The sequence below is a fragment of the Moschus berezovskii genome, chromosome 16, assembly GCF_049115385.1.
Source record: "Moschus berezovskii isolate FMDL1 chromosome 16, NW_MosBer_1.0, whole genome shotgun sequence".
Lineage (NCBI taxonomy): Eukaryota > Metazoa > Chordata > Mammalia > Artiodactyla > Moschidae > Moschus > Moschus berezovskii.
This window is the reverse complement of record NC_142475.1, coordinates 84,237,134-84,309,222: the sequence shown is the minus strand read 5'-3', so window position 1 is coordinate 84,309,222 and position 72,089 is coordinate 84,237,134. Positions and strand designations below refer to the sequence as shown.

At 38.4% G+C, this 72,089-nt stretch overlaps 2 protein-coding genes and 2 pseudogenes across 2 annotated transcripts in view; 3 read left to right on the top strand and 1 right to left on the bottom strand.

Annotated features, from left to right (window-relative positions):
• LOC129560045 (olfactory receptor 5AP2-like) overlaps positions 1-354 on the top strand; it is a 939-nt gene extending 585 nt beyond the window's left edge. Inside the window, exon 1 of the mRNA XM_055431985.1 lies at positions 1-354. This exon is cut by the window's left edge and continues 585 nt beyond it. Coding sequence (XP_055287960.1) covers positions 1-354 — 354 coding nt within the window.
• Positions 355-26,973: 26,619 nt separating this feature from the next.
• Positions 26,974-27,875, top strand: LOC129560044 (olfactory receptor 5M1-like; annotated as a pseudogene).
• Positions 27,876-28,494: 619 nt separating this feature from the next.
• On the bottom strand, positions 28,495-48,903 carry LOC129560043 (olfactory receptor 5M10-like; annotated as a pseudogene).
• A 12,805-nt stretch (positions 48,904-61,708) lies between these two features.
• Positions 61,709-68,093, top strand: LOC129560296 (olfactory receptor 5M5-like). Its single transcript, XM_088844629.1, has 2 exons — positions 61,709-62,617; positions 68,061-68,093. Exons 1-2 carry the CDS (start codon positions 61,709-61,711, stop codon positions 68,091-68,093), a joined length of 942 nt encoding a protein of 313 aa, XP_088700755.1.
• The last annotated feature ends 3,996 nt before the right edge of the window (positions 68,094-72,089 follow it).

Here is a 72,089-nt window from a genome sequence, read left to right as displayed (position 1 = left end):
GTCATTTTTGCCTTTGTAAGTTTTAATGAACTGAGCTGCCTCCTGACTATTCTCATTTCCTATCTCTACATCCTCACTGCCATCTTGAGGATCCACTCTGCTGAGGGGAGGCACAAAGCCTTCTCCACCTGCGCATCCCACCTGATGGTGGTCACCATCTTCTTTGGCACAATCCTGTTCATGTATCTGCGCCCCAGCTCCAGCTACTCAATGGACCAAGACAAAGTGGTGTCTGTGTTTTATACGGTGGTCATCCCCATGTTAAATCCTCTCATCTACAGTCTGAGAAACAAGGAGGTCAAAACTTCCTTTGGCAGAATTTTTAAAACATCCTCTTTTTGCTTCTGTACTTAAAATCGCCAAAGCGTGGGCTTTTAGGACTCAGAGGGAACTTAGAAATGGCCAGATCCGCATGTATTCACTCTGGCTCCATGTCATTCTGCGTGAGGTTTAATGTTTTGTTTCTGCTTTTTTTTTCCTAATACTGGAATTGGACCAAATATTCCAAGCATCCTGGGGAATATGATTGCTCTATATAAATCCCATTTAATCCACAAAACTTATGTGCTTGAAAATAACCAAATATCACAGTTCATCTCTCTATTTGGGAGCATAAAACTCAAAACAGGCATACCTAAAATATATTGCAGGCTTGGTTCCAGACCACTGCAATAAGTGAATGGCATCATAAAGCAAATTACACAATTTGTTTTTTTTTGTTTCCCAGTGCATATAAAAGTTGTGTTTATATGATATTGTAGTCTATTAAGCACAAAACAGCATTATGTCTAAAAATGCATGTATTTTAATTAAAGTACTTTATTAAAATGCTAACCATTATCTAGCCTTCAGTGTGTTATAATCATTTTGCTGGTGAAGGGTATTGCCTCACTGTTGATGACTGCTGACTGGTCAGGGTGGCAGCTGCTCAAGATTTGGGTTGTGGTGACAATTTCTTAAAATGCAGCAATGAAGTTTGCCACATAACTGACATTGTCACAAATGATTTGCCTGTGGCATGTAAGAATGTTCCACAGCATTTTACCCACAGCAAATCTCTGAAAGTTGGAATCAATGCTCTCAAATGCAGCCACTGCTTTATCAACTAAATTTATGCAATATTCTAAATCCTTTGTTGTCATGTCAACAATCTGTACATTTTCACTAGGAATGATTCCATCTGAAGAAACTACTTGCTTTGCACATCCACAAGAAGTAAGTCTTCATCCATTAAAGTTTTATCCTGAGATTGCAGCAATTCAGTCATATCTTCAGTCCCTATTTCTAATTGAGTTCTCTTACTATTTCCACTATATCTGAAGTTACTCTCTCCACTGAAATTTTAAACTCCTCAAAGACATTCATGAAGGTTTGGATACAATTTTTCCCAAATCCAGTTAATGTTAGTATTTTTACATCTTCCAAACATATCGTGAATGTTCTTAATAACATACAGAACAATGAATCCATTCTGGAAGCTTTCAATTTCCTTTGCCCAGATACGTCAAAGAAATCACTAACTACAACAGCCATAGCTTTACAAAACATATTTTCAAAATAATAACATCTGAAAGTTGAAATGATACCTTGATCTATAGGCTGCAGAACGGATGGGGAATGTGATTGCTCTGTTGTGTTAGCAGGCATAAAAACAGCACAAACCTTGTGGTATATCTCCATTGGAATTCTTGGGTGACCAGGTGCATTGTCAATAAGTAATCGTACTTTGAAAGAAATAGTTTTCTCTTCTTTTCTGTCTTTTCATTTATTTTTTCTTAACAATTGACCTCAACAGTGGGGTTAAAATATTTAGTAAACCATGCTTCCCAGGTGGCACTAATGGTAAAGAACCCGCCTGTCAATGCAAGAGATATAAGAGACATGGGCTTGATCCCTGGGTTGGGAAGATTCCCCTGGAGTAGACATGGCAACCCTCTCTAGTATTCCTGCCTGGAGAATAATAAGGGCAGAGGAAACCTGGCAGGCAACAGTCTACAGAGTAGCACAGAGTTGGGCATATCTGAAGCGACTTAGCAGCAGAAGCATGTTGTAAACAGATGCGCTATCCTCTACACGGTTGTTTCACTTATAGAGCATAGGCAGAGTAGATTTAGCATACTTCTTAAGGGCCCTAGAATGTTCAAAGTGGTAAATGAACATTGGCTTCAATTACAGCCACGAGCTACATTAGCCGGTAACAAGAGAGTCAGTCAATTCTTTGAAGGTTTGAAGTGAGGCAAACCCTCTCCTTTGAAACTTTGACTTCTCTTTAGCTATGGGAGTCCTAGTCTTCTTCCAACATAAGGCTATTTCACCCATATTAAAAATTTTTTTGCTTAGTGTAACTAAATTTACTGTTTTGTGTATGTAGGTTCTTACTAACTCTTAAAATTAGATAGTGTAAATCATTCAGTGATTTTTCCTCTCTCTCAAAATTGTCTTGGCTAATTTAAGATTTATTTTAAACAATCTCTATAACAGTTAGAACTGGACATGGAACAACAGACTGGTTCCAAAGAGGAAAAGGAGTACATCAAGGCTGTATATTGTCACCGTGCTTATTTAACTTATATGTAGAATCTATCATGAGGAACGCTGGGCTGGAAGAAGCACAAGCTGGAATCAAGATTGCCAGGAAAAATATCAATAACCTCAGATATGCAGATGACACCACCCTTATGGCAGAAAGTGAAGAAGAACTAAAAAGCCTCTTGATGGAAGTGAAAGAGTAGAGTGAAAATGTTGGTTTGAAGCTCAAAATTCAGAAAAAGAAGATCATGGCATCTGGTCCCTTCACTTCATGGGAAATAGATGGGGAAACAGTGGAAACAGTGTCAGATTTTATTTTGGGGGGCTCCAAAATCACTGCAGATGCTGATTGCAGCCAGGAAATTAAAAGACGCTTACTCCTTGGAAGGAAAGTTATGACCAACCTAGATAGCATATTAAAAAGCAGAGATGTTACTTTACCAACAAAGGTCAAATAAATAGTCAAGGCTATGGTTTTTCCCGTGGTCATGTATGGATGTGAGAGTTGGACTGTGAAGAAAGCTAATCACCGAAGAATTGATGCTTTTGAACTGTTGTGTTCGAGAAGGCTCTTGACAGTCCCTTGGACTGAAAGGAGATCCAACCAGTCCATTCTAAAGGAGATCAGTCCTGCGTGTTCATTGGAAGGACTTATGCTAAAGCTGAAACTCCAATACTTTGGCCACCTCATGCAACGAGTTGACTCACTGGAAAAGACTCTGATGCTGGGAGGGATTGGGGGAAGGAGGAGAAGGGGATGACAGAGAATGAGATGGCTGGATGACATCACTGACTCAACGGACGTGAGTTTGAGTGCACTCCAGGAGTTGGTGATGGACAGGGAGGCCTGGTGTGCTGTGATTCATGGGGTCGCAAAGAGTCGGACACAACTGAACAACTGAACTGAACTGAGCTGATATAACTTAGAATCAGTTTGTATGTTAAAAATAAGCCAGCTGGACTGACATTAAAACTATCAATCAATTTTAAGAAGAATTGGTAACTTAAAAATATTTGACTTGAAAATACTGAATGTTACAATCCACAAGGAAGATATATCTCTTTATTTTTTAAGTCTCATTTAATTTCTCCCTGCATGCAGTGTTTTGTGGTTATCAGTAAGTAACTCTTGAAGTTTTATTTTAAAAATTCATTTCTAAATGGTTTACTCTCTTGATATTATAAGTGATATATACAGACTTATTTTCTAGTTACGGTTGGTTTTTGCATAATAATATAAATAATCTATGTATATTGATGTTTACCATGCGACCTTCCACTATATACTCTTAGCTTTTCTTCTGCATGTTAAAAAATGGAATGTACAACATAATGATCACCACAATAAATCTAGCTAACATTTCATTTGTGTATCTTAAAAGGAGATTCTATATAAACTATTAAGTGATCTGTGAATAGGATGCTTTTATTTTTTTTTAATTTCAATCAGTACAATTTTATTACATAGATTAGAACTTCCAGTACATTATTGAATCTGCCATAACCAAAAATATAGTGAATTAAATAATCACAAGAACACAAATAGCAAACAGTGGCAGTGGATAGTTTCAATTATCTGACTAACATTTGTGTAGCTAAAGCAATTATGTGTTCTTTTAGCAGACCCATGTCAACTGGTCATTGCAATTGAAGCAGAGTGATATTAACTAAGGAATTCACGTCTTCAAGTATAATTTAAATAGTCTCCTGAAGGCTTTCTAGGAAAATAAAATAAGAATGCATAAAACTCTTCTTTGTGATAGTATCATAGGTAGGTAGGTAAAGTCTGTGCCCTCCAATATTATTTATTGTTATATATAAAAAAATAAGCATTTACTTAGGTGTGAACTTCTACTCAAGTGATTCCACACTGATCAAGTGATCCAAACTTTGCCTTTCCAGAATTAATTCACTACTCTTTCAATTGCTATTGAGTTAGTCCTACCTCTTCTTGGAAAAATCTTTTTATAAGTATTATGATGATTATTACAAAACCCGGGTTAGATCCCTGGGTTGGGAAGATCCCCTGGAGAAGGCAATGGTAACCCACTCAAGTATTCTTGCCTGGAGAATCCCATGGATGGAGAAGCCTGGTAGGCTACAGTCCACGGGGTCGCAAAGAGTCGGACACGACTGAGCGACAGAATGGAACGGATCCTACATTAAAGTATATCAGGATATAGTGTTGGTAGTGGTTTAATCACTGAGTCATGTCTGACTCCTGTGTGCCCATGGACTGTAGCCCACCAGGCTCCTCTGTCCAGGCTCCTCTGTCCTTTTGCTTGGATTCTCCAAGAGAGAATACTGGAGTGGGTTGCCATTTCCCTCTCCAGGGGATCTTCATAACTCAGGGACTGAGCCAGTGTCTCCCACTTGGCAGGTGGATTCTTTATTGTCTGAGCCACCAGGAAAGCCCATATCATAATGCACTTTCATATATATATATGAGTTCTTTAGGAAACTAATGCTGATATTCAGCTTAAAGAAGGGTCAAATCTTCAAGTATCTTTGTGCAAAATAAGGAATTTTCACATTAAGCAGTCAGGAAATAAGAGCTTACCATCCTTCACTGGAAAAGACTCTGATGCTGGGAAAGGTTGGAGGCGGGAGGAGAAGGGGACGACGGAGAATGAGATGGCTGGATGGCATCACCGCCTCTGTGGACATGAGTTTGAGTGTACTCCGGGAGTTGGTGATGGACAGGGAGGCCTGGCGTGCTGTGATTCATGGGGTTGCGGAGAGTCAGACACGACTGAGCGACTGAACTGAACTGAACTGATCCTTCAATCAGCCCTAAGAAATTTTTATTTCATGGGAATGTTTAGGATTTTACACTTTAAATTTTGTCATTTATTCAAGGAATCAAGGTAAAACAGAAAATGTTTGGGATAAATAAATTTTTCTACCCTAGTTTGAAAAATGCATGGTTATACTCAAATCTCCCCTGATGTGCTAAGTTGATGACAATATATATTTTTATACTGATATGCAGCTTTATTTCACTGGCTGATTTCTCAGACTGTAACCCAGTATTTGGAAGTCTTACACAATCAGAGATGCCTCTCTTGTCTTAATGAGACTATGCTTTAATTCCTTTGATCGTATTAGCTGTAATTATGAATGCATTGGGAGACAGAGACTACTGAGACCACCTCTAGATTCCTTTCAGTTCAGTTCAATTCAGTCACTCAGTCGTGTCCGACTCCTTGCGACCCCATGAATCACAGCATGCCAGGCTTCCCTGTCCATCACCAACTCCCAGAGTGCGCTCAAACTCATGTCCATCGAGTCAGTGATGCCATCCAGCCATGTCATTCTCTGTCGTCCCCTTCTCCTCCCCTTCTCCTCCTGCCCCCAATCCCTCCCAGCATCAGAGTCTTTTCCAGTGAGTCAACTCTTCGCATGAGGTGGCCAAAGTATTGGAGTTTCAGCTTAGATGACCTTATTTCAGTGATTATGGAGAAACATCAAAGACTTTTGATGAGAATATTCTCATTTTTATACACAAAAAAATGTAAAATTCATCCAATCACATTTTCATTCTTTCTTAGTATTAAAAGTGATGGTGAACTTCTCTATTTTTGCCAAAGATCTCAGTATAAAGCAGGGTACAAAAATGTTAGGTAGAGATTTTGGTCTTGAAGGAAAATTAAAGATCTCAAAGGATGAAATTAAGGTTATGCCCTTGAGGGAACAAAATCTATCTTAATTGGATTATAAGAATTATTTTAAAAATACTCTAGGGAATATTCCTAAGAAACACATTATAAATCTTCCTACCTTGCTTTAGAAAATATGGTAAGTCAGTTATACAGGTAAGTACATTTGTTCACTAAAAACAGTCTTTTTTTAAAAATTTTTGTGTGAAGATTAATACTCTCACTGATATTGAAAAATTATTTTCATCATTTATATTTGGTTTTTCTATTCAAAGCTTAATATTTCATGACATTTCTAAAAAATTAAGTATTATATACATGCTCTTCTGATGTGTATGTGAAAACTAAATTTAAAAAGCCTTAAGGTGAAATTCTTGAGGCATAATGTTTCCAGTCATATCTTACTTTTACAAAAAAACAGAAATAATAACTCCAGTTGGGAGCTAAGTCTCCACATTTAAAGTTTAACTTAATGTGCTTTCCTAAATAAATATATTCAGAAGTGTGTCAGTTTTAAAAAATAATGGAGACAAATTCCTATTCAGATATTTGAATGCTTTATTTACTGCTCAATTTCTGCCTTCTCAGATGTTCTCTGAATGGCCATTTAAAAGCACTCCACCTTTAATTTTCTTCATAGTGTTTTCTTCCAAGTGACATGCTGCTGTAAACATTTGACTATGTGCTCAATATCTATTACTTCTCTTACAATATATGCTTCACAATGATAGGTAAGTTGCTCACTCATGTAACCCAGAAGATAGAACAGAAAAAACAAAAAGCCTCCATAAATAAAGAGTGGGTGAATTGGTGAATTTAAAAAGCAGAAAGAACAATTCTTCATTCTGTACCTTCTTAGCCATATGTCAAGAGATGCATCTACTATTTCAACGTCTTCTGAATGAAATTAAGCCAGACAAGTGTAGGTCTCAGGAGAAAATGCTGGACTGAGCATGTCTCCTATTGTGTGTCAAAAAAAATAGGGTATCAGTGCTTCAGGGGCCGTAGAAACTGCATCCTCCATTTGTCCATTTGAATGATGCCACTGACCTGCTGCTTTCCAGATCTGGTTTTCAATCTTTTGGCTTTTTTTACACAGAATTTGAAAAAAATATATATCGAATATGGAGTTTTCCAAGAAAACAGGTTTAATTGTATATGTGTATACACGATTTACAAATAAGAAAGAGAAAGATAATGTGTGAGTTTGTGAGTGTGTGTTTCCAATATATATAGAAAAATAAATCTCAAAGAGATAAGGTGCAAATATTTACATAGATTCTCTGACGCACTGGTTGAGGAGAATAATTTCTTTATAGAGAAATAAATCAAAAGTAAATGACAAAAGAATGGAATAAATGCAGAATCAGGATCAGATAGAATTCTTCACTTTACCACGTTCAGTTTTTAAGGGATGAGAATATGTCTTCCCCTAACCACACTGTAGTGACTGAATTTATTCTCCTGGGACTCACAGATGACCCAGCACTACAGAAGGCCCTGTTTAGGGTGTTCCTGGTGATCTACCTAATCACACTGGCAGGGAATCTGGGCATGATCATGCTGGTCAGGACCAATCCCCACCTCCAGACTCCCATGTATTTCTTCCTCAGCAACCTCTCTTTTGTAGACCTTTGCTATTCCTCCAGTGTTACCCCAAATATGCTGTGCAATTTCCTCTCAGACCAGAAGACCATCTCCCACGCTAGATGCTTCACATGTGTCTTCTCTTCATTACCCTGGTGATCACTGAACTTTATCTCCTTGCTTCAATGACTTTGGTCCATAAATCATACAAAGTATTAAAACATCATCACAGAAATTAATATTAAAGACTACAAAAATTAAGAAAACACAAAAATGCTAAAAATTAGTGGGTAAAATTTTTAGTAATCAAAAATATGAAATTACATACTCTTTTGTGTGTCTATATGTTTTGTGTGTCCGTATTTAAGAGAGTTCAGAAAGATTGGCACTTTACACTTTGATGATGTCAGGAAAAATAATAATATGAGGTTTTTTATTATTAATTTAATAAAAATAAGTTAATTTAAAGTTATGTGTTCAGGAGTCTTTAAAATGTATACTTTGTCTTATTTTTAAAATATTCTTAAGGCATAATAAGAAACACCGCTAAGATTATCATAGCAGTGTTTGCTTTATAGCTGAGATAAAGCAAACAAGTGATATATTAATTCAGGCAACCCTCACTTTGCATATCTCCTGTAACTGAAGCCATGGAACCTAGAAATGTGTCCTTGCTTTTGGTGGATTTCAGTGACCACAGCACTGTACTAAGTGAGGACTACCTACACTCAGTACTTGCTTAGGCACAGGCAGTTGCCAGACAGCCCAGTGGCTGGATGTTTCTAACTAGAACCCCTGGAAGGGTGAATGACTCTGATCATAAAGGGGAATTTGACTCTCATGCAACATATTTTTCATTAGAATGTATACGTACAACAAAATGAAGATCCCAGCCTAAAAAAAAAAAAAAAAAGACATATCATTTTATATAGTTTTTTATGAGAAAAAGAATCATCATTATATACATTATGATAATTTTGTAGTATATTAGGATTAAGAAACAATAAACTGTCTGAGGAGGCCTTACAAATAGCTGTGAAAAGAAGAGAAGTGAAAAGCAAAGGAGAAAAGGAAAGATATAAGCATCTGAATGCAGAGTTCCAAAGAATAGCAAGGAGAGATAAGAAAGCCTTCCTCAGTGATCAATGCAAAGAAATAGAGGAAAACAACAGAATGGGAAAAACAAGAGATCTCTTCAAGAAGATTAGAGATTCCAAGGGAACATTTCATGCAAAGATGGGCTCGATAAAGGACAGAAATGGTATGGACCTAACAGAAGCAGAAGATATTAAGAAGAGGTGGCAAGAATACACAGAAGAACTGTACAAAAAAGATCTTCACGACCAAGATAGTCACGATAACGTGATCACTGACCTAGAGCCAGACATCTTGGAATGTGAAGTCAAGTGGGCCGTAGAAAGCATCACTACCAACAAAGCTAGTGGAGGTGATGGAATTCCAGTTGAGCTAGTTCAAGTCTTGAAAGATGATGCTGTGAACGTGCTGCACTCAATATGCCAGCAGATTTGGAAAACTCAGCAGTGGCCACAGGACTGGAAAGGTCAGTCTTCATTCCAATCCCAAAGAAAGGGAATGCCAAAGAACGCTTAAACTACCACACAATTGCACTCATCTCACACGCTAGTAAAGTCATGCTCAAAATTCTCCAAGCCAGGCTTCAGCAATATGTGAACCATGAACTCCCAGATGTTCAAGCAGGTTTTAGAAAAGGCAGAGGCACCAGAGATCAAATTGCCAGCATCCGCTGGATCATGGAGAAAGCAAGAGAGTTCCAGAAAAACATCTATTTCTTCTTTATCGACTATGCCAAAGCCTTTGACTGTGTGGATCACAATAAACTGTGGAACATTCTGAAAGAGATGGGAATCCCAGACCACCTGACCTGCCTCTTGAGAAACCTGTATGCAGGTCAGGAAGCAACAGTCAGAACTGTACATGGAAAAACAGACTGGTTCCAAATAGGAAAAGGAGTGCGTCAAGGATGTATATTGTCACCCTGAGTATTTAACTTCTATGCATAATACATCATGAGGAACGCTGGGCTGGAAGAAGCACAAGCTGGAATCAAGATTGCTGGGAGAAATATCAATAACCTCAGATATGCAGATGACACTACCCTTATGGCAGAAAGTGAAGAGGAACTCAAAAACCTCTTGATGAAAGTGAAAGAGGAGAGTGAAAATGTTGGCTTGAAGCTCAACATTCAGAAAACAAAGATCATGGCATCTGGTCCCATCACTTCATGGGAAATAGATGGAAAAACAGTGGAAACAGTGTCAGACTTTATTTTTTTTGGGCTCCAAAATCACTACGGATGCTGATTGCAGCCATGAAATTAAAAGACGCTTGCTCCTTGGAAGGAAAGTTATAACCAACCTTGATAATATATTAAAAAGTAGAGACATTACTTTGCCAACAAAGGTCCGTCTTGTCAAGGCTATGGTATTTCCCATGGTCATGTATGGATGTGAGAGTTGGACTGTAAAGAAAGCTGATCACCGAAGAATTGATGCTTTTGAACTGTGGTGTTGGAGAAGACTCTTGAGAGTCCCTTGTACCACAAGGAGTTCCAACCAGTCCATTCTAAGGGAGATCGATCCTGGGTGTTCATTGGAAGGACTGATGCTAAAGCTGAAACTGCAATACTTTGGCCACCTCCTGCGATGAGTTGACTCACTGGAAAAGACTCTGATGCTGGGAAAGGTTAGGGGCGGGAGGAGAAGGGGACGACGGAGAATGAGATGGCTTGATGGCATCACCGACTCTGTGGACATGAGTTTGAGTGAACTCCGGGAGTTGGTGATGGACAGGGAGGCCTGGCGTGCTGTGATTCATGGGGTCGCGGAGAGTCGGACACGACTGAGCAAATGAACTGAACTGAACTGAAACAATGTTTATTAACCCATGTCCAAATTTCCCACAATAAACAATTACTCGTTTCATAAACAAGAACCAAACTAACAAAAAGCCTACTTTCAATATAATCCAGATCACAAGATATAAAATTAAAGAGCTTCTGTTTATTGTGGGCTTCCCTGGTGGCTCAGACAGTAAAAATCTGCCTGCAGTACAGGAGATTGGGATTTGATCCCTGGGTTGGAAAGATCCCCTTGAGAAGGAAATGCTATTCACTCCAGTTTACTTGCCTGGAGAATCTCATAGCCAGAGGAGCCTGGCAGGCTATAGTCTATGGGGTCGCAAAGAGTCGGATACAACTGAGCAACTAACAGTTTCACTTTTTCTTTCTTATGCATTGTTATAATTTCAATGTGAAGTTAGGAAAAAGCAGAGTTTCAAAATCTGTGCTATAAAAGCATTGAGCTGCATGATTGTCCATGTTATGTTGCTGTTCTTTAGTCATTAAATCATCTCTGACTCTTTTGTGACCTCATGAGCTATAGTCCCTCAGGCTACTCTGTCCATGGAATTCTCCAGTCAAGAATACTGGAATGCGTTGCCATTTCCTTCACCAGGGGAATCATCCTGACCCAGTGATGGAACCTGCATCTCTTGCATTGCAGGTAGATTCCTTACTGTCTCAGCCACTAGGGAAGCCCCACGATTATCCAGGTTTCTTCTAATTCAGTCTTCTATTATCGCCCCCCCACCTTAAAAATATTGTTCTCTGAATAGGTTGATTTCTTCAGTTTGTTGGTAATTGTCAACCTGGTGATCAGGGCAAGTAAATATCAATCTCTATCGACAATGTTTCGATCTGGAAAACAAATTTATCTTTCACTGAGAAGTTTGCTTTTCAACAGAAAACTTGCCCAAAATAATTTTATATTTTATTTTATTCCTTTCATCTCCTCAAGCTTAAATATCATCATCATGTACCTAGCACACCATGACACTGAGAAGAAGTAAAAAATTAAAGTGAGTTCCAACAAATAGGGTCTGACAGATCAATGTTTTCTATATTAAATGTAATCTACTATTTTTACACATCATACAATAGAATGAACACTCAAAATCATATTGAGGATTCAGGAAAACTTGAGTAACTGGTTACTGGTGGTGATTTCACACATCACTACATTCAAAAAGGAAGAAGTATAAAGAGTAGTAAGGATAGCATTTTGGAAATGTGTATTTGCGTAGTAAATTATCAAAAACAATAATTCATATGAATAAATATTTTCTTTGCTTTTTTAAATTGAAGTCATTTATTATTCCTCTCCCCTTGGAAAAATGATGCCAGAAGAGTGGTGAATTCCTGCTCATTAGAGCTAGAAAATCATATTTTCCAATCTGGAGTCTCCCTTTTAATAAAACATTTCATGCATAGTTAAAGTATATATGAAGATACTCTATTTTAAATATTTCATCTTACAAAATTACAAAACAAGTAAGATAAAAAGCACGTATTTTCATTTCAAAAGAATTCATTTGAAAAGGGGATGTTTCCTAAAAGAGCAAAAATAAATATGCGTCAATTTCAATTTAATAATATTATGACTTAAAATTGAATTTCAGGAACAATTTTTTACCTTTTGTTTTATTACATAAATAGTTTGTATTTATATATGTTAATTTTATCTTATATTGGAGCATATTAATAGTTGATGTACAATTTTGTGTTAGTTTCAGGTGTACAGTAATGTGATTTATTATACATATACATATATCTATTATTTTTCAGATTCTTTCCCTGTATAAGTTATTAAAGAATACTGAGTTCCCTGTGCTATACAGTATATCCTTGTTGGTTGTCTTTTTTATATTTAGTATAGTCGTGTGTATATGTTAATCCCAAACTCCTAATTCACTACCCAAAACGCTACCCGCCCCGCCCCGGCACCTTCCCCTCTGGTAACCATAGGTTTGTTTTCAAAGTCTGTGAGCCTGTTTCCGTTTTGTAAATAGAGTCTTTCCTATCGTATTTTAGATTCCACAAATGTGATAATTTGTCTCTGTCTGACTTACTTTGCTTACTATGAGAATCTCTAAGTCCATTCATGTTACTACAAATTACATTATTTTATTCTTTTTATGACTGAGTAGTCTCTGTCAATTGACATTTAGGTTACTTCCATATCTTGGCTATTGTAATATTTTCTTCAAGAGGGTAAATTAAAAAGTTCCTAAATATTAAAAGGAAGTGATGTACTAAAATGCTTTGGTGAATGTTATGAATGTTGTTATATGATGATTTTTTTAAAATCAATTTCAAAGAGTATCAAGTGATCCAGAATATGATATAAAACTCTATTGTAAGAAAGGAAAATTCTAAATCAGAAAAGGATATCTCCTACTAAGAAGGGAATCTGCTTTGTCTAAAACAAACAGATTAAATAAATAATGGAAACATTAAAAACTGTAAAATACTAAACTATATGTTGAAATAATGAAGCATGTATTGTTTTACATTCCCAAGAAGTAGACTTAAATATAAACCAAATGTCCTGTAAGAAAGAAAAAGTCAGAATTAGAGATTCTTTTGAGAAGATAATCAGGTTTCATTAAAGGAAAGTGTATATTGTTGTTTAGTCGCTCAGTCATGTATGACTGCAACCCCATAGACTGCAGCATGCCAAGGTTTCCCTGTCCTTCACCATCTCCCAGAGTTTTCTCAAACTCATATCCATTGTGTTGGTGATGCCATCCAACCATCTCACTCTCCATTGTCCCCTTCTTCTCCTGCCTTCAACTTTTCCCATCAGTGTCTTTTCCAATGAGTCAGCTCTTCACAAGAAGTGGCCAAAATATTGGAGCTTCAGCTTCAGCATCAGTCCTTCCAACGAATATTCAGGGTTGATTTCCTTTAGGATTGACTAGTTTGATCTCCTTGATGTTCAAGGACTGTCAGGAATCTTCTCCAGCATCACACTTCAAAGTCATCAGTTCTTCGGTGCTCAGCCTTATTTATTGTCCAGCTCTCACACATCTACTAGAAAAACCATCACTTTGATTATATGGACCTTTGTAGGCAAAGTGATGTTTCTGCTCTTTAATACGCTGTCTAGGATTGTCATAGCTTTTCTTCTGAGGAGCAAGTGTCTTTTAATTTCATGGCTTCAGTCACTGTCCACATGATTTTAGAGCCCAGGAAAATAATGTCTATCACTGTTTCCATTGTTTCCGCATCTATTTGCTATGAAGTAATGCGACTGAATGCTACGATCTTCATTTTTTTAATGTTGATTTTTAAGCCAGTTATTTCATTCTTTCTCTTTCTCTTTATATATATTTATCAGTATTTATTTACCACGTGAATATATAGATCATGTGAAAGTAAATAATTTTTCCATTCAGGAAATGCATTGTAATATATGTCACTTTGCTAGTAAGAGTAGCTCAGTCATCCTCAATATCACTGACCTGGGAAGAGAAAGGAAGAAGTATCTGATAAGTAATCAGTGGAATGAGTTCTTGAGACTAAAACTGTGATCCGACATAATCATAAAAGCTGTTCTGCTCTTGTATTTTTCACCAGTCATCATTTCCAAATGATTTTCCCATTTATAATTTCCATATATATAAATTATTATTGTTTTTCCAGAGAATTGCATTCAGGCAGACCTGCAAATAACACTTTTGACTCTACCAGAAAATTACTAGAGCTAATCAATGAATATAGTAAAGTTGCAGGATATAAAATCAACACACAAAAATCCCTTGCATTCCTATACACTAACAATGAGAAAACAGAAAGAGAAATTAAGGAAACTATTCCATTGACTATTGCAATGAAAAGAATAAAATACGTAGAAATATATCTACCTAAAGAAGCAAAAGACCTATACATGCTGCTGCTGCTGCTGCTAAGTCACTTCAGTCATGTCCGATTCTGTGTGACCCCATACACAGAAGCCCACCAGGCTCCCCCGGCCCTAGGATTCTCCAGACAAGAACACTGGAGTGGGTTGCCATTTCCTCCTCCAATGTGTGAAAGTGAAAAGTGAAAGTGAAATCGCTCAGTCGGGTCTGACCCTTAGCGACCCCACGGACTGCAGCCTACCAACTCCTCCATCCATGGGATTTTATAGGCAAGAGTACTGGAGTGGCTTGCCATTGCCTCGTCCAATGACCTATACATAGAAAACTATAAAACACTGGTGAAAGAAATCAAAGAGGACACAAATAGATGGAGAAATATACCGTGTTCATGGATTGGAAAAATCATATAGTGAAAATGAGTATACTACCCAAAGTAATCGATAGATACAATGCAATCCCTATCAAGCTACCACTGGTATTTTTCAGAGAACTAGAACAAATAATTTCACAATTTGTATGGAAATACAAAAAACGTTGAATAGCCAAAGCAATCTTGAGAAAGAAGAATGAAACTGGAGGAATCAGCCCACCTGACTTCAGGCTCTACTATAAAGCCACAGTCATCAAGACAGTATGGTATTGGCACAAAGACAGAAATATAGATCAATGGAACAAAATAGAAAGCCCAGATATAAATCCACGCACCTGTGGACACCTTGTCTTTGACAAAGGAGCCAAGACTATTCAATAGAGAAAAGACAGTCTCTTTAATAAGTTGTGCTGGGAAAACTGGTCAACCACTTGTAAAAAATGAAACTAGAACACTCCCTAACACCATACACAAAAATAAACTCAAAATGGATTAAAGATCTAAATGTAAGACCAGAAACTATAAAAACTCCTAGAGGAAACCGTAGGCAAAACACTGTCTGACATAAATCTCAGCAGGATGCTCCATGACCCACCTCCCAGAATATTGGAAATAAAAGCAAAAATAAACAAATGGGACCTAATTAAAATTAAAAGCTTCTGCACAAAAAGGAAATTATAAGCAAGGTGAAAAGACAGCTTTCAGAATGGGAGAAAGTAATAGAAAATGAAGCAACTGACAGAGGATTAATATCAAAAATATACAAGCAACTCCTGAAGCTCAATTCCAGAAAAATAAACGACCCAATCAAAAAATGGGCCAAAGAACTAAACAGACATTTTTCCAAAGAAGACATACAGACAGCTAAAAAACACATGAAAAGATACTCAACATCACTCGTAATCAGTTCAGTTCAGTTCAGTTCAGTCGCTCAGTCGTGTCCGACTCTCCGCAACCCCATGAATCACATCACGCCAGGCCTCCCTGTCCATCACCAACTCCCGGAGTTCACTCAAACTCATGTCCACAGAGTCGGTGATGCCATCCAGCCATCTCATTCTCTGTCGTCCCCTTCTCCTCCCTCTCCCAACCTTTCCCAGCATCAGAGTCTTTTCCAGTGAGTCAACTCGTCACAGGAGGTGGCCAAAGTATCGCAGTTTCAGCTTTAGCATCAGTCCTTCCAATGAACACCCAGGATTGATCTCTTTTAGAATGGACTGGTTGGATCTCCTTGCAGTACAAGGGACTCTCAAGAGTCGTCTCCAACACCACAGTCCAAAAGCATCAATTCTTCGGCGATCAGCTTTCTTCACAGTCCAACTCTCACATCTCATGGCCACGGGAAAAACCATAGCCTTGACTAGACGGACCTTGGTTGGCAAAGTAATGTCTCTGCTTTTTAATATACTATCTAGGTTGGTCATAACTTTCCTTCCAAGGAGTAAGCGTCTTTTAATTTCATGGCTGCAATCAGTATCTGCAGTGATTTTGGAGCCCAAAAAAATAAAGTCTGACACTGTTTCCACTGTTTTTCCATCTATTTCCCATGAAGTAATGGGACCAGATGCCATGATCTTTGTTTTCTGAATGTTGAGCTTCAAGCCAACATTTTCACTCTCCTCTTTCACTTTCATCAAGAGGCCTTTGAGTTCCTCTTCACTTTCTGCCATAAGGGTAGTGTCATCTGCATATCTGAGGTTATTGATATTTCTCCCAGCAATCTTGATTCCAGCTTGTGCTTCTTCCAGCGCAGCATTCCTCATGATGTACTCGGCATAGAAGTTAAATAAGTAAGGTGACAATCTACATCCTTGACGTACTCCTTTTCCTATTTGGAACCAGTCTGTTGTTCCATGTACAGTCCTAACTGTTGCTTCCTGACCTGCATACAGGTTTCTCAAGAGGCAGGTTAGGTGGTCTGGGATTCCCATCTCTTTCAGAATGTTCCACAGTTTATTGTGATCCACACAGTCAAAGGCTTTGGCATAGTAAATGAAGCAGAAATAGATGTTTTTCTGGAACTCTCTTGCTTTCTCCATGATCCAGAGGATGTTGGCAATTTGATCTCTGGTGCCTCTGCCTTTTCTAAAACCTGCTTGAACATCTGGAAGTTCATGGTTCAGTATTGCTGAAGCCTGACTTGGAGAATTTTGAGCATGACTTTACTAGCGTGTGAGATGAGTGCAATTGTGCGGTAGTTTGAGCATTATTTGCATTGCCTTTCTTTGGGATTGGAATGAAAACTGACCTTTTCCAGTCCTGTGGCCACTGCTGAGTTTTCCAAATTTGCTGGCATATTGAGTGCAGCACGTTCACAGCATCATCTTTCAAGATTTGAAAGAGCTCAACTGGAATTCCATCACCTCCACTAGCTTTGCTCATAGTGATGCTCTCTAAGGCCCACTTGACTTCACATTCCAAGATATCTGGCTCTAGGTCAGTGATCATGTTATCGTGACTATCTTGGTCGTGAAGATCTTTTTTGTACAGTTCTTCTGTGTATTCTTGCCACCTCTTCTTAATATCTTCTGCTTCTGTTAGGTCCATACCATTTCTGTCCTTTATCGAGCCAATCTTTGCATGAAATGTTCCCTTGGAATCTCTAATCTTCTTGAAGAGATCTCTTGTTTTTCCTATTATGTTGTTTTCTTCTATTTCTTTGCATTGATCGCTGAGGAAGGCTTTCTTATCTCTCCTTTATTCTTTGGAACTCTGCATTCAGATGCTTATATCTTTCCTTTTCTCCTTTGCCTTTCGCCTCTCTTCTTTTCACAGCTATTTGTAAGGCCTCCTCAGACAGCCATTTTGCTTTTTTGCGTTTCTTTTTCATGGGGATGGTCTTGGTCCCTGTCTCCTGTACAATGTCACTAACCTCCATCCAGAGTTCATCAGGCACTCTATCTATCAGATCTAGTCCCTTAAATCTATTTCCCACTTCCACTGTATAATGATAAGGGATTTGATTTAGGTCATATCTGAATGGTCTAGTGGTTTTCCATACTTTCTTCAATTTAAGTCTGAATTTGGCAATAAGGAGTTCATGATCTGAGCCACAGTCAGCTCCTGGTCTTGTTTTTGCTAACTCTATAGAGCTTCTCCATCTTTGGCTGCAAAGAATATAATCAATCTGATTTTGATGTTGACCATCTGGTGATGTCCATGTGTAGAGTCTTCTCTTGTGTTGTTGGAAGAGGGTGTTTGCTATGACCATTGTGTTCTCTTGACAAAACTATTAGCCTTTGCCCTGCTTCATTCCGTGCTCCAAGGCCAATTTCTCTATTATTCCAGGTGTTTCTTGACTTCCTACTTTTGCATTCCAGTCCCCTATAATGAAAAGGACATCTTTTTTGGGTGTTAGTTCTAAAAGGTCTTGTAGGTCTTCATAGAACTATTCAACTTCGGCTTCTTCAGCATTACTGGTTGGGCCATAGGCCTGAATTACTGTAATATTGAATGGTTTACCTTGGAAACAGAAATCATTCTGTCGTTTTTTAAGATTGCATCCAAGTACTTCATTTCGGACTCTTTTGTTGACCATGATGGCTACTCCATTTCTTCTAAGGGATTCCTGCCCACAGTAGTAGATATAATGGTCATCCGAGTTAAATTCACCCATTCCAGTCCATTTTAATTCACTGATTCCTAGAATGTCTATGTTCACTCTTGCCATCTCCTGTTTGACAACTTCCAATTTGCCTTGATTCATGGACCTAACATTCCAGGTTCCTATTCAATATTGCTCTTTATAGCACCGGACCTTGCTTCTATCACCGGTCACATCCACAACTGGGTATTGGTTTTCTTTTGCTCCATCCCTTCATTCTGTCTAGAGTTACTTCTCCACTGATCTCCAGTAGCATACTGGGCACCTACCAACCTCGGGAATTCCTCATTCAGTATCCTATCATTTTGCCCTTTGATACTGTTCATGGGGTTCTCAAGGCAAGTATACTGAAGTGGTTTGCCATTCCCTTCTGCAGTGGACCACATTCAGCTGTGGTCCATGTGATCAGATCGACTAGTTTCCTGTGAATTATGATTTCAGTGTGTCTGCCCTCTGATGCCCCCTCGCAATACCTACTGTCTTATTTGGGTTTCTCTTACCTTGGGCGTGGGATATCTCTTCACAGCTGCTCCAAGAAAGTGCAGCCGCTTCACCTTACCTTGGATGAGGGGTATCTCCTCAAGGCTGCCCCCCGACCTTGAACGTGGAGTAGCTGCTCTCGGCCCTCCTGCGCCCACTCAGCCACCGCCTATTGGACGTGGGGTAGCTCCTCTCGGCCACTGGCCCTAGCCTCAGGCATGGGGTATCTCCTCACGGCCGCGCCTCTTTGCCTGGTCAGTTGCCCCGGGGCCAGCGTCTCTTGCATCTGTGCCGCCGGGGCCGTCATCTCTCGCATCTGCGCCGCTGGGTCCAGCGTCTAATGCAAATCAAAACCACAATGAGGTACCATTTCATGACAGTCAGAATGGCTGTTATGCAAAGGTCTACAAGCAATAAATGCTGGAGAGGGTGTGGAGAAAAGGGAACCCTCTTACACTGTTGATGGGAATGCAAACTAGTAGAGCCACTATGGAGAACAGTGTGAAGATTCCTTAAAAAATTGGAAATAGTACTACCATATGACCCAGCAATCCCATTGCTGGGCATACACACCGAGGAAACCAGAATTGAAAGAGGCACATGTACTCCAATGTTCATCACAGCACTGTATATAATAGCCAGGACATGGAAGCAACCTAGATGTCCATCTGCAGACGAATGGATAAGAAAGCTTTGGTACATATATACAATGGAATATTACTCAGCCATTAAAAGGAATACATTTGAATCAATTCTAATGAAGTGGATGAAACTGGAGCCTATTATACAGAGTGAAGTAAGCCAGAAAGAAAAACACCAATACAGTATACTTACGCATTTATATGGAATTTAGAAAGGTGGTAACAATAACCTTGTATGCGAGACAGCAAAAGAGACACAGATGTATAGAACGGTCTTTTGGACTCTGTGAGGGAGGGCTAGGGAGGGATGATTTGGGAGAATAGCATTGAAACATGTAAATTATCGTATGTGAAACAAATCGCCAGTCCAGGTTCGATGCATGATACAGGGTGCTCAGGGCTGGTGCACTGGGATGACCCAGAGGGATGGGATGGTGAGGGTGGTGGGAGGGGGGTTCAAGATGGGGAACACATGTACCCCCATGGCAGATTCATGTCAATGTATGGCAAAACCAACACAATATTGTAAAGTAAAAAAATTAATTAATTAAAAACATTTTTAAAAACTTAAAAAAAGAAATATTCTGACATTTTTACTTGAACGAAAACACTCATGGGATTGTCGCAAGCCTTTGTTAATACACAGAATTCTAAAAGAGCAATTCTGACCACTTTGCCATGTTTCTGTTGCCTTTGTGGAGTAGTAGGTTTGAGAAGGCCATTACTCTGCCATTTAGAAGTTGATCTACTTCTGATACAACGTTTTGGAGATTCATTTAAGTTTTATTAGAAATTCGTTCAGTTTTTATTTCTATGTAGTGTCCCGTTATGTGGATATATCACAATTTGTTTATCTAAGAAACTGCCTCTATATGTTTGAATTTCTTTGTGGGTGTATGCCTTCTTATATTCTTGGATAAAATCCTAATACTTACTGAGTCATAGTTTTATAGGAAAATTAAGACATTATAAGGCATTTCAGAAGAAAAAGCTAGTTTTCCAAAGTAGCTGAATCATTTTACACTTCTTCACGTGATATATTGTGAGAGTTACAGTTGATTCATATTGTCTTTATCCATCTTTTTCTGTCAATCTTTTTTTAAAAACAATTTTTATTGGAGTATAGTTGCTATCCAATGTTGTGTTAGTTTCTACTGTACATCAAAATTAGTCAGCCTTACATATAAGTATGCTTGTTGCTGCTGCTGCTGCTAAGTCGTTTCAGTCGTGTCCGTCTCTGTGGGACCCCATAGACGGCAGCCCACCAGACTCCCCCATTGCTGGGATTCTCCAGGCAAGAATACTGGAGTGGGTTGCCATTTCCTTCTCCAATGCATGAAAGTGAAAAGTGAAACTGAAGTCGTTCAGTCGTGTCTGACTCCTAGCGACCCCATGGACTGTAGCCTACCAGGATCCTCCGTCCATGGGATTTTCCAGGCAAGAGTACTGGAGTGGGTTGCCATTGCCTTCTCCGACATATAAGTATATCCCCGCCCTTTTGGGCTTCCTTCTCATTAGGTCACACAGTGCCTTAAGGAGAGCTCTCTGTGCTATACAGTGTGTTCTCATCACATGCATGCTCAACTGCTCAACATGTCCTATTCTTTGCAACCTCATAGACTGTATCGTGCCAAACTCCTCAGTCCTTGGGATTTTCCGGGCAAGAATATTGGACTGGGTTTGCCATTTCCTCCTTCAGGGGATCTTCCCAACCCAGGGATCGAACCTGCATGTTTTATGCCTCCTTCATTGGCAGGTGGGTTCTTACAACTAGTGCCACCTGGGAAGGGTTCATTTCAGTTCAGTTCAGTCGCTCAGTCGTGTCCGACTCTTAGCGACCCCATGAACCACAGCATACCAGGCCTCCCTGTCCATCACCAACTACCGGAGCTCACTCAAACTTATTTCCATCTAGTCGGTGATGCCATCGAGCCATCTCATTCTCTGTCGTCCCTGTCTCCTCCTACCCCCAATCCCTCCCAGCATCAGACTATTTTCCAGTGAGTCAACTCGTTGCATGAGGTGGCCAAAGTATTGCAGTTTCAGCTTTAACATAAGTCCTTCCAATGAACACCTAGGACTGATCTACTCTAGAATGGACTGGTTGAATCTCCTTGCAGTCCAAGGGACTCTCAAGTGTCTTCTCCAGCACCACAGTTCAAAAGCATCAATTCTTCGGCGATCAGCTTTCTTCACAGTCCAACTCTCACATCCATACATGACCACGGGAAAAACCATAGCCTTGACTAGACGGACCTTGGTTGGCAAAGTAATGTCTCTGCTTTTCAATATGCTATCTAGGTTGGTCATAACTTTCCTTCCAAGGAGTAAGCGTCTTTTAACTTCCTGGCTGCAATCAGCATCCGCAGTGATTTTGGAGCCCAAAAAAATAAAGTCTGACACGGTTTTCACTGTTTCCCCATCTATTTCCCATGAAATGATGGGACCAGATGCCATGATCTTCGTTTTCTGAATGTTGAGCTTCAAGCCAACCTTTTAGTTACCTATTTTATATCAACAGTGTATATATCTTAATCCCACTCTCCCAATTCTTGTTATTAATGAGGATGTGAAGTGGTATCTCAAGGGAGTTACAATTTATATTTCCTTAACAATTATACATATTGAAATTCTTTTCATATGGTTTTTAGCAATTCATATAAAGCAAAGGAGAAAAGGAAAGATATAAGCATCTGAATGCAGAGTTCCAAAGAATAGCAAGGAGAGATAAGAAAGCCTTCCTCAGTGATCAATGCAAAGAAATAGAGGAAAACAACAGAATAGGAAAGACAAGAGACCTCTTCAAGAAAATTAGAGATTCCAAGGGAACATTTCATGCAAAGATGGGCTGGATAAAGGACAGAAATGGTATGGACCTAACAGAAGCAGAAGATATTAAGAAGAGGTGGCAGGAATACACAGAAGAACTGTACAAAAAAGATCTTCACGACCAAGATAGTCACGATAATGTGATCACTGACCTAGAGCCAGACATCTTGGAATGTGAAGTCAAGTGGGCCTTAGAAAGCATCACTATGAACAAAGCTAGTGGAGGTGATGGAATTCCAGTTGAGCTATTTCAAGTCTTGAAAGATGATGCTGTGAAAGTGCTGCACTCAATATGCCAGCAGATTTGGAAAACTCAGCAGTGGCCACAGGACTGGAAGAGGTAAATCTTCATTCCAATCCCAAAGAAAGGCAATGCCAAAGAATGCTCAAACTACCACACAATTGCACTCATCTCACACGCTAGTAAAGTCATGCTCAAAATTCTCCAAGCCAGGCTTCAGCAGTATGTAAACCGTGAACTCCCAGATGTTCAAGCAGGTTTTAGAAAAGGCAGAGGCACCAGAGATCAAATTGCCAACATCCGCTGGATCATGGAGAAAGCAAGAGAGTTCCAGAAAAACATCTATTTCTGCTTCATTGACTATGCCAAAGCCTTTGACTGTGTGGATCACAATAAACTGTGGAACATTCTGAAAGAGATGGGAATCCCAGACCACCTAACCTGCCTCTTGAGAAACCTGTATGCAGGTCAGGAAGCAACAGTTAGAACCGGACATGGAACAACAGACTGGTTCCAAATAGGAAAAGGTGTACGTCAAGGCTGTATATTGTCACCTTGCTTATTTAACTTATATGCAGAGTACATCATGAGGAACGCTGGGCTGGAAGAAGCACAAGCTGGAATCAAGATTGCTGGGAGAAATATCAATAACCTCAGATATGCAGATGACACTACCCTTATGGCAGAAAGTGAAGAGGAACTCAAAGGCCTCTTGATGAAAGTGAAAGAGGAGAGTGAAAAGGTTGGCTTGAAGCTCAACATTCAGAAAACAAAGACATGGCATCTGGTCCCATCACTTCATGGGAAATAGATGGGCAAACAGTGGAAACAGTGTCAGACTTTGTTTTTTTGGGCTCCAAAATCACTGCAGATGCTGGTTGCAGCCATGAAATTAAAAGACGCTTGCTCCTTGGAAGGAAAGTTATGACCAACCTTGATAGTATATTAAAAAGCAGAGACATTACTTTGCCAACCAAGGTCCGTCTAGTCAAGGCTATGGTTTTTCCCTTGGTCATGTATGGATGCGAGAGTTGGACTGTGAAGAAAGCTGATCGCCGAAGAATCGATGCTTTTGAACTGTGGTGTTGGAGAAGACTCTTGAGAGTCCCTTATACTGCAAGGAGATCCAACCAGTCCATTCTAAAGGAGATCAATCCTGGATGTTCATTGGAGGGACTGATGCTAAAGCTGAAACTGCAATACTTTGGCCACCTCATGCGACGAGTTGACTCACTGGAAAAGACTCTGATGCTGGGAAAGGTTGGGGGCGGGAGGAGAAGGGGACGACGGAGAATGAGATGGCTGGATGGCATCACCGACTCTGTGGACATGAGTTTGAGTGTACTCCGGGAGTTGGTGATGGACAGGGAGGCCTGGCATACTGTGATTCATGGGGTGGCGGAGAGTCGGACACGACTGAGCGACTGAACTGAACTGAACTGAACTGATATTTTTGTATATGAAATGTATTAAGATCTTAGATTTTTTTTTAAATTGTCTGGTTATATTTAGATCAGCGAATAGTGGAGGATCTATATGCATTCTGAGTAGAAATCCTTGCCAACATTATTCAGTATGAATATTTTTCCTAGTCTGTGGCATTCCTAGTCTTTGTGCTCCTCAAAACTCTCCCTTAGTTCACTTTTTACTATTTCTCATTATCAGTGTGTGGCCTCACCTTAGTGTTTATAGAGAAAATGAGATTTAAAAAAATAATTGGTACACTTTCTTCCTTACTGTAATGTAAGTACTAAACTTATCTACCATATTCCCTACTTCCATGGTATTAAAAGTGTTGGCTAATGTCTCTCTGCTAAAGATTTCACACACAGTATCAATCCTGTAAAAATGCTATGTTGCAATGTCAGCCTCAGAGGAGACTCTAGTTCCCAAAGAATCAAATTAATGTTACACTTTTGAGAAACAAAGGCAATTTTAATTGGCTTTTAGTTGTTGTTGTTTTTTTAATACTCTAGGGACTATACTTAAATACATTATAAATCATCCCCTCTTATTTTTTTCAAAAGGTCATAATTTCAGTTTTACAGGTAGGTCATTTGATATACTTGTTCACTAAGTATAAATTTTGTTCTTTTTTTGTGGAGATTAGTATTCACCATATGCAAAAAAAATGCATTTAAAAGCATCCCACATTCATTATTCTTCACAGTACTTGCTTCCAACTGAGATTATGTCATATATTTCCCCCCACCCCCCGCCAATGAGTCTTTTTTTAATGGTGAAGATTTCAGCAAGTCTAGAAATTGTAAAGGGACCAAGGAAGAAAATGATACACACAATTCCTAGGTTCAACTGTTTGGCTTAATCATAAGCTCCAGATATCTTCATTCTTAGTCCTGGGGTCACATCAGGAAGAAGATGGCAATTATACAGAGACAAGAAGTGCCAGCGTGATGGCTCTGCAGCCAGACAGTGCTGAGAGAGCCATCACGCTCACAATACCAAAGGACACGCATTGCCTAAAATAGGAATTCTAATGCCGATGGGCTTCTGTGTGTGTGTGTGTGCGTGTGTGAATTTAACCTTTTAGAATTCAAATTTTCCAACTCCTGGAAATGAACTAATGCTTTACGTAAACTACAGACAACAGATGAGAAGTGTGTTCCAGGCAACACAGTAAAATACAAGGACCACTTCTGTACTCGTAAAAACCACTTGTGCTGCCTCAAAGGGTAAATCAGAGTTTAACAAATCAAAGACAGCTACCCCACAACATGACTCCAATTCAGAGGAGACAAGTACTGCTGTGGTTTCCAAACAGTAAGTGATGTATCTCTGGGTTTAGTACTCGTTCCTTCCCCTACAATATATGCTTCGTGAGGCCGGAGATTTTTTTCACTGCTGTAGCACTAGAACCTAGAACAGGAAAAAAAACAAATCAATCTTTACAGTGTAAAAGAATAAATGAGTGCATGTATGAATTCATTCTGTTTATTCTTAGCCAGCTATATCTTGAGATAAATTTCACTAATTCAATGTCCTTTGAATGAAATTAAGCCATACAACTATGGATTTCAGGTTGAAAATGCAGTACTGAACATTTATATTCTGTTTTATATCTGAAACAATCAGTTCAATGCAGTTTAGTCGCTCAGCTGGGTCCAAATTTTTGCAGTCCCATGGACCGCAGCATGCCAGACTTCACTGTTCATCACCAACTCTGGGAGCTTGGTCAAACCCATGTCCATAAGGTCGATGATGCCATCCAACCATCTCATCCTCTGTCATCCCCTTCTCCTCCTGCCTTCAATCTATCTCACCATTAGGGGCTTTTCCAGTGAGTCAGTTATTTGCATCAGGTGGACAAAGCATTAGAGTTTCAGCTTCAGAATCAGTCCTTCTAATGAATATTCAGGACTGATTTCCTGTAGGATGGACTGGCTGGATCTCCTTGCAGTCCAAGGGACTCTCAAGAGTCTTCTCCAACACCGTAGTTCAAAAGCATCAATTCTTTGGCGCTCAGCCTTCTTCATAGCACAGTTCTCACCTTATAGTCAATGCCGCCTGGTGGAATCTGAAACAATAGAACTGCTGGGGCTCTATAAATATAGTTTTCTTCATTGGTCCATTTGAAACACGTTGATGATGCCTTGTTGCTTTTCTTACCTGATTTTCATACCTTTGGCTTTTTGTTCCCACAAAGTTTGAAAAAAAATCAAAGTATAGTCCCCTTAAAAGATATAAATGTATTAATATATCTAATATGCAATATTATTAGATCATAGCATTTATTAACATATATTATTAATAATAACACATTATTAACATATTATTAATAATAAATATAGGATAATTAATATTATAATTAATGTACAATATCATTTTATATATAAAATTTAATATATAATCAAATACAAATATATAATAATCAATCTATAATATTAAATAATATATAATAATATTATATATTATAATATAATAATATTGTATATTATAATATGTAATAATTAATATAATATCAATATATTAATAAATAATAATAAATATGCAATTATTATTTATAATATATACTAATGTTTGATTAATGATATATGTATATATACAAACAAGGGAGAGATTGAGATATAGTGAGAAAAAACAGAAGAGTACTGAGATATAGGGTTAAATATTTGTGCAGAAATCCTGATGAATTTGTTGAAAAAAACAAATAGAAATTTCTTCACAGATGAAATGATCAATGAATAAATGTAAAAGGTATGGAATGAATGCAGAGCCTGTATCACACAGAATTCTTCACTATCTTTGTCACTTTCAGTTCTCAAGGAATAAGAATGTTTTCCCCAAATCACACAATAGTGACTGAATTCATTCTCCTGGGACTCACAGATGACCCAGCACTACAGAAGACCCTGTGTGGGGTGTTCCTGGTGATCTACTTAATCACACTGGCAGGGAATCTGGGTATGATCATGCTGGTCAGGACCAATCCCCACCTCCAGACTCCCATGTATTTCTTCCTCAGCCACCTCTCTTTTGTAGACCTTTGCTATTCCTCCAGTTTTACTCCAAATATGCTGCGCAATTTCCTCTCAGACCAGAAGACCATCTCCTATGCTGGATGCTTCACACAGAGTCTTCTCTTCATTGCCCTGGTGATCACTGAACTTTATCTCCTTGCTTCAATGGCCTTGGACCGCTATGTAGCCATCTGCAGCCCTCTACATTACAGCACCAGGATGTCCAAAGACATTTGCATCTTTCTAGTCACAGTCCCTTATATTGTGGATTCCTCAATGGTCTCTCTCAGGCCCTGCTGACCTTTCACTTTTCCTTCTGTGACTCCCTTGAGATCAACCATTTCTACTGTGCTGATCCTCCTCTGATAATTTTGGCCTGCTTTGACACCTATGTCAAAAAGATGGCGATGTTTGTGGTTGCTGGTTTCACTCTCTTAAGTTCTCTCTTCATCATTCTTCTGTCCTACATTTTCATCATTGCATCCATCTTGAGGATCCATTCTGCAAAAGGCAGGTAAAAAGCCTTTTCTACTTGTGGAACCCTCTTCTGTATGTACTTAAGGACTCCATCTAAGAACTCTGTAGAGGAGTTCAAAATAACTGCAGTCTTTTATACATTTTTGAGCCCAATGTTGAACCCATTGATCTACAGTGTAAGGAACAATCAGGTGATCCATGCCATGAGCCATATGATTAAGGTAACTTTTTTTTCATAAAATTACATTTTAAGTGCTTATTCATATTTAAGGTGTCTGTAATAGCACAGGGGTTCCTTCAAAGGAAAAGCCTATTAGACTATTGTCACAATTAGTTTATCTTCATGAGTTCTCACTGATATTTCATAATTTCTCCTCAAAATTTATACTTTAAAGATAAATGTTTTCAGGAGCACAGGAAGATGGCGGAGGAATAGGACGGGGCGGTCACTTTCCCCCCAACAAAATCAACAAAAGAACATTTGAACGCTGAGTAAATCCCACAAAAAAACTTCTGAATACTGGCAGAGGACACCAGGCACTCAGAAAAGCAGCCCACAGTCGTCGAAAGGAGGTAGGAAATAGATAAAAAGATAAAAAGAGAGACAAAAGAAGGAGGGACAGTGCTCCCTCCCGGGAAGGGAGTCTTTTCCAAACACCTGGAAACACTAGCGAGTGGAACCTCAGAGGGCCGCATAACTGGGAGACAAAAGACATAAATAATTAAAACTCACAGACTAAGTGCCCAGAGGAAACTCTCAGCGGAGAAGCGGCGCAGACGCCTGCACCCCTCACTAGCAGGCGGGGGCTGGGCAGGGAGGCGCCAGCAGCAGCGCTTAGAGGGAGAACGGCTGTGCGCTTAGAGGGAGAACCGGCGGCAGCGCTCAGAGGGAGAACTGGTGGCTGCGCTTAAAGGGAGAGCCGGCGCCCACGCTTCGAGGGAGAACCGGCGGCAGCGCTTCGAGGGAGAACCGGCGCCTGCGCTTAGAGGGAGAACTGGCGACTGCGCTTAGAGGGAGAACTGGCGGCTGCGCTTAGAGGGAGAACCGGGCTTGAACGCCTCAGGGCAAACTGAGGGCTCGAACTTAAGATACCAGAGCAGAGGTTGCAGCTGAAGGGCAAGAGGGCTGGAAAAAGCCTGTGAAAACGCCCCAAGCCAGCCCCGCCCACAGAACCGGGAGTGCGGAGCGGAGCAAGCCGGCAGCAGGTGGCCCTTCCCCCAGCCCCCACCTATGCAGGCGGGGAGGGGAGCTAGCGCTGGGGCGGGGACAGCTGCGGCCCCAGAGAGGCTTCCAGTGCCAAGCTGCAGGCAGGCTTCCTTGCTGGCCAGGACTTCTTGGGTTCGGGCCGGTCGATATCTGCCTGAGAAACTGCACTGGTTGTACCCGCAGAAAACCGAGCGACAGGGACAGGGAAGGCAATAAGTCGCAGCGACCGCGCTCACCTAACGCCTGGTCACCTGAGCTACTAGGACCGGGGAAGGCACAAAACGCAGGCCCAGCCAAGTCTGCGCCTTTGTGGAGTACCCAAGAACCTGAACCTGAGCCGCTCAGACCTGGGAAGTGCATGCAACCCAGCGCCAGCCGCGGACAGCTTGCAGCAGAGCAAAATAAAGCCTAAGCAGCATAAACAGGGAAAGCACACACGCCTCGAGCGGGAGCATTCCCAGTGTAGCCGAGACACCGCGAGCACTCCCCACAGACGCCAGGGATATTTGTTAGCTGTTCCTCCCTCCCTATAGCAGGAGTGAATAGGAGAGCTGGGAAAAAAAAAAAAGTGTCCACCACAACATCCTGGTGTCAGGACGGGAATTAGACACTGAGGAGACCAGAAAACAGAAGAGGGAGAAGCCTTGAGCCTCCTGCAAGAATAAGACTGAAAACCAGAGGCAGAAGCTTAAGGCCAAATCCTGAGAACACCAGAGATCTCCAGTTCCAGAGAACATTAATTGATAGGTACTCATCAAAGGCCTCCATACATACACTGAAACCAGGCACCACCCAAGGGTCAACAAGTTTCAGTGAAACACATACTACGCAAGCTATCCAGCAACACAGGAGAATAGCACTGAGCTTCAATATACAGGCTGCCCAAAGCCACCCCAAACCCACTGACATCTCAAATTCACTACTGGACACTTCATTGCACTCCAGAGAGAAGAAATCCAGCTCCACCCACCAGAACATCTACCCAAGCTTCCCTAACCAGGAAACATTGACAAGTCACCCAACCAACCCCACACACAACGAGGTAACTACATAATAAAGAGAACTCCACAGACTGTCAGAAGACAGAAAGGCCACCCCGAACACAGCAATTTAAGCAAGATGAAGAGACAGAGAAATACACAACAAGCAAAGGAACAGGATAAATGCCCACCAACACAAACAAAAGAGGAAGATATAGGGAACCAACCCGATAAAGAATTTCGAATTTTAATTGTGAAAATGATTCAAAATCTGGAAAGCAAAATGGAGTTACAGATAAATAATCTGGAGAAAAGGATTGAGAAGATGGAAGAAATGTTCAATAAGGAATTAGAGGAAATAAAAAAGAGTCAATATACAATGAATAATACAATAGATGAGATCAGAAACACTCTCGAGGGCACAAACAGTAGAATAACGGAGGCAGAAGACAGGATAAGCGAGCTAGAAGATAGAATTGTAGGAATAAATGAAACAGAGAGGAAAAAAGAAAAACAAATTAAAAGAAATGAGAACAATATTAGAAACATATGGGACAATATTAAACGCCCCAACATTCGAATCATAGGAGTCCCAGAAGAAGAAGACAAAAAGAAAGACCATGAGAGAATACTTGAGGAGATCATAGTTGAAAATTTCCCTAAAATGGGGAAGGAAATAATCACCCAAGTCCAAGAAACACAGAGAGTCCCTAACAGGATAAACCCAAGGCAAAATACCCCAAGGCACATATTAATCAAATTAACAAAGATCAAACACAAAGAACAAATATTAAAAGCAGCAAGGGAAAAACAACAAATAACACACAAGGGGATCCCCATAAGGATAACAGCTGATCTTTCAGCAGAAACTCTACAGGCCAGGAGGGAATGGCAAGACATACTTAAAGTGATAACAGAAAGTAACCTACAGCTCAGATTACTGTACCCAGCAAGGATCTCATTCAAATATGAAGGAGAAATCAAAAGCTTTACAGATAAGCAAAAGCTGAGAGAATTCAGCATCACCAAACCAGCTCTCCAACAAATACTAAAGGATCTTCTCTAGACTGGAAACACAGAAAGGGTATATAAACTTGAACCCAAAACAATAATGAAAATGGAAACGGGATCATACTTATCAATAATCACCTTAAACGTGAATGGGTTGAATGCCCAACCAAAAGACAAAGGCTGGCGGAATGGATACAAAAACAAGACCCCCATATATGTTGTCTACAAGAGACCCACCTCAAATCGAAGAACACATACAGACTGAAAGTGAAGGGCTGGAAAAAGATATTCCACGCAAATAGAGACCAAAAGAAAGCAGGAGTAGCAACACTCATATCAGATAAAATTGATTTTAAAACAAAGACTGTGAAAAGAGACAAAGAAGGAAACTACATAATGATCAAAGGATCAATCCAAGATGAAGATATAACAATTATAAATATTTATGCACCCAACATAGGAGCACAGCAATATGTACGACAATTACTAACAATTATGAAAGGGGAAATTAACAATAACACAATAATAGTGGGAGACTTTAATAACCCACTTACATCTATGGATAGATCAACTAAACAGAAAATTAACAAGGAAACACAAACTTTAAATGATACAATAGATCAGTTAGACCTAATAGATATCTATAGGACATTTCACCCCAAAACAATGAATTTCACCTTTTTCTCAAGTGCACACGGAACGCTTTCCAGGATAGATCACATCCTGGGCCATAAATCTAGCCTTGGTAAATTCAAAAAAATTGAAATCTTTCCAAGCATCTTTTCTGACCACAATGCAGTAAGATTAGATCTCAATTATGGGAGAAAAATCATTAAAAATGCCAACATATGGAGGCTGAACAACACACTGCTGAATAATGAACAAATCATAGAAGAAATCAAAAGAGAAATTAAAATATGCATAGAAATGAATGAAAATGAAAACATAACAACCCAAAACCTCTGGGACACTGTAAAAGCAGTGCTAAGGGGGAAGTTCATAGCAATACAGGCACACCTCAAGAAACAAGAAAAAAGTCAACTAAATAACCTAACTCTACATCTAAAGAAACTAGAAAAGGAAGAAATGGAGAACCCCAGGGTTAGCAGAAGGAAAGAAATCGTAAAAATTAGGGCAGAGATAAATGCAAAAGAAACAAAAGAGACCATAGCAAAAATCAACAAAGCCAAAAGCTGGTTCTTTGAGAAGGTAAATAAAATTGACAAACCACTAGCCAGACTCATCAAGAAAGAAAGGGAGAAGAACCAAATCAATAAAATTAGAAATGAAAATGGACAAATCACAACTGACAACACAGAAATACAAAGGATTATTAGAGAATACTATCAGCAATTATATGGCAATAAAATGAATAACTTGGAAGAAATGGACAAATTCCTAGAAAAGTACACTTTACCAAAACTGAACCCGGAAGAAATAGAAAATCTGAACAGACCAACCGCAAGCACGGAAATAGAGGAAGTGATCGGAAAGCTTCCAGCAAACAAAAGCCCAGGTCCAGACGGCTTTACAGCTGAATTCTACCAAAAATTTAGTGAAGAGCTAACACCTATTCTACTCAAACTCTTCCAGAAAATTGCTGAGGAAGGGAAACTTCCAAACTCATTCTTTGAGACCACCATCACACTAATCCCAAAACCTGGTAAAGACCCCACAAAAAAAGAAAACTACAGGCCAATATCACTGATGAACATAGATGCAAAAATCCGTAACAAAATTCTAGTAAGCAGAATCCAACAACACATTAAGAAGATCATACATCATGACCAATTGGGCTTTATTCCAGGAATGCAAGGATTCTTCAATATCCACAAATCAATCAATGTAATACACCACATTAACAAACTGAAAAATAAAAATCATATGATTATCTCAATAGATGCAGAGAAAGCCTTTGACAAAATTCAACATCCATTTATGATAAAAACCCTTCAGAAAGTGGGAATAGAAGGGACATATCTCAACATAATAAAAGCTATATATGACAAACCCACAGCACACATTATCCTCAATGGTGAAAAACTGAAAGCATTTCCCCTAAAGTCAGGAACAAGACAAGGGTGCCCACTCTCACCACTACTATTCAACATAGTTCTGGAAGTTTTGGCTACAGCAATCAGAGCAGAAAAAGACATAAAAGGAATACAAATTGGAAAAGAAGAAGTAAAACTCTCACTGTTCGCTGATGACATGATCCTCTACACAGAAAACCCTAAAGGCTCTGCCAGAAATCTACTAGAGCTAATCAATGAATACAGTAAAGTTGCAGGATATAAAATCAACACACAGAAATCCCTTGCATTCCTAGACACTAATAATGAGAAAATAGAAAGAGAAATCAAGGAAACTATTCCATTCACTGTTGCAACGAAAAGAATTAAATACTTAGGAATATATCTACCTAAGGAAACAAAAGACTTCTACATAGAAAACTATAAAACACTAGTGAAAGTAATCAAAGAGGACACTAATAGATGGAGAAATATACCGTGCTCGTGGATTGGAAGAATAAATATTGTGAAAATGAGTATACTACCCAAAGTAATTTATACATTCAATGCAATCCCTATCAAGCTACCAACGATATTTTTCACAGAACTAGAACAAATAATCTCACAATTTATATGGAAATACAAAAAACCTCAAATAGCCAAAGCAATCTTGAAGAAGAAAAATGGAACTGGAGGAATTAACCTGCCACACTTCAGGCTCTACTACAAAGCCACAGTCATCAAGACAGTATGGTACTGGCATAAAGACAGAAATATAGATCAATGGAACAAAATAGAAAGCCCAGAGATAAACCCACGCACCTATGGACACCTTATCTTCGACAAAGGAGGCAAGAATATAAAATGGAGAAAAGACTGTCTCTTTAACAAGTGGTGCTGGGAAAACTGGTCAGCCACTTATAAAAGAGTGAAATTAGAACACTTCCTAACACCATACACCAAAATAAACTCAAAATGGATTAGAGAGCTAAATGTAAGACCAGATACTATAAAACTCCTAGAGGAGAACGTAGGCAAAACACACTCCGACATAAATCACAGCAGGATCCTCCAAGACCCACCTCCCAGAATATTGGAAATAAAAGCAAAAATAAACAAATGGGACCTAATTAAAATCAAAAGCTTCTGCACAGCAAAAGAAACTCTAAGCAAGGTGAAAAGACAGCCTGCGGAATGGGAGAATATAATAGCAAATGAAGCAACTGATAAAGGATTAATCTCCAAAATATACAAGCAGCTCCTGCAGCTCAATTCCAGAAAACTAAGTGACCCAATCAAAAAATGGGCCAAAGAACTAAACAGACATTTCTCCAAAGAAGACATAAACATGGCTAACAAACACATGAAAAAATGCTCAACATCCCTCATAATCAGAGAAATGCAAATCAAAACCACAATGAGGTACCATTTCACACCAGTCAGAATGGCTGCTATCCAAAAGTCTACAAGCAATAAATGCTGGAGAGGGTGTGGAGAAAAGGGAACCCTCTTACACTGTTGGTGGGAATGCAAACTAGTACAGCCACTATGGAGAACAGTGTGGAGATTCCTCAAAAAGCTGGAAATAGAACTTCCATATGATCTAGCAATCGCACTCCTGGGCATACACACCGAGGAAACCAGAATGGAAAGAGACACATATACTCCAATGTTCATTGCAGCTCTGTTTATAATAGCCAGGACATGGAAGCAACCTAGATGTCCATCTGCAGATGAATGGATAAGAAAGCTTTGGTACATATACACCATGGAGTATTTTTCAGCCATCAAGAAGAATGCATTTGAATCAGTTTTAATGAGGTGGATGAAATTGGAGCCAGTTATACAGAGTGAAGTAAGCCAGAAAGAAAAACATCAATACAGTATACTAACGCATATATATGGAATTTAGAAAGATGGTAACCTGAACCCTGTATACGAGACTGCAAAAGAGACATAGACATACAGAACAGTCTTTGGGACTCTGTGGGAGAGGGTGAAGGTGGGATGATTGGGGAGAACGGCATTGTAGCATGTATATTATCATAAGTGACCAGTCCAGGATCGACGCATGATACAGGATACTTGGGGCTGGTGCACAGGGATGACATGGAGGGAGGATATGGGGAAGAGGGAGGTGGGAGGGGGGTTCAAGAAAGAGAACACATGTACACCTGGGGCGGATTCATGTCAATGTATGGCAAAACCAACCAATATATTAATGTAAGGTAATTTGCCTCCAATAAAATAAATTAAAAAAATAATAATAATAAAGATAAATGTTTTCAATAAGCCCATTTAATATTTTACTAAATTTATTCACTTGGGGATAAGTATTATATTAATATTAATTCACTCTGATGTGAACATTGCCAATCCATCTTCTTTGAATTAAATGGTCTACAGAGCCATAGTGAGGCTCAAAATAAGATGATTGCTTTTTAGCTTCTTTTAAAAATTTATGAAAAAGTTTCTTTTTCAATGTGTGATGTAGAACAATCACTCCATTGCCTGACTAGTCACTGGAATCACTTCAGGGAAATTTGAAGTACACAGATCACCCATAGCTTTAAAATTTTTATAAATTTTCCCCCAACCAATATTATAGATATTCTGAGAAACTTTTTACCCATTTATAAATATTGGTTGTGGTTTGCAATTTTGAAAATGAACTCTCAGCACCTGCTTATGAGTTTCCAGGAATAGGGAGCCAATTCAGTCATTAATATAGTCTAGATATATTCTAGATATCTAGAATATATATCTAGATATAGTCTAGATATATTTTTCTAGATATATTTTTCTAGATATATTTTTTCATGGTTTTGCTCTAAATTAGAATAAATTTATTGAGTAAACATAGCCTAGCAATTGGCTTCTGTAGACACAAGAATGCCCTAAAACAATACACAAATGAAGGGGTGTGTAGATATCTTTCTGAAAGTGAACAGTGATGTTGTATTTGGTTCATAACTATGGCAGAAATCAGCTCAACACTGTAAAGCAATTTTCTAACAATTAAAAAAAAAAGTACAAAAGTGATCGCTCATTATTTTCTAGGCAAGTCTGTTCCAATAGTTTCCAAAATATCTTTTGAGAAGTGAAAGTCCCTCAGTCGTGTCCAATTCTTTGGGACCTCATGGATTATACAGTCCATGAAATTCTCCTGGCCAGAATACTGGAGTGGGTAGCCTTTCCCTTCTGGAGATCTTGCCAACTCAGGGATCCAAACCAGGTCTCCCACATTGCAGGCTGAATCTTTACCAGCTGGGCCACCAGGGAATCCTAAGAATACTGGAGTGGATAGTATATCCCTTCCCCAGTGGATCTTCCCGACCCAGGAATGGAACTGTGGTCTCCTGCATTGCAGTCAGATTCTTTTCCAGTTGAGATACAAGGGAAGCCATCTTAAGAAAATCAATAGCAAAGAAAGTTATATAAAAAGATACATAATGCATCCACACTGATCCTTGCATTATTAGTGAGCTATATTGTTCTATATTGAAAAATATATTTAATTTTAAATGGCTTTGAATGCTTCAGTTCAGTTCAGTTGCTCAATCGTGTCCAACTTTTTTGTGACCCCATGAACCACAACATGCCAGGCCTCCTTGTCCATCACTAACTCCCGGAGTTCATTCAAACTCATGTCCATCAAGTTGGTGATGCCATCCAGCCATCTCATCCTCTGCCGTCCCCTTCTCCTCCTGCCCCCAATCCCTCCCAGCATCAGAGTCTTTTCCAGTGAGTCAGCTCTTTGCATGAGGTAGACAAAGTATTGGAACTTCAGCTTTAGCATCAGTCCTTCCAATGAACACACAGGATTGATCTCCCTTAGAATGGACTGGTTGGATCTCCTTGCAGTGCAAGGGACTCTCAAGAGTCTTCTCCAGTACCACAGTTCAAAAGCATCAATTCTTCAGCGATCAACTTTCTTCACAGTCCAACTCTCACATCCATACATGACCACTGGAAAAACCATAGCCTTGACTAGATGGACCTTGGTTGGCAAAGTAATGTCTCTGCTTTTTAAAATGCTGTCTAAGTTGGTCACAACTTTCCTTCCAAGGAGTAAGCAGCTTTTAATTTCATGGCTGCAATCAGCATCTGCAGTGATTTTGGAGCCCCCCAAAATAAAGTCTGACACTGTTTCCACTGTTTCCTCATCTATTTACCATGAAGTGAATTCATCAGTAGTATGTCCCAAATCAAAGGATAACTTCTGTATTTAGTTGTTCTATCTTCTCAATAAGTAAAACATTTACTTATTCTTACAATTACTTTGACAAAATTGGAAGCATTTGCCATGTATAAGATTGAAGATTAATTTTTACTTGATAGTACTGTGCTTGTAACTTTCTACAGACTATGTATTTTTACTGAACATTGTTTTTAATGTAGTATAATACACAGAATTAAAGAATTGAACTTAATTACAAAATTATTGCAATTCATTTAAAGATACATAAATTGAAAATTCCTGAAATCTTGACAGATTCTTTACCAACTGAGCTATCAAGGAATCCATGAATTATTCTAGATAAAATTAAATTTCAATTTTGCACAATTTACTTGTAATCTCCTGTTAAAGAAAAGTACTCTGAGCATTTGGTATATATATTTTTTCATTTAGCTTATATTGCAAACCATTATTTCATAATGTCAACATATCCCATTTTTTATATTGATAATTGACTCACATTTGTATGTACAGATCCCTCTGTTTCTTGAGGATATTCAAAATGTATAATTTTTGAATTAAATATTTTGAATTTTTTTAAAGACCTGCCTAAGTTTTTATACAGGTAAATTTTTCTCCAGAAAGCATTGAACATTTATACTTATGGCTATTAATTAATATTTGAGAACAGTCACATAAATGTACCTTAAAAACATTAGAAAGCATCAGTTAAAATTATTTGCTTCCTTGTTTTCCCAACTGAAGTTCTTAGGGAAGGAATATGTTTTAATTAAAACAAAAGAAGAAATGTTAACAAAGAAATGATATACATTATGTTGATTGATTTTGCTATCTATCTTATTTCTGATGATTCCTCCCCTGAGAATATATATATATATATATATAGTTTTTTTTATGTTTTTAGTTCTATGGCTTTTCTCCACTCTACATAATTTCTGTAGTAAAACAAGTTATTATGTTCTTTATTTTTCATTGCCATATTTTATAGAAATATCTCGAATTATTCTATATATGGCTTCCTTGGTGGCTCAGATGGTAAATAATCTGCCTGCAATTCAGGAGATCCAGATTTGATCCTGGGTTGAAAAGACCCTCTGGAAAAGGAAATGGCAACCATCTCCAGTATTCTGGCCTGGAGAATTCCATGGGCAGAGAAGCCTGGTGGGCTACAGACCATGGGGTCGCAAAGAGTGGGACACAATAAAGAGAGTAACACTCTCACTTCCACTTTCATTCTAGATACAATTTTGTTGTATGTTGTAATATTGCATATAACTTTTCTGTCACATTTTAATCCATTTCCTCCTACAATTTATCAAGCTGTCTTTTATCTCTCACTAATTTGTGATGTTATATTCATTGTACACTAAATATGTTCATTGCTATTTCTTCTTTAACCAATATGTTGATTAAGCCAATATATTATATTGTATATTTTGCATTTTAAGCAAAATTCCTAAAGTTTCTATAGATTGGTGTTTTAATTTCTAGTAGAGAAAATCTGGGCTTCCTTTGTAGCTCAGTGGTAAAAAACCCGCCTGAAATGCGGGGACCACAAGAGATTCCTGGGTCAGGAAAATCCACTGGAGGAGAAAATGGCAACCTACTCCAGAATTCATGCCTAGAGAATCTCACGGACAGAGGAGCCTGGTGGCAAATGGGGTCATGCAAACAGTCAGACATGACTGAAGCAACTGAGGATGCAGGCACAGAGAAAATGCATCTTTCAATTTTTCACTTTCAAATTTATCCCAGAAAAATATAAATCAAATGCTTTTAGCTATATAATATTTTTTCCAGTTATATATGTACATGAGTCAGAGTTCTCTGAGCGAACAAACAGGGTCCTTGTTGTTTACCTATTTTAAATATAACAATGTGCACATGTCAATCCTAAACTCCCAGTTTCTCTCTCTGTCCCAGCCTTCCCTCGGCAATAATTAGTTTGTTCTCTAAGTCTGTGAGTCTCTTGGATTTTATCATAAAATAATTTAAAACTAAGCAACACCCAAGTTGACAAAAGATTTTATTACAAATAAGAAAAAGTGAAAATAGTACAAAAATATGTTATTAATTTCATAGAAATCATATGAACAATGACATATTGAAGGCTATGCATATTGAATTGATAAAAATTAACAAATGTTAAAATTAGTGAATAAATTATTGTTAATAAAATTATGAATTAAGATACTACTTTGTGTATCTGTATTTAAGAGAGTTTAAAAAGACCAGCACTTTCATACACTGATTATATCAAGAAAAATAATAATACACATTTTTTTCTAGAAATTTATTTAACATACTTCAAGAGTCTTAAAAAGGTACACTTTCAATAACTCAAATTTTAAGCATGTGCTGAGGCATAATAAGAAAACTAAGTGAAGATTTTCAATATAATATTTGTTTCATATTTGAGAAAAAGGAAACAAGTGATATATTAAAACAGACAACAATCATGTTGCATGATCTCGTCTAACTGAAACCATAGAACCTGGAAATGTGTCCTCACTTTGTGTGACCTCAGCAGTGTGCAAAGCGAGGACTACCTGCATTCAATACTGGGTTAGGCACAGGTAGACACCAGACAGGCCAGAGGCTGTATGTATGTAACTAGAACACCTGGAAGTGTGCGTTGGTTGTAATCATGAAGAGGAATTTGACTATCCCGTGACGGATTTTGCATTAGGATGTTACACAGACATTAAAGAAGCTTCCAGTTAAGAAAAGGTCAAAGTATTTTATGTTACTTTATGAAGAATAAGGTCAAATTGATATGCACATGATGATAACTTTGTAATATACTAGGCTTAAGGAAAATTAAAATTAGTTCTTTCTGTGTACCAATTTTCCATGATAATCAATTATGGTGTTTAAATAAGCAAGAAAATAGAAAATGAATATTTCCAAACTCATCTAATCCCAAAATATAAAATTAAAGGATCTTTATGAATTAATAGCATTATTGGAATATGAAAATAGAAAAAAAACAGGGATTCAAAATCTGTTCCCTAAAAGTATTCAATTGGTTGGTGATCCAAGGTCCTTGTAATTCAAGCTTCTACTGTTTGTCCCTTTTCCTTTTAAAAATATGGTGCTTGTGAATAGGTTGAGTTCTTCAAGGGTAAACAAGCCATCTTTATTTGTTTGTTAAGAGTGAGTGACAAAGACAAGTGAGTATCAATATTTCTAACTATTTTTTTTTAATCTGGAAACTTTTTTTTTTATTTTACTTCTCAAGAGAAAATTCATCCAAGTAAAGGATTGTTTCTTCTTGAGATTAAATATCATTCTCACAGTAGCTATGACACTACACTATAGAACTGAGAAATGCAAGTGTGGGATGATTTGGGAGAATGGCATTGAAACATGTATGTTATCATATATGAAACGAATCACCAGTCCAGATTCGATGCATGATATAGGATGCTCGGGGCTGGTGCACTGGGATGACCCAGAGGGATGATATGGGGAGGGAGGCAGGAGGGGGTTCAAGATGGGGAACACATGTACACCCGGGTGGATCCATGTCATTGTATGGCAAAACCAATACAATATTGTAAAGTAATTAGCCTCCAGAAAATAAATACATTTATATTAAAGTAAATAAATAAATAAAAAATAAAAGTTGAATTCCAGTAAGTTGTTTTTGATACATGGATATTTTCTTTGTTGCATTTGTGTCTACTATCTTCACACAATAAAATGATATTCCCAATTAGCCTCCAATTAAAATTTTTTAAAAAATGATATTCCCAGTGTTATTAAGGGTGTGAGAAAATTAGGGTACTCATTTGCTGGGATTGATGTCATACATCACTAAATCCAAAAAGAAAAAAAAATATTATATATATATATAAAGGGCGCAGATGCGAGAGACTCCGGCTTCAGCGGCGCAGATGCCGGCTCCAGTACAACCGACCACGTACAGAAGAATGGCCGAGACGAGCTACCCCATGTCCAAGGTAAGGTACAGCGGCTGCGCTTTGCTGGAGCAGCTGTGAAGCAATATTCCACGACCAAGGTAAGAGAAACCCAAATAAGACGGTAGATATTGTGAGGGGGCATCAGAGGGCAAACACACTGAAATCATAATCACAGAAAACTAACCGATCAGATCACATGGACCACAGCACTGTCTAACTCAATGAAACTAAGCCATGCCATGTGGGGCCACCCAAGACGGACAGGTCATGGTGGAGAGGTCTGACAGAATGTGGTCCACCGGAGAAGGGAATGGCAAACCACTTCAGTATACTTGCCTTGAGAACCCCACGATCAGTATCAAAAAGCAAAATGATAGGATACTGAATGAGGAATTCTCCAGGTCGGTAGGTGCCCAGTATGCTACTGGAGATCAGTTGAGAAATAACTCCAGAAAGAATGAAGGGATGGAGCCAAAGCAAAACAAATACCCAGTTGTGGATGTGACTGGTGACAGAAGCAAGGTCCGATGCTGTAAAGAGCAATATTGCATAGGAACCTGGAATGTTAGGTCCATGAATCAAGGCAACTTGGAAGTGGTCAAACAGGAGATGACAAGAGTGAACGTAGACATTCTAGGAATCAGTGAACTAAAATGGACTGGAATGGGTGGATTTAACACACTACTACTGTGGGAAGGAATCCCTTAGAAGAAATGGAGTAGCCATCATGGTCAACAAAAGAGTTCGAAATGCAGTACTTGGATGCAATCTTAGAAATGACAGAATGATTTCTGTTCATCTCCAAGGCAATCCATTCAACATTACAGTAATCCAAGACTATGCCCCAACCAGTAATGCTGAAGAAGCCGAAGTTGAACGGTTCTATGAAGACCTACAAGACCTTTGAGAACTAACACCCAAAAATGATGTCCTTTTCATTCTAGGGGACTGGAATGCAAAAGTAGGAAGTCAAGAAACACCTGGAGTAACAGCCAAATTTGGCCTTGGAGCACGGAATGAAGCAGGGCAAAGGCTAATAGACTTTTGCCAAGAGAATGCACTGGTCATAGCAAACACCCTCTTCCAACAACACAAGAGAAGACTTTACACATGGACATCACCAGATGGTCAACATCGAAATCAGATTGATTATATTCTTTGCAGCCAAAGATGGAGAAGCTCTATACAGTCAGCAAAAACAAGACCAAGACTGTGGCTCAGATCATGAACTCCTTACTGCCAAATTCAGACTGAAATTGAAGAAAGTAGGGAAAACCACTAGACCATTCAGATATGACCTGGATCAAATCCCTTATGATTATGCAGTGGAAGTGAGAAATAGATTTAGGGGACTAGATCTGATAGATAGAGTGCCCGATGAACTCTGGACAGAGGTTCGTGACATTGTACAGGAGACAGGGACCAAGACCATCCCCATGGAAAAGAAATGCAAAAAAGGAAAATGGGTGTCTGAGGAGGCCTTACAAATAGCTGTGAAACAAGAGAAGTGAAAAGCAAAGGAGAAAAGGAAAGATATAAGCATCTGAATTCAGAGTTCCAAAGAATAGCAAGGAGAGATAAGAAAGCCTTCCTCAGTGATCAATACAAAGAAATAGAGAAAAACAACAGAATAGGAAAAACAAGAGAGCTCTTCAAGAAAATTAGAGATATCAAGGGAACATTTCATGGAAAGATGGGCTCGACAAAGGACAGAAATTCTATGGACCTAACAGAAGCAGAAGATATTAAGAAGAGGTGGCAAGAATACACAGAAGAACTGTACAAAAAAGATCTTCATGACCAAGATAATCACGATGGCATGATCACTCACTTGGAGCCAGACATCTTAGAAAGTAAAGTCAAGTGGGCCATGGAGAGCATCACAACAAACAAAGCTAGTGGAGGTGATGGAATTCCAGTTGAGCTAGTTCAAATCCTGAAAGATGATGCTGTGAAAGTGCTGCACTCAATATGCCAGCAGATTTGGAAAACTCAGCAGTGGCCACAGGACTGGAAAAGGTTAGTTTTCATTCCAATCCCAAAGAAAGGCAATGCCAAAGAATGCTCAAACTACCGCACAATTGCACTCATCTCACACGCTAGTAAAGTCATGCTCAAAATTCTCCAAGTCAAGCTTCAGCAATACGTGAACGGTGAACTTCCAGATGTTCAAGCAGGTTTTAGAAAAGGCAGAGGCACCAGAGATCAAATTGCCAACATCCGCTGGACCATGGAAAAAGCAAGAGAGTTCCAGAAAAACATCTATTTCTGCTTCATTGACTATGCCAAAGCCTTTGACTGTGTGGGTCACAATCAACTGTGGAAAATTCTGAAAGAGATGGGAATCCCAGACCACCTGACCTGCCTCTTGAGAAACCTGTATGCAGGTCAGGAAGCAACAGTCAGAACTGGACATGGAACAACGGACTGGTTCCAAATAGAAAAGGAATATGTCAAGGTTGTATATTGTCACTCTGCTTATTTAACCTATAGGCAGAGTACATCATGAGGAACGCTGTACTGGAAGAAGCACAAGCTGGAATCAAGATTGCCAGGAGAAATATTAATAACCTCAGATATTCAGATGACACCACCGTTATGGCAGAAAGTGAAGAGGAACTCAAAGGCCTCCTGATGAAAGTGAAAGAAGAGCATGAAAAGGTTGGCTTTAAGTTCAACATTCAGAAAACAAAGATAATGGCATCTGGTCCCATCACTTCATAGGAAATAGATGGGGAAACAGTGGAAACAGTGTCAAACTTTATTTTTTTTGTGCTCCAAAATCACTGCAGATGCTGATTGCAGCCATGAAATTAAAAGACGCTTACTCCTTGGAAGGAAAGTTATGACCAACCTTGATAGCATATTAAAAAGCAGAGACATTACTTTGCCAACAAAGGTCTGTCTAGTCAAGGCTATGGTTTTTCCAGTGGTCATGTATGGATATGAGAGTTGGACTGTGAAGAAAGCTGATCGCCGAAGAATTGATGCTTTTGAACTGTGGTGCTGGAGAAGACTCTTGAGAGTCCCTTGCACTGCAAGGAGATCCAACCAGTCCATTCTAAAAGAAATCAATCCTGTGTGTTCTTTGGAAGGACTGATGCTAAAGCTGAAATTCCAATACTTTGGCCACCTCATGTGATGAGTTGACTCACTGGAAAAGAGTCTGATGCTGGGAGGGATTGGGGGCAGGAGGAGACGGGGACGACTGAGATGAGATGGCTGGATGGCATCACCGACTCAATGGACATGAGTTTGAGTGAACTCCAGGAGTTTGTGATGGACAGGGAGGCCTGATGTGCTGTGATTCATGGGGTTGCAAAGAGTCGGACAAGACTGAGCGAATGAACTGAACTGAACTGAAAGGTAACTAAGAATAAAATGGTGGAAATCTACCTTAATGTAATAACTATACACTAGAAACCAAAGCTTATATGCATAAAGAATTTCCTACAGGTAAAGCAAACAAAAACTCCCTAAATATTAAAAGGAAGTGGTGAACTATTTGTGTCATATCAGTGTTAATTTACATTATGCTTTTAAATAAAGATTAATTCCAAAGATTATCAAGTAGTCTGGAAAATACAACTTAGTTTCAAAACACTAAAACCATGTTTCCGTGCATATTAGAATACCTGTTATTTTTAAATTGCTTGTGGATAGACAAGAACTGAAAGGTAATATGTAAAATTATGGCACCATAATTTTTAATATTGGAGAAGGAAACGGTAACCCACTCCAGTATTCTTGCCTGGAGAATCCCATGGGTGGAGAAGCCTGGTAGGCTACAGTCCACGGGGTCGCAAAGAGTCAGACATGACTGAGCAACAGAACAGAACGGAATTTTTAATATTGTAGGAAAATAATGATTTAAATCTCTTATATAAGAAATAAAACTCCAAGTCAGGAAAGTGTAGCTCCCATTTATAAGGGTGTCTGCTTTGATTAAAGGAAGTGTTTTTGAACTGTGGTGCTGGAGAAGACTCTTGAGAGTCCCTGGACTGCAAGGAGATCCAACCAGTCCATCCTAAAGGAGATCAATCCTGGGTGTTCATTGGAGGGACTGATGCTAAAGCTGAAACTGCAATACTTTGGCCACCTCATGCGAAGAGTTGACTCACTGGAAAAGACTCTGATGCTGGGAAGGATTGGGGGCGGGAGGAGACAGGGATGACAGAGAATGAGATGGCTGGATGTCATCACCAGCTCGATGGACATGAGTTTTTGTGAACTCTGGGAGTTGGTGATGGACAGGGAGGCATGGAGTGCTGTCATTCATGAGGTCGCAAAGAATCGGTCACGAGTGAGCAACTGAACTGAACTGAACTGAATGAAACAAATTATTGGATTATTAAAATTGAAGTATCATGGTTTTCTTTCAAATAATAATTGGGAGATAATGAAGTAAAGGGAAGTCTGGTGTTCTGTAGTCCATGGGGTCACAAAGAGTTGACGTGTCTGAACGACTGACAAACAATGATAAGACATATGTTTTTACATTCAAATCATATAGACAAGCATTCATCAAAGGTTTATTCAGAACACGCATTGAAGATTGAGAAATGAGATTTTTTAGAGGATAATCGGCTTTCATTAAGGGAATATTTCATATATCACAGGGAAGTAAATTAACTACTTATTAAGGAAATATACTGTAATGCAGGTTGCTTTGCTGGTAAGAGTACCTCAGTTCAGTTCAGTCGCTCAGTCATGTCTGACACTTTGCAACACATGAGTCGCAGCATGCCAGGCCTCCCTATCCATCACCAACTCCCAGAGTTTACTCCAACTCATGTCCATCGAGTTGGTGATGCCATCCAGCCATCTCATCCTCTGTCGTCCCCTTCTCCTCCCGCCCCCAATCCCTCCCAGCATCAGGGTTTTTCCAATGAGTCAACTCTTCGCATGAGGTGGCCAAAGTATTGGAGTTTCAGCTTTAGCATCAGTCCTTCCAATGAACACCAAGGTCCTTTAGAATGGACTGGTTGGATCTCCTTGCAGTCCAAGGGACTCTCAAGAGTCTTCTCCAGCACCACAGTTCAAAAGCATCAATTCTTCGGGGATCAGCTTTCTTCACAGTCCAACTCTCACATTCAGTGGTCATGTATGACCACAGGAAAAACCATAGCCTTGACTAGACGGACCTTGGTTGGCAAAATAGTCTCTGCTTTTTAATATGCTATCAAGGTTGGTCATAACTTTACTTCAAAGGAGTAAGCGTCTTTTAATTTCATGGCTGCAATCAGCATCTGCAGTGGTTCTGGAGCCCAAAAAAATAAAGTCTGATACTGTTTCCACTGTTTTCCCATCTATTTCCCATGAAGTGATGGGAACAGATGCCATGATCTTTGTTTTCTGAATGTTGAGCTTCAAGCCAACCTTTTCACTCTCCTCTTTCACTTTCATCAAGAGGCTTTTGAGTTCCTCTTCACTTTCTGCCATAAGGGTGGTGTCATCTGCATATCTGAGGTTATTGATATTTCTCCCAGCAATCTTGATTCCAGCTTGTGCTTCTTCCAGCCCAGCGTTCCTCATGATGTATTCTGCATATAAGTTAAATAAGCAGGGTGACAATATACAGCCTTGACATACTCCGTTTCCTAATTGGAACCAGTCTGTTGTTCCATGTCCAGTTCTAACTGTTGCTTCCTGACCTGCATATAAGTTTCTCTAGAGGTAGGTCAGGTGGTCTGGTATTCCCATCTCATTCAGAATGTTCCACAATTTATTGTGATCCACACAGTCAAAGGCTTTGGCATCGTCAATAAAGCAGAAATAGATGTTTTTCTGGAACTCTCTTGATTTCTCCATGATCCAGCAGATGTTGGCACCTTGATCTCTGGTGCCTCTGCCTTTTCTAAAACCTGCTTGAACATCTGGATGTTCACAGTTCACGTATTGCGAAGCCTGGCTTGGAGAATTTTGAGCATGTGAGATGATTGTAATTGTGCTCTAGTTTGAGCATTCTTTGGCATTGCCTTTCTTCACGATTGGAATGAAAACTGACTTTTCCAGTCCTGTGGCCACTGCTGAGTTTTCCAAATTTGCTGGATTATTGAGTGCAGCACTTTCACAGCATCATCTTTTCAGGATTTGAAATAGCTCAACTGGAATTCCATCACCTCCACTAGCTTTGTTCGTAGTGATGCTTCCTAAGGCCCTATTGACTTCACATTCCAGGATGTCTGGCTCTCGGTGAGTGACCACAACACCTGATTATCTGGGTCATGAAGCTCTTTTTTGTACAGTTCTCCTGTGTATCTTGCCACCTCTTCTTAATATCTTCTGCTTCTGTTAGGTCTGTACTATTTCATCCTTTATCGATCCCATCTTTGCATGAAATGTTCCCTTGGTATCTCTAATTTTCTTGATGAGATCTCTAGTCTTTCCCATTCTACTTTTTCCCTCTCTTTCTTTGCATTGATCATTGAGGAAGGCTTTCTTATCTCTCCTGGCTATTCTCTGAACTCTGAGTTCAGATGCTTATATCTTTCCTTTTCTCCTTTGCTTTTCGCTTCTCTTTTTTTCACAGCTATTCGTACGGCCTTCTCAGGCAGCCATTTTGCTTTTTTGCATTTCTTTTCCATGGGGATGGTGATGGGAAAGTGATGCTCAATATTGAAGACTTAGGAAGAAAAAGGAAGAAATATATGCCAAGCAAGTGGAAATGAGTCCTTGAGTGAGACTAAAAGCTTAAACCTCCTTAATCATAAGAAACTGACTTCTGTTGTTGTGTTGTCTTCCAAACAACACTTCCATTCTTTGTTTCCGTTAGACTCCATCCCAAGCTCTGCAAATATGTGTGTGAGTGTGCATGTATGCCGAGTCAGGTCCGATTCTTTGCTACTCCATGGACTGTAGCCTGCCAGGCTCCTCTGTCCATGGATTCTCCAGGCAAGAATACTGCAGTGGTTTGGATTCTTCATTCAAGATGGTATATTTTGGGGTTTCTTTTGAGACACTTTTTTTTTTTAACTGGGAAACTGTCAAAAGAGAACTCTTCTTCATTGTACTAAGTTTTCTCGCAAATATTCTTCTTAAAGCCTGTTTCACATCATTGTTCCTGAGGCTATAGATAAATGGATTCAGCATGGGATTCAAAAAAATGCAAATCACTGACACAATTTTCCCTTGTTCCACAGATTGCCTGTTTGCTGGTCTCAGATACATGCAAGTCAGGGACCCATAGAACACAGAGACAGCTGTCAGGTGGGAGCCACAGTTGTAGAAGCCTTTGTGCTGCCCTTTGCTGGAATGGATCCTCATAATGGTGATGAAAACGAAAATGTAGGAGATGAAGATAATGATTGGGAACCTGTGAGGCTAATCCCTCCGAACACAAACAGGGCAGTTTGCTTTATGTAAGTGTCAGAACATGTCAACATTAAGAGGGGTGGGTCAGCACAGTAGAAATGATTGACGGTGTTGGATCCACAAAAGGACAAGTGGGAGGTCAATATTACCTACATTGTGCCCACCATAGACCCTCAGAGGTAGGGGAAAGTGACCAGGCAGATGCACAGTGACCTGGACGTCCTTTTGTTGTAATGCAGGGGGCTGCAGATTGCCATGCACCAAGCATGTAATACTCAGTAAGAAGCAGAGTCACAAAAACAAAACATTGTGCTAGGCACCCCATGTAGGAAATGGTTTTTTTCTCCGATAAGAAGTTAACAAGCATCTGAGGAGAGTCATTTGTAGAGTACAAAATGTCTACACATGCTAAATGGGTGAGGAAAAAGTCCATGGGCATTTGCAGCGGGGGAGTGAATCTGATTAATAAAATCATCCCAAAGTTCCCAGTCAGGGTGATGAGATAAATCAGGAGAAACACCATTAAAAGGATGGGCTGCAGCTCTTCTTGACTGGTAAGTCCCAGCAGAATAAACTCAGTCACCTCTGTGCCACTGTGTGAGAGAAATGTATCCATTTTCCTACTCTCTAATAAGAGAAGAAATGTTTTCAGATATAAAAAGAAATAGGTTGTATGAAATTCAAAAATAAACAAAATAAATCAGCATTAAAACAAACTGGTTTTCAAGAGAGGTCTAACCAAGTTGTTACTACCCTGAGAGATGGAAGAGTTTCACTAGATGCCTCAGATGGTGGGTGGTGCTGAGTAAACTGGATAATCCATTTCATGAGCGTGTTTTGAAGTCCAAGCAGATTCAATGCAGGCTGCTCCACAATCTCCACCTATCTCTACTAAAACATACAGAATCTGACTTAACTCTTTGGTGTCCCTCATTAGGCTATGGACTAGGAAGCACTGATGCTCAAACAAACTGCTGCCTTTGTTTGACCATGACATAATGCTGATCAGGGAATGGAGAAAATGGTTGGTTTTCTGTACATTGGTTCTATTTTTGTCATTAAAGGTGAACATTCCATAATCAGAGTAGTATACTCTTCTTGAGAGCCTTCAGATTCAGTTTCTTCCTTATTTCTTACTTACTTTCCAGCAGCAATAAACTTCTCCCAGTCCCTTGATAGTCGTCCCTCCCGTTTCCTATGTTTCAAAGCAACAGTAGATAGTCTCGGGTTATGTCTTCGTCTGGTCCCCACTATGATCTCACTGATCTCTCACTCTTTATCTTGATGTGCACTGTGGTTAGCATCTTCATTGTTTGCTGTGATACTCTTTCTGTTCTGTGCTTTGCTTTTCTGGCCACGAGGCATGGGATCTTGGCTCCCCATGCAGGGGTTGGACCGGTGTCCCTGCACTGGAAAGAGAAGTCTTAACCGTGGACTGCCAGGGAAGCCCCTCACTAATTTCTTATTAATTCACACATCTCAGTTTATTTTATATTACATATGTGTGTGTGTGTTTCAGATTCACATTTCAATTAATCTCATACCTTTGACTTCATACCTTATATCTAAACTATCTGAAAGTCTTGCCTGCTGTACCTTTAACACATTACTTATTGAATATTACAGCAGCTTGTCAGCATTTTCTCTGCTACCAGTCAAATCTAAGCTACTCTAATGCCTAAGCTACCATAATGATTTTCCTTCTTCCACATTTGAAATCTTCTAACCTACAACATAAGCCAATTATTTTTATTTTTGAATATTTACTCTTTCTTTTAATTTTTAAATTATGGAAAGATGCTAACACATTTGCAGAAGACTTGGAAAATACACAGCAAACTTATATATATTTCTACTTTATATTACAATTTTTAAATAGGAAAATTAAGATCTTTAGTTGGTGTTTTAATATCAAACTCTCAAAAATTAATTGAATGAATATACAAAGAAATAGAAGGATATATTAGACTGAAAAGCACTGTGAACCAATTCAATATAATTAAGATTTGTACAATTTTGACATAACAGTGGGATAAAAATTCTATTCAAGTTTCCATAGAGTATAAATGAGAAGACACTGGAACATATCCAGGAATATAAGATTGCCATTGATCTTTTATAAATACAAATCACATCATGTTGGTGACCTGGTAAAATGGTGCTACACTTTCCATCACACTTGGTCTTAAAATTTAACTTCTTATCAGGGTCTGCAAGGGGTTGTGTGATGTTTTCGCATACATTTCTCCAAATTCTTCCGTCGATTTCTCTTCAGCCCTTTTTCCCTGCCACATTGACTGTCTTGTTGTGCCTTAAACATGACTAATATGTTACTACCTCAGGGCCTTTGCATATACTGTTCTATCTGCCTAGAATGTTCTTCTCTCAGATCATTAAATGATTTACTTTATCACTTCATTTATATCTCTCTTCTCATGACACCTCCTCTGGAAAGGTTACCTGGGCCTCTTGTCTAAGTTATTGAATACCAAATAGCTCTCTAATTAAGCATTATAATCTATTTTTCTTATATCATTTATCACTTCTAAAAGTATTATTTTTTTATAACCCCTTCCACCCTTGGAATACTAGTCACATGAGGAAATGGACTTTATTTGTGTTATATTCCCAAAATTTTGGTGAGTGCCTGAATCATGGTCAAGAAAACAGTATCCATTAGTTGTAGAAATGATGAACTGGTGAGGTAATCTTGCCAATCACATCAGCTGATTTCCCATGATATGTATATTTCTTGGCTCTCTGATGTTGCCAATGGAGACTGAGTTACTACAAAATTCTCTAGAGGGAGCACAAATAAGAGGTGATTTTAATAACACAATCTATTAATAGTTGTACGTGTTTTAAATCTCAATAATTAACAGCTAAAACTTGTAGGTTGAATCCTTGGAAACACGTAAAAGCTGATTGAAAAAATGAGTTATCTTTAATCACAACAGTAACTTTTACAAGTCCAGAAGGACATAGAATGGTCACATTTCTTTAAAGAAAACTCTATTGCTTTATTAAATTCATGTTTTCATAAATATAATACTCAGAATAGGGGTTATCAACTCTGGCTTCACACTGGAATCAGATGTGGTGTTTCTAAAAGCACTAATACTTGAGCCTTAGCTCAACTGAGGTCAGAACACACATTGGCATATTTAACAAGCTTTCTACAGGGTTTTAATGCATTGCCAGGGCTGAAGTGCTGCATGAGACAACTGAAATGATATGCTTGAATTAAGTAAGTTTTTAACACATAGATTTACCCTCTGAGAACATACACTTTCCCCATTGAGTGATTTCTGAGATATTTCCACAAATTCCTCCTAATTATGGAACTTGCTGTCATCAACAATACATAAAGTTCTTTTTCTATTATTCTGATTAAGGCAAAATTCCAGCCTCTGACTTCAGTCTGTATAATATTCTATTGGTTTCACAAAGCTTGTAAAGAAAATATGTTTCTGAGAGACTCCACAATTTTGTCTTGCACTCAAGAAATAGAAAGAAAAGAGAAAACCTTATTAAGGATCACACCATTCTACTATTTATTACATGCAATTCAGGGCTTAGTTTCTGGGATTCACATGGGAAACACCCACTGTAAAAGTAGAGTTAGTATAGTTATTTTCCAAGTTACTAGCAGAAGTAAGGGAGTGAAGGAAAAAGTCATTTTTATCATTCTCACTAAAGTATTGGCTGAGTGGTAAAGAAGCCACTTGCCATGGAGGAGACATAAGAGATGCATGTTCGATCTCCAGGTCTGGAAGATCCCCTGGAGGAAAGCATGACAATGCACTCCAGTATTCTTGCCCAGAGAATCCCATGGACAGAGGAGCCTGACAGGCTACAAGCCACAGGTTACAAAGAGTTGGACATGACTAAAGTGACTTAGCACAAAGTATTCAGGGTAGTGAAAATGCCTGTGCAGATTGCTTGTGTTAATTGTTGAGATGTTCTTCATTCAAAGAAGAAGGTGAGTGAGAAAATGGGAGTAATAAGAATATTCTTCCAAAAGATAACAGTTCAAAGTATAACATCATTAAAGTTCAGAGAGTAGAACTAATGAAAACAACCACACTTTTGCTTAGGGTAGGTATAAATTAAAAGTCTATATACAGTGCTGCTGCTGCTGCTAAGTCACTTCAGTCGTGTCCGACTCTGTGTGACCCCATAGATGGAAGCCCACCAGGCTCCCCCATCCCTGGGATTCTCCAGGCAAGAACACTGGAGTGGGTTGACATTTCCTTCTCCATATACAGTGCAGGGGGATGAAATCCAAAAACCATAAATCCTGTATAATTTTTTTCTAAGATTGTTGGCCAAATGGGATGATTCAGCTGGAAGTTCAATGAAATCCATAGCAGTGTTGAAAAGGGACACAAGCACAGCAGAGCAAAGCATCTTCCTCTTGAGTAAAGCAATGTACACCTGCTCTGGTAGTTCTGGATACACCAAAGCTTCCACATTTCAATGCAGAAAACTTAATGCAAGATCTTGCAGGTGAAGAAGGAAATATGTTCACATTTTTTTCCCTCTCACCTTTCATCTTACACTCATGTACCCAAATTCCTTTAAACTCATCCCTTAAAAATAATGTACAAAATTATCATATAAATTGGGAGTATATTTTCTTGTGCCAAATTCTAAGGCTCTAAGCTTGGAGGAAAAAAAAGTTAAAAGGGAAGTATGATGTATGAACTTCTTGAATACCTAGAATTTGCTAAAGCTCCACAGGTAAACCTACTCTAAATCCCACCTGTAATTTAGAAATTGGATTTAGAAAGTCACATAGATTGTGAAATGGGTCTGTAACTAAGGTCAAGGATGGTTGCAAGACTTGCTTGACCTCCCAGTACATCACAAGTCATTTATTGCCTCCATCCCAAAGACTGGGGTCCATCTGCCTATTGTTTGGTCTTCATGTGGCAATTCTTAACACTCATTAGTAACTCCATTTTATGCTCCAAAGAAGAAACATCAAACAATATTTCTTAAGAGTTCTTGATTTTCAGAACTGTCAGACTTACTTATGAAGGGATTGTGATTTCTTAGCTCCGTGAAGGTGCCTCAAATAGGAGGATTTATACAAGAAATGCTAACTAACTTTGGGAGAGTCATGCCAGAAGATTTCATCACAAAATCACCTAAGGGACATTATCAATCAGTGCTCCCTCTAGAGGCGTCAACAAAAGTCACTTCTTCATTAACAGGATCATTATTTATGGGTTAATCATTAGATGCACAAAGTGTCTTTTAGTAAGTACAAAAGTACATAGTACTGATTTTGATACTAGGAATAGCTCTCAGGCAGATTTTTTTTTAATGATGGATGTTCTCTGTTTATCTTCAGCTAGAATAGTGCTTCCTTCTTCTGAATTCACATTGTTGTTTCCCTGCCTCCTCTGTGGTACATGCCTCCTTTCATAACTATTCTATTTCTTTTAAGGATAGTAAGTGTCTGAGGACAAAATTAATGTCAATTCCATATCCTGAGCTCCCTTTGTTGTTTATTCACTAAGTTGTGTACGACTCTTTTTGCAATCCCATGGACTGTAGCCCCACCAGTCTCCTCTGTCCATGGGATTTCCCTGCAAGAATACTGGAGTCGGTTGCTATTTCCTTCTCCAGTGTATCTTCTTGACCCAGGGATCAAACCCAGGTCTCCATCTCCTGTATTGGCAGGAGGATTATTTACCACTGAGTCACCTGGGAAGCCCTAATATCCTGAGTAGCAATCTGTAGCAGTCTATAAACATTTTGAGTGCACAGTTAATGTTTAATGAAGAGGCATTGAATAAATACCATTTGTGTGTGTGTGTGTGTGTGTGTGTGTATAAGCCTGTAAGCCACTATGGGCTTCCCTGGTGGCTCAGATAGTAAAGAATCTGCCAGTAATACAGGAGACCCAGTTTTGATCCCTGGGTCAGGAAGATCCTTGAAAAAGGGGACAGCAACTCACTCCAGTATTTTTGCCTGGAGAATTCCATGGAGAGAGAAATCTGGTGGACTAAGTCCATTGGGTCACAAAGAGTCAGACATGATTGAGCAACTAACACTAACATTGAATAAACAACAGAACAATGATGCTAGAGAGAGGGTTTGAATTACTGGCTTTTCATGTAAACTGTACTTTACCTCATTTTCACTAGTAATCGAAGACAATTTCATCTCATGGATTAAAATGCAATTTGCAAGGAATCTATTTTTAGACATTCATATATAATTGGAGATAATTTAAATGAAATTAAACTTTTTAGCACAGATGTGTTTAATTTATGATTCCTGATAACATATAATGTTTAATCTTTAAGATCATATCTACATTAATATTTGAAAGCAGAGTCAACTCCTAGTATTTCTGACCTAGTTTCCTTATAATACTCTTATGAAAAACAAAAATAATATAGTAGTTTTTTATCTTGCATATGACTAAGCCGATGTTCCTGTCCAATCTCTATCCTCCATTCATGTTTCACATTAAAAACCAGAGACTATGATAGGGAAAATTAAGACTGCTGAGTCATACCTTTGGGAAAAGAAATACTAATAATTGATAGAAAAAGCAAAAGATGATTTAAAGCCTTAGCAGATCTCTCTGAGACCGGTTGTCCCAATTACCTTGCTAGAGGCTTCAGTACTGAGTCAATTTGTTGGTCAGCCAAAGCAAACTGAAGTTTGTGCCCAGCTTACTTAAAGAGTTTACACTTGGACTTGACTTTATACTCCCACAGTTACTTCAGTTTCTTTGGAACATGAACAGTAGCCAGATTTCCAAATTTCTAGTATCTTCCAAATAGAGGAATATGAAAATATCTACCATTTTAAGTCTGGGATATGTAGCCAGTGAAGTTGATTCCTACACAACAAACTTTCCAGGAGAGGTCCCAGCAAATACAAAGAACAGATTTAAGTCTGTAATTCCCCTAAGATTCAAGATGCAGCTGGGTCAGCAGGTAAGATTAGCAGTCTGTGTCCAATCAGGAGAGAGTAATGCCCACAAGATGCCCACATCCTGGTGGACAACAGCAGAGCAAACATTAACCTTGCAGATTAGAGGCCAAGAAAGATCAGAAATAAGCACAAAGATAATAGATGCAGATTACAGACTCCCTTTCCAGGGCTGAAAGTTCTCATAAGTCATATGAAGGAAAAAAGGACTAAAACATGAAGGGCTAGGCATTTGCCTAAAGAGAAAGATCAACCAAAAGAATTTATTTAAACAGTAGACTCTTCTAAGTCCAAAACTACTCTTTCAAAGAAAGGCATACTTCACAAGTCCTTTTATGTAATTATATTTTGATGTAAGATCCCAGGCAATACAAAAATTAAAGATGTTGGGTCATTAAGATACTTATCTCGAAATATAAGAGAAAAACATGCAAAATATTTATATATCAGTTATCATAAACATGCAAAGAATAATTAATTCACTGTCTTTGTGAAGTGGACAAAGATCCTGATTTGTAGAAAAATAAAATCCATATAAACTATTGTGTCATTCTGAAAATGTTTTTCAGTCCAGTTGGTTTGTGGATATGGGTAAAAGCTCACCTATAAAATTATATTGATAATTACCTCATATTTTATATCACTTAACTTATTACATGTTATTATATTAAATTTTTTGGTTGGGAGACATTATATTTTAATGTGGAGTTTAAAAATTGTTTCTTCATTAAGGTGATCCATAGGTTTCATTGTAGAAATTTGAATTTGCCGACTAATCCTATGATGCTTGATAAGTTGCAATGAGCTTGCAAAAGTTTTTCCAATCAATTTCAATCTTACAAACTGAATACATCCTTTTAATAATTGCAAATATTTTGAGGTTTTCCTAACTTCAGGTTTAGCAAATAGAATTGGTGGCTTTATATTAAATTCAGTATAAAATATATTTCAAAATCTTATTTTTCCTATATTCCTGTTCAGTTGAATGGGACATATATGGTAGATCGAAGCAGTTATGGATAATTTAAAAAGCTGTATTTTCAGAATTTATTTACATTACCACGTTGTAGAGCTCATATATTTACAACTTTTTTTTAGTAAGACAGCTAGTATCATCTGCGGAGTATTTATTAGATACCAGACATTTGTGTGTTAAGCATTTCAAAATGAATACACATGTCATTTAGTAAGGAGCAACAGTTTCTTTAACACTTATAATATCCCTGTGATAGAAAATTATGATTTCTTTCTAACATATGAAGATCCTGAATATTGGAGAAATGTATATACATATATACATGTGTATACATACAGATACATATATATATCACTTCAGTTCATTTCAGCCGTGTCCAACTCTTTGTGACTCCATGGACTGTAGCATGCCAGGCTTCCCTGTCCATCACCAACTCCCAGAGCTTGCTCAAACTCATGCCCATCGAGTCAGTGAAGCCATCCAATCATCTCATTCTGTCATCCCCTTCTCCTCCTTTCTTCAATCTTTCCCAAATCAGGGTCTTTTCCAATGAGTCAGTTCTTCACATCAGGTGGTCAAAATATTGGAGATTCAGCTTCAGCATCAGCCCTTCCAATGAATATTCAGGTCTGAACTCCTTTAGGACTGACTGGTTTGAACTTGCATTCCAAGGGACTCTCAGGAATCTTCTCCAAGGATAGATAAGAAAGCCTTTCTACATGAACAGTGAAAAGAAATAGAGGAAAACAATAGAATGGGAAATAAGTTGAATAAGTTAGAGATCTCTTCAAGAAAATTAGAGATACCAAGAGAACATTTCATGCAAAGATGGGCACAATAAAGGACAGAAATGGTAGGAAGCTAACAGAAGCAGAAGATATTAAGAAGAGGTGAGAAGAATACAGAAGAGCTACACAAGAAAGACCTTAATGACCCAGATAATCACAATGGCGCAATTACTCACCTAGAGCCAGACAGCCTGGAGTGTGAAGTCAAGTGGGCCTTAGGAAGCATCACTATGAACAAAGCTAGTGACAATGATGTAGTTCCAGTTGAGCTATTTCAAATTCTTAAATATGATGTTGTTAAAGTGCTGCACTCAATATGCCAGCAAAGTTGGAAAATGCAGCAGTAGCCACAGGACTGGGAAGGTCAGTTTTCATTCCAATCCCAAAGAAAGGCAATGCCAAAGAACATTCAAACTATCACACAATTGCACTCATCACACTAGCAAAGTAATGCTCAACTTCCTCCAAGCGAGGCTTTAATGGTGAAAACAGAAATCTCTCTTCCACTGCAACATTTATTGAGTAACTATTGTGCAACTTTCTGGTCTGAGTCAGAGACCTGAAACAAAACAAGTCTACTCAGATGGTTTAACTGAAGATAATTTAATAAAATTAATTTAATTTAATAAAGAGAACACAGGAAATGTTAAAGACAACAAACAATATGAAGTCCCTGGAAGCGAATTGCAGAAGGCAATTTCCATTCCAGTACTGAAGTGGCCAACACAAGGACTAGTGTCAGGAATCCAGTGAAACTGGAACTAAGACTGTCCTAGGCCACATACTCAACACACTCCTCAGGCAGAATTTTCCTTGGAAGGATTGTAGCCACCTTAGCACTTCATTATTAAATTGAGAGAATATGAAAATGAAATTGGGATACCTCTCTCTTCCTGCTACCTCTGTCGTGTTCATGGTATCTTTCATTGGAAAAACTCAGATGGAAACCAGACACTAAAGTAGTTCTTTTGATAGAATCTAAGAATTCAACCTCAGATGGAAAAAGCAACCTCAGATGGAAAAAGACAATAGATCTGGGTGGGACAGGCTGACAAAGGAAGAATCACCAGCAATCTACATTATCTGGATATTTACAATATACTCTTGTTCCCATCATTTCATGGCAAATTGATGGGCAAACAATGGAAGCAGTGACAGACTTATTTTCTTGGGCTCTAAAATCACTATGGAGGGCAACTGCAGCCATGAAATTAAAAGACACTTGCTCCTTGGAATAAAAGTGATGACAAACCTAGAACAGCATATTAAAAAGCAGAGACATTACTTTGTCAGTAAAGGTCCATATAGTCAAAGCTATGGTTTTTCCAGTAGTAAATGTATGTATGTAAGTGTTGGACCATAAACAAAGCTGAGTCAAAGAACTGATGCTTTTGAACTGTGGTGTTGGAGAAGACTCTTGAGAGTCCCTTGGACTACAAGGAGATCAAACAAGTCAATCCTAAGGGAAATCAGTCCTGAATATTCATTGGAAGAACTGATACTGAAGATGAAATTCCAATACTTTGGCCACCTGATGAGAACAGCCCAGTCTTTGGAAAAGACCCTGATGATGTGAAAGATAGAAGGCAGGAGGAGAAGGGAACACAGAAGATGAGATGGTTGGATGACATCACCAACTCAGTGGACATGAGTTTGGGCAAACTCCAGGAGATGGTAATGGGCTGGGAAGCCTGGCATGCTGTGGTCCATGGGGTCACAAAGAGTCAGACACCACTGAGTGACTGAACAACAATGAAATTCTCTTAGTTATTATATTCTTATATGTATTTTTTTAATGAAAAGACTCAGAATCAGGAAATAACTAGTTCAAATTTAACAAAATTTAATTGATCTTCCAATGGTTTCCTAGACTCTAAAACTCCATATACCAGGCACTATTCTATCTTGCATGATGAAAACAATGAAACTTAATATTCCCTCACTCCCCAAGTCAAGTCTCAAGTTATGTAGACCAACTGGCATACATACTTAAATGAAGAATGAATCTCATTGCTTTGTCATTTCAGGAGATTTGATTCCCTGGTGATATTAAGAAGTGGCAAATTGTCGTGTCCTCATAAGCATAAGATTTTAAAAATAAAAGAAACCTTAGTGGTTATTAATAGTCTGAATGACTTTCTGTGAGAAATAATGGAACCCGAGGGAGTTGGTCCCTCTGTGACAATTCTCATATAAACTCCTCAGGTTCTCACATCTGTGCTACCACTGGGAAGTCACTCTTCTTTCACAGGTAGGATAAGGTATAGCAAAATTAAGTAAAAAAAAAAAAGTGATGTCCTGAAACATATTCTGATGAATTAGCAAATGTCTTGATTTAAATTGCTATTTTTGTTAGAGTACAAATATTTATAGCTGTACAGTGGAGTGGTATCATAGTAGAAAATGACAGAAACTCAAGTGAGTGTCAAGAGTACAAATTTGTTCATCTCCAAAGACAACTGTGTCCACTTGCAAATACTTCTTCCTGAGTTTTCTTTGCCCTATCACATAAGATGCTGTTTTCTATTTTTGTAAAACAAGGTCATTACAAACAAATACTCAAATGATCTGGAATGGTCATTGCTTGTAATCCCTCATTACCCCATAGTGAAAATAAACGGAAAGACAAAAATTCCTCTATATATGAATGAGCTCAGTTCTGAGAGTGCATTTGTAATTACAGTTTGTAAGTCCAACTAGGTTAGCCTAGTACCCAGTTAACACAATCAGCAATATACGTTCATAACAGGTACAGTAATATGTTTAGAGTACAAACAAATAATACACACATAAAGAACAAACACAAAAATAAAGACAACGCTTTCAATCTTAGAGTACAATACCTTTAAAAGTTCACTAGTACTGTGCAATGTCTGGCAAACAGGAGCTGACACCTATGTTCTCACTTTGAAAGTTTATAACTTGAATGTCTGTATGTAGGGGGTTTACTGTATTAGTTATTTTGGCTTTTGATTAATAATTTAATAAATAGAGACACTAAAATACAATCCCAGAACCAAAAATGCTTTATTATGACAAATAGAGAATGATTATGATTTCATTGATTTAGGCGACTTGTATTTTATTATGCTGGTCAATAAGTCTAAATTTCTCAGGTGCATAATGAAATAATGCACATGGGCAAGAAATCAGGAGTGCTTCATTTACAAAGTACATTACAATGTGACCTCTGTCTATCACTGAAATGGTAGCTACTAATAAGAGTCATTATAACGATGACATGCCTTTATGTGCTATGAAAGTAAAGTGTAGATTTTTCCATTATAATCTTCATGGTAACCTTTATCATGCACAAAAGTTGGGAAATGCACTTTATGATTTCTTAAATACTGTCTTAGTTATATGGATCATATGATTATTTTCAGTATGATTTTCTGCATGCTTTAATAAACTTTATATTGAAAATTCCAGTTTTAGAATTTATACTTACTCTTTGCAAGAGTTAAAATGTGGTAAAGTTATAACAAAATCATTATGATCCAAGGATATTGTTGACAATCTTTTTTGACTGCTTTTTAAATTTATATTTAATAGAAGGATAAATGTTTTACAAAATTGTGTTGCCTTCTGCCATAGGACAATGTGAACCAGCCATACATATACACATGCACCCTCCCTCTTGAACCCCCCTCCTACCTTGCACATCATCCCCCTTCTCAGTTGTACCAGAGCACCAGGTTGAGCTTCCTGTGTTGTACAACAACTTTCCATTAGCTCTCTGTTTTACATATGGTAATGTATATATTTCAATGCTGCTCTATCAATTCATCCCACTGTCTCCTTCCTCTGCTGTGTCTGAAGGCAGTTCTCTATGTCTGCATTTTTATTCCTTCCCTGCAAATATGTTCATCAGTACCACTCATCTAGATTCCACATATCTCACCCCAGGAAGATTTTAATACAATATTTCTGTACCCCAATCACTCTATACTTGAATATTTAATATCACTGATATATGGTGTATATCTACCAACACAAAATACACATTATTTATGTACTATATGCTTCTCTGTTTTTATCCAAAAATAGGGATTTAATTTTGTATCTCATGCAACAATTTTGCCCCCAATAACTGACTATAAAATACAAAGCAAAGATATTTTGAACTGTCTTAAAAGTTGAGTAACATTTGATTATTTTAGGACCCCTTGAGATAGACAAGAGTGGGGAAAGAGGATATGCATTGCAGAGAGAGGGTCCAGTCTGAAAGTGATCTTGAGTTTGAAGGGGCAGGTAGACAGAATCTGGTTCTATAAAGACCTACCAATTCCATCAACTTAAGTCCAGTGAGTTGTGAAAATACATGAGTTTGATGACTGATGCTTTAGATACCGCATCATAAGTTATATTGAAAAACAAAGTGTCATAATTTCAATGAAAAGCAATGTTTAAAGAATTGTAAGTAATTCATGAAAACAATTTTTGGAAAACATAAAGATTTTTCAACTATGAAAAGACTTGGAGAAAAGCATTTTGAATGTATGAGTGTCTATGTAAAGAAGCTCTGTATTAATTTAGATATTCAAAGTATTAATTTCATGTTTACTAGGCTATTTATTTCACATTCATTTACATTATGAGAGTAGTGGGCATCAGATGATATGATGTGAGTAATGGAAAAATGACATATGAGTTTTATTTCATTTACTTTAGAACATGTTGGAAGCTGAGCAAACACAATGTTAAAAGAAAACTACACAGAGGTGACTGAGTTTATCCTCCTGGGCCTGACAGATCGAGCTGACTTGCAGCCTTTCCTTTTTGCAGTCTTCCTAGTCATCTACCTGATCACGGTCATCGGCAATGTGGGCATGATTTTTTTAATCAGAACTGACTCAAAGCTTCAGACTCCAATGTACTTCTTCCTCAGCCACCTCTCCTTTGTAGATCTCAGTTATGCCACCAATGTCACTCCTCAGATGCTGGTTCATTTCTTATCCAAGAGAAAAACCATTTCCTTCCTTGGCTGCTTTATACAGTTCCACTTTTTCATTGCCTTGGTGATTGCAGATTATTATATGCTCACAGTGATGGCTTATGATCGCTATGTGGCCATCTGCAAACCATTGTTATATGCCAGCAAGATGTCCCGAGGTGTCTGCCTTTCTCTTGCTGCTGTTCCTTATACTTACGGCTTTGCAAATGGTCTTGCCCAGACCATCCTGATGCTCCGTCTCTCCTTCTGTGGACCCAATGAAATCAAGCACTTTTACTGTGCGGACCCACCTCTCCTAGTCCTGGCCTGCTCAGATACTTACGTCAAAGAGACTGCCATGTTTGTAGTCGCTGGTTCCAACCTCACGTGTTCTCTCACCATCATCCTCATCTCCTACATTTTCATCTTTAGAGCCATTCTGCATATCCACTCTGCAGAAGGGAGGCACAAGGCCTTCTCCACCTGTGGGTCTCACCTGACAGCTGTCACTGTATTTTATGGGACACTGTTCTGCATGTATCTGAGGCCCCCTTCCGAGACCTCTGTAGAACAGGGCAAAATTGTAGCCATTTTTTACATTTTCATGAGTCCTATGCTAAACCCTTTGATCTATAGTCTTCGAAACAAAGATGTTAAAAAAGCAATAAGGAGAGTGATTCAGGAGAAATTTTTTGTCAAATAGAGTAGACATTTTGGTCACAGGTATGTAACTTATACCTAGTCTCTGATTAATTAGTGAGCACTTTAATAAGTCATTTTGTCTATTGACCAATCTTTTCTTGTGTAATTCACCAATAAGACTTGGAAGAATGTTTTTAAATTGTTAGCTGTGACTCAGCGTATTAAAATAATACCACATATAAATTAAAACACAAGACCAAATAACATTGTTATTGCTATATAAAATTAATAAAGGACAGATTATTCTATCCATGTTACTCAAAAAGGTACAGACTTTTAATAGAATTAAAAAATGATGCTAAGGGAATGACAATGTTATAGATTTCCAGGGCTTAATGGGTTTTCAATTTATTTTCTAGGAACTTGTTAACCTTGCATGTGTATCTGTTGGTTCATTTGTTTTCTATTATTCAAGTAATATAGGAATTAAGATTTTGGGGAATCTCAGGTTATTATTCCAGGACATATTTTAGATGATAATACTGGTCAAATAGAATTCTCATTCATAAGATTTTCAATGTAAATGCCAAATATTGTTTAGAATATTTTTTATTATTTATTTTACCAGTTTTAAACTAATTTACATCCCTATCATAAAACTAGTTTTGTAGTTTCACTTTTTGTTGTTATGAATGATTTCCAATACACAGCCAAATTATAAACTAATATAAAGAACACCAGGGTCAGTATAAGTACAAATTAATATTTTCAAGCATAGCCACAATTTTTATTTTAAAAATTTTTAGTTTATTTTGGAGCAGAGTTGATTAGCAACATTGTGTTAGTTGCAGATATACAGCAAAATGACTCAGTTATAAATATCCATCAGAGAAGGCAATGGCAAGCCACTCCAGTACTCTTGCCTAGAAAATCCCATGGATGGAGGAGCCCGGTAGGCTGCAGTCCATGGGGTCACTAAGGGTCGGACACCACTGAGCGACTTCACTTTCACTTTTCACTTTCACACATTGGAGAAGGACATGGCAACCCACTCCAGTGTTCTTGCCTGGAGAATCCCAGGGACGGGGGAGTCTTGTGGGCTGCCATCTATGGGGTCACACAGAGTCAGACATGACTGAAGTGACTTAGCACCAGCAGCAGCATAAATATCCATATATCTATTTTTTTTATTGTTTTCCCATTTCTGTTACTACAGAGTAATGAACAGTGTCCCCTGTGCTATAACAGCAGGTCCTTTTGTTTCATATGTTTTAGAAACTCAGATCCTACACCTCTCCATGTCATGGACACTACTGCTCATCTTTGGCATCTCCTCCTGAGGTATATCCGGGGAAAGACTATGATACTAAAAGTGCTTAGAAGAGACAGGAACTGAGCAGAGCAGGGTCCTATCAAGTCCATCCAGTGAATTTTCTTTTTTTCAGATCTACAGCGTCCTTACAAATGTTTGAATTTTCACGTAAAAAATGGAGAAACATGACGTGGATGTGCCTATTCTAAAAAAAAAAATTTAGGCCATATTATTATGACAGGTCATGTATTGAGCTAGTATAATTCCTTTTAATATTTATAGTTTCTATCCCTTCTATGATGTATAAAGTCTAAAAGTCAAAAATGTCTGATATTCACATATATTAGGCAGTATTTGTATTTATTTATTTTTTATTTATTTTTTTTTTTTTGGTTATGGCTATTACGTATATTTTGACTCTTTCATTTTCAGGTCCTGAGTCCTTTTAATCACTGTGTTCTCTATTTTATTGTGAATATTGGCACTTTTGAATATTTTCTAATAATTAGCTTATGCTGTTCACAAACTTCTTTATGTATTTTTCCCTTTACTTACTGTGAATTAAATCATATTTTAAGTTTGTTTTCTCTTTACTCCATGTTTGAATATGACACGTTCTATTACCACTTTTAATAAATTCCCTTAATTTGTATATGCATACTTGTCTTAACTTAGTCTTCATTATTCAATGCATCTACTTTGATTTTAAATAATAAAAGGAACTTAGAATATTTTAATTATGAATACATCCTGCTTCTTACTTATAAACTAACATTTGAAGGTTGAGAATATATCTTTAATAATAAATTTTCAATAATGAAGTTTAAATATTATCTATATTTTATAATTACATCAAATTTTGACTCCAGGTCCATGTTCTTTCAACTTCAGTGGCATTTATCAATGTTTCTCTCACCGTTTTCTTGCTCTCACTCTTAGTTTATGGTTTAGTTTTCTTTTGTGTGATGTAAACCCTTAATCACTTCTTTCAGTGAGAGTGTCTCTCTTTCCACTTATCTAAGAATATCACTTGTCCATTCTCAAAGAAGAATTCATTTGGGTATGACTTCAGTACTTAAAATATTTTATTTTCTGTCTTCTTTTATCTTGGTTATACAGACTGATACTCTAGCAGATTATTTAGTATTTTTCTATGGGTAAAATATTATCTTTTTTAATTATCAGTTTTCAGTTTCAGTGTTAGTTGGGATTTAGTTGTATTTATCCTTTAGTATTTTCAGTGCCTCCGTGGCTGATTTCTTAAAGTCATATTCTCTTAGGATAAATTCTCACAATATCATATAACTTTAATTCAGAGAAATTTTGCAACTGCTGTTTTAATATTATCAATGTGATTGACTCATGTGGTCATCAATATTCTCAACTTCGTGAGGACCAGGTCAATAAACCATGTCTAACTTTGCTCACATAATTAACATCAGACTTTATCCCCAAACCTAGAATCTAGATGTTCTGAATATATATCATTTGAGTTAATAAAATATCACTATGCCCGATGCATTACAGTTCTTTGAGCGGTGCAAGATCTACTCCCTTCCAGTTTCCAACATGATTTTCACTCATTCTTAAACATAGAAATCTGATTGTGCAACTTCAATGCCTCTTCATTCCCACCATGAAACAGAATTATTTGAAGGACAAAAATCATCTTTTGTGTTTTTCTGACACTTTCTTCATTGACCATACAGTTGCAAACAGATAATATTCTCTGAATATTTTTTAACTATAAGTATGGATGACTGAATGGATTCAGTTCAGTTCAGTCGCTCAGTCGTGTCCGACTCTCCGCGACCCCATGAATCACAGCACGCCAGGCCTCCCTGTCCATCAACAACTCCCAGAGTTCACTCAAACTCATGTCCATCGAGTCGGTGATGCCATCCAGCCATCTCATTCTCTGTTGTCCTCGTCTCCTCCCACCCCCAATCCCTCCTAGCATCAGACTCTTTTCCAGTGAGTCAACTCGTCGCATGAGGTAGCCAAAGTATTGGAGTTTCAGCTTTAGCATCAGTCTTTCCAATGAACACCCAGGATTGATCTCTTTTAGAATGGACTGGTTGGATCTTCTTGCAGTCCAAGGGACTCTCAAGAGTCTTCTCCAGCACCACAGTTCAAAAGCATCAATTCTTCAGCGATCAGCTTTCTTCACAGTCCAACTCTCACATCCATACATGACCACAGGAAAAACCATAGCCTTGACTAGACGGACCTTGGTTGGTAATGTCTCTGCTGTTTAATATGCTATCTAGGCTGGTCATGACTTTCCTTCCAAGGAGTAAGCGTCTTTTAATTTCATGGCTGCAATCAGCATCTGCAGTGATTTTGGAGCCCAAAAAAATAAAATCTGACACTGTTTCCCCATCTATTTCCCATGAAGTGATGGGACCAGATACCATGATCTTGGTTTTCTGAATGTTGAGATTCAAGCCAAACTTTTCACTCTCCTCTTTCACTTTCATCAAGAGGCCTTTGAGTTCCTCTTCACTTTCGATTAATGGGTAAGCAAATGCCATTTTACCCAGAGAATGTGTAGCATTGGGCGAATTTGTCACATTTCTTTCCTAAGCAATATGTTATCAAATACTGTCTAGTAGTCTGTTTGATCCCAGCCTCACAATTTATTAACTGTAGGTTCCAGGGAAAGTTTATTAAACTCTACTTGCTTCAGTTTCCCCTCTGTAAAATGAAGGTACTAACACTAAGCACCCACAGTGTTTGTGAGGATTAACTGAGCTAATGGCTGTGTAATACTAAGTCTAATCCTGGCACATAGGATGTACTCAAAGTGAAGTGAAGTGAAAAGTCGCTCAATCGTGTCCGACTCTTTGCGACACCGATGTAACCAAAGTTACATATAAATAATGTTAATGCTACCTATAAATAATGACTCCCATTGTTTTCTTCCTATGGTTTTTAAATGAGTTAGTTACTCATCCCACATCCTCTCCCTGTAGACTTTCAGTTTTGAGGGGTGAGATTATGTGTTCAATAAAATATAGATTGACCTGAGGGGAAAAATAAGAATTACTGTACAGTCATCTAGTTAAATACACGTTGCCTACTCTTGAATTATTTAGAACATATTTGTTCTCAACTGTTATCTCCAAGAATAGCTGTGGAAATCACATCTCTGCTCAAATGTGTTTGAAATCTGGTTGTGACAATAGCAATATTTGTAAGTAATGAAAACAGAGTGTTTCAGCTAAGGATGGGGCAGAGAGTTAAGACAGCATGTAGGCTGGAGGTCAATCTCTGTGGAGGCACAGAAAGTGACTTTTGAAAATTTTCAATTTTCACCTTTCTGTTAGTGCCATGACCAACCTAAATTTGAGAACCAGGAAAGGCTGACACAGGGAAAGCTAAGGGAATGTGTAAAAAATAATGAGGGAAGAAAGGACGAACTATGTCTTCAGGTCAAGGTATGGAAAAGACCTACGACTGAAAAGGTAGTCAGCTGGGTTTGTGAGGTCAGGAGTTCAAATCCTACCCTGACACATACTAGCCACGTAGCACAGGTTTGTTAGTGACTGACTGTTCCTGTAGAGGAACCTCTATCTCTTTAGCTGAAACTTCAAGAGTAAGTCATTTCCTCTTTGGGTTGTTTTGAGGCATCAATGAAATTACCTACAGAAAAGGTGTTTGTCAATCAACCAGTCTGTTTCAAAGTCCTATTCATGCCTGACCTGCCCAAGACATCCATGTATATCAGGAAGGATAAGATACAAGCTCTTGATTTTGGAGAGGAAGCAGTTTTAGTTTAAAAGAAAAGGAAAATATATCAAATCAAACACTCATCAGAATTTCAAGTTGATATTTTTTGTGTGACTGAATACATCTCTTAGGGGAAATAGTGATTTGAAATTATGGAGAATAAGCCTGAGGAGTATGATGTGTTTTCTGACCCAGGTGTTCCAGTAAATCTCAGGAGGGTTGATTCCCAATGTCACAGTCATGGCTACTGCTCCTAATTCCTTCTGAGATTTGCTTTAAGAATGGCTCCCCAACTCCCATATCCTGCTAGAAATGTGATTGTGTTTCTCAGCTTAGAGAGGGTTAATGAACTATTTTAATCAGGGGTAAAGAAAGCAAGTGTGCACGCAAGCCAGAAGTAAAACTCTGTGCTTCTAATTTCTATTTTCAGTTGAAAGGAAATTTTAGTAAAGTCTCAATCTGATGCCCAAATTTTGTGTTTTGTTTGCTCAAAATAAGTACATGTAATCCTTTCTGTTTTCAGTGTCGGTGTCAAATTCAACTAAGTTCCTGGACAACATAGTTGGCGAAATTTCTATTGATTTTTCTGAACACTATATGACAGAGCTGTCACTAGTGCACAAGAACCAAGAAAGACAAACATTCTGCTCCACCCACACAAATGTAAGGACTGTCCTCAGGCGTACGATGGACCTGATCCTAGTACAAGAGATCTTATCATTAGAGGCAGACAATCTCAGAGCCACTTGCATATTGATTTTTATTTCTTACTAACATTGGGTGCAGATGCTTTATTTTTTAATGAGGATCCATTGTTTTAATACCCTTTTATACTCTTTCATGAGATATAAAATAAAATGAAGCAAAAAAAAAAGCAAAGTTGGAGAACAATTCTTACACTGAATTTTTGCTAAAAGTTTATATTTACTGCTCTTTTCTTGGACAAATTTGTTTTCTCATTCATGTGTAAATGAATGCCCTACAAACTTCATCTAGACAGGTAGATTCCCCTTTAAGACAATCTCACAAGCACTTACTTGGAGGAGGAAATGACAATGCACCCCAGTATTCTTGCAACTAAAAATTCCCATGGACAGAGGAGCCTGATCGGCTACAGTCCACGGGGCCACAAAGAGTCAGACCCAACTGAACAGCTGAGCACACACACCACGCCAGCACTGACCCCTTGCTTTGGGGCTCATTTCTCCTTGATCTTTTCCATTTTTTGTGGGGTTTAGGAAGCACTCATTTTCATTCCCTACCCTGCACTGGCAGCTCTCGTGACCTCTGTGTTGCAGGAATGGTAAGATTCATGCACATATAACTCATGCAGTTAACGTGTTTCTGTCCTCACACGCTCCTTAGATTAGTTGTTATGCTCTGCTCTCATTGTCTTGATATGCTTGATAGTTTTTGAACAATGAGTACATTTTCTTTTGTGCTGGATTCCGTGTATAGTGTAGCCCATCAGGCTACTCTGTCCACGGGGATTCTCCAGGCAAGAACACTGGAGTGGGTTGCCATTCCCTTCTCCCGGAGATTTTTCCAACCCAGGAATTGAACACGGGTCTCCTGCATTGCAGGCAGATTCTTTACCATCTGAACCACCAGGGAAGACCATATAATGTCCTAGTTCTAGGTTTAACAGTTTGTAGCCTTCTACAGTCCTTGAGATACTCTACCACCATCTTCTTGGCTGTGCACTAGTAAATGCATAAGTACCTTGTTCAGAAGATACTCATCTTCACTCTAGTCTGACCAGGCAGCCGGGTCAACTGTGATTTTTCTTTCTCTGTAAACACATTATCTTACTAGACATTTTTTTGCCTCTCCATTTATCAGTACTTCTACTAGCTTCAGTTGGGATATGTCTAGATCTCACACAAGTCACTGAGCTTGTGAGTCAAGGCTGTTTTTACTCCCACAGGCAATCATCAAGTGACATGTAATAAATGAATTCTGCAAATGAACTTCTCTATTTCAGTTTCCTGCCACATCTTTATGCATTTGAAATTTCCATGTCTTGGTCTTTATCTTTCCATTTTTCTCTGTTCCAGTAATCATCACTTATTCTTTCTTTTGGGTTTCTTGTGTGTTAAAGATATTGAAATTTTTTCTAAACCATCTTGATGTTGTTATACACTGTTTTCAGCGTATTTCCTCCTAAACACCTCTTTCATAGCTCCTGTAACTCAGCGCCAACTCCTGTTCTCCAGTGAAGATTGTGATATCTTGGTAGGAAACTCATAGGTAGAGATGAATCACACTCTCAATTAAGTGAAATATTTGTGTTTGAGGGAGCATCTCATTTATGGTTTTTTGCAGCACTTTGCATGAAATATGTGCATAGACATATACCTACAAGCTCCAAAGGATGATCACATATAGCATTTTTACACACACACACACACACATAACAAGAGTTATCTCACTGCTCTGCTATGTCTGGGTGATTCCAGTTCTCAAGAAAGTGGCAGAAAAGCGTAGCTAAGCCACATTCGGAATCCAATTTAATCACAATAATGATAGTAATGTTAATCTCTGCCTCCTGTGTGAGTTTGCCAGTGATCCATTATGGTGATTCAGTGGCCTCTGTAGTTTCCAGCAATGATAAAGCCAGAAATGTGTCTTCCACTGCAACATTTATTAACTATCTTCTGAACTCTGTTCTAAGTCAGGGATGTGACACAAAACAGAATTCTACTCGGATGGTTTAACTGAAGAGAATTTGATGGAAAAAATTTAATAAAGAGAACACAGGCAGTGTTGAAGTCAGTCCAAGAATTTGAAGTGCCTGGAGGGTAAGTTCAGAAGGCAGTGTCATCCCCGACCTGCAGCAGCGAACACAAGGGCTATGGTCAGGAGTCCAGTGAATCTAGATCCAGGAAAAATGTCCCCTGCTACCTTTTCAACACGAGCCTCAGCCGAAATTTTCCTTGGAAAGATGCAGCCACCCTAGCACTTCCCTGTGAAACTGGGAGAAAATTAAAGGGAAAATTTTGAATTTTTTTCCCTTCCTCTCACTTGTGTTATGCTCCTGGTTTGTCCCATTGGCCAAACTCTGATGGAAACTAGACACTAAAGGAACTCTATTGATGGAATCTAAAGAATAAACTCCAAATGGACAAAAAAAGTTGAGAAAAAAAGATAATAAGTCTAAATGAGCTAGGCTGACAAAGGAAGAATGACCAGCACATTTGTACTATCTATATATCCACAGTGTTCCCTGTTCTATGAATTTATTATTATGCTATTTAAAATATAAAGAATAGGTTCAGAATCAGGAAATAAGTAGTTCTAATGCAACAAATGTTGTCTGATCATCCAATGGTTTTCCTCCATCATCCACTCTTCTATCTTGTATGTTGTAAACAGGAGAGTTTAATATTTCCCACAAGTTATGTTTCAAAATATCAAGACAGTGAGAGATGTTAGAACAAAAATGAATCCTATTGCTTCATCATTTCAGGAGATTTGATTCCCTGATGATATTGTGGAGAGACAAGAAGTTATGTTCTCAGTGGGTTTAAGATTATAAAAAGAATAAAACACTTGTGGTTGTTTATAATCTAAATGATTTCCTCTGAGAAAGAGTTCAGCCCTAGGGATTTGGTCCCTCCATGGCAATTCTGGTATAAACTCCCCAGGTTCTTCATGCCCATGCTGTCACTGGGAAATCACTCTTCTTTCACAGGTTAGGCTAAGTATTGTTAAAATATATTGTGAAATCTAGAAATAAATATTTTAATCAATTAAAATAAAATTATGGCCTGAAATGTATTCTCATACATTAGCAAGTTTTTTAACAATTCTTAAATAAATTTTAATAAAATTTCTGAGTTTATATTGAAAAGTGAAGTGAAGTGAAAGTCACTCAGTCAAGTCCAACTCTTTGCAACCCCAGGGAATATACAGTCCATGGAATTCTCCAGGTCAGAATATAAGAATGGGTAGCCATTCCCTTCTCCAGGGGATCTTCCTGACCCAGGGATTAAACCTAGGCCTCCTGCATTGCAGGCAGATTCTTTACCAGCTGAGCCACCAGGGAAACTCAAGAATACTGGCTTGAGTAGAATACCGCTTCTCGAGCAGATATTCATGACCCAGAAATTGAACTGTGGTCTCCCACCTTGCAGGTAGATTCTTTACCAACTGAGCTACGGAGAAGACCCCCAAAAAATGGGTTTTTCTGGGATTATATTGAAAACAGCAGTACACATTTAGAATAGATACAATGGGAGAAACATTCTTCATTGAAAGCTGCATGGAAATCACTATTAATTTATGTTAGTCAAATTTCTTTTTTTTGGATCTGTAAATGAATTTTTCTTTTTAATTGGAAGCTAACTGCTTTACAATATTATATTGGTTTTGCCATATATTGACATGAATCCTCCCTGGGTGTACATGTGTTCCCCTTCTTGAACCCCCCTCCCACCTCCCTCCTCTCCTTATCCTC

What these genes read in the sequence shown, in the direction of transcription:
- LOC129560296 (XM_088844629.1), top strand. Translation starts at nt 61,709, where the DNA reads ATGTTAAAAGAAAACTACACAGAGGTGACTGAGTTTATCCTCCTGGGC. An exon ending in TTAAAAAAGCAATAAGGAGA is followed by an intron (nt 62,618 to 68,060) that starts GTGATTCAGGAG and finishes TTCTATTTTCAG; the next exon opens with TTGAAAGGAAATTTTAGTAA.